General features: G+C 33.4%; 5 protein-coding genes, 1 long non-coding RNA gene, 3 other non-coding genes and 2 pseudogenes across 10 annotated transcripts in view; 7 read left to right on the top strand and 4 right to left on the bottom strand.

The window, feature by feature from the left end:
* LOC110008798 (uncharacterized) overlaps positions 1 to 4,559 on the bottom strand; it is a 14,774-nt gene extending 10,215 nt beyond the window's left edge. Inside the window, exons 1-4 of the mRNA XM_089722205.1 lie at positions 4,240 to 4,559; positions 1,959 to 2,438; positions 1,124 to 1,273; positions 933 to 1,025 (exon numbers count right to left, since the gene is read on the bottom strand). Coding sequence (XP_089578331.1) covers positions 933 to 1,025; positions 1,124 to 1,273; positions 1,959 to 2,438; positions 4,240 to 4,558 — 1,042 coding nt within the window. The 5' untranslated portion in view covers position 4,559. The remainder of the gene's footprint in view (positions 1 to 932; positions 1,026 to 1,123; positions 1,274 to 1,958; positions 2,439 to 4,239) is intronic.
* A 4,769-nt stretch (positions 4,560 to 9,328) lies between these two features.
* On the top strand, positions 9,329 to 10,115 carry LOC149495803 (uncharacterized; annotated as a pseudogene).
* Positions 10,116 to 19,545: 9,430 nt separating this feature from the next.
* Positions 19,546 to 19,651, top strand: LOC149495802 (small nucleolar RNA R71). The gene has a single exon (XR_016321542.1). It is a non-coding gene; the product is annotated as a small nucleolar RNA R71 (small nucleolar RNA).
* A 4,610-nt stretch (positions 19,652 to 24,261) lies between these two features.
* LOC149495801 (uncharacterized) lies at positions 24,262 to 27,837 on the top strand (annotated as a pseudogene).
* A 7,158-nt stretch (positions 27,838 to 34,995) lies between these two features.
* Positions 34,996 to 37,138, top strand: LOC110008802 (uncharacterized). The gene is made up of 2 exons (XM_089722217.1): positions 34,996 to 35,454; positions 35,740 to 37,138. The coding sequence occupies exons 1-2, from the start codon at positions 35,160 to 35,162 to the stop codon at positions 35,757 to 35,759; spliced, it is 315 nt and encodes a 104-aa protein (XP_089578343.1). The 5' UTR covers positions 34,996 to 35,159; the 3' UTR covers positions 35,760 to 37,138.
* Positions 37,139 to 37,793: 655 nt separating this feature from the next.
* Positions 37,794 to 47,284, bottom strand: LOC105650939 (uncharacterized). Its single transcript, XM_037639889.2, has 7 exons — positions 46,965 to 47,284; positions 44,713 to 45,192; positions 43,935 to 44,084; positions 43,744 to 43,836; positions 39,034 to 39,081; positions 38,501 to 38,931; positions 37,794 to 38,402 (listed from the first exon to the last, which is right to left on the bottom strand). The coding sequence occupies exons 1-7, from the start codon at positions 47,281 to 47,283 to the stop codon at positions 37,794 to 37,796; spliced, it is 2,130 nt and encodes a 709-aa protein (XP_037495817.2). The 5' UTR covers position 47,284.
* A 2,995-nt stretch (positions 47,285 to 50,279) lies between these two features.
* LOC119370886 (uncharacterized) lies at positions 50,280 to 51,661 on the top strand. Its single transcript, XR_005178435.2, has 2 exons — positions 50,280 to 50,990; positions 51,206 to 51,661. It is a non-coding gene; the product is annotated as an uncharacterized LOC119370886 (long non-coding RNA).
* Positions 51,662 to 53,901: 2,240 nt separating this feature from the next.
* On the top strand, positions 53,902 to 64,192 carry LOC105650901 (retrovirus-related Pol polyprotein from transposon RE2). 2 transcript variants are annotated; one of them, XM_089722745.1, is made up of 2 exons: positions 53,902 to 55,252; positions 61,411 to 62,452. In XM_089722745.1, exons 1-2 carry the CDS (start codon positions 54,958 to 54,960, stop codon positions 62,289 to 62,291), a joined length of 1,176 nt encoding a protein of 391 aa, XP_089578871.1. In that variant the 5' UTR covers positions 53,902 to 54,957; the 3' UTR covers positions 62,292 to 62,452. The 2 variants fall into 2 exon arrangements, with proteins under 2 accessions (XP_089578871.1, XP_012093252.1); XM_012237862.4 differs by lacking the exon at positions 61,411 to 62,452 and adding an exon at positions 63,858 to 64,192 and having other exon boundaries at positions 54,782 to 55,252.
* LOC119370887 (U6 spliceosomal RNA) lies at positions 54,027 to 54,129 on the bottom strand. The gene has a single exon (XR_005178436.1). It is a non-coding gene; the product is annotated as a U6 spliceosomal RNA (small nuclear RNA).
* Positions 64,193 to 65,024: 832 nt separating the features above from the next.
* LOC105650900 (caffeoylshikimate esterase) lies at positions 65,025 to 66,435 on the top strand. The gene has a single exon (XM_012237861.4). It carries the CDS (start codon positions 65,191 to 65,193, stop codon positions 66,208 to 66,210), a length of 1,020 nt encoding a protein of 339 aa, XP_012093251.1. The 5' UTR covers positions 65,025 to 65,190; the 3' UTR covers positions 66,211 to 66,435.
* Positions 66,436 to 71,687: 5,252 nt separating this feature from the next.
* On the bottom strand, positions 71,688 to 71,799 carry LOC149495800 (small nucleolar RNA Z247). Its single transcript, XR_016321529.1, has one exon. It is a non-coding gene; the product is annotated as a small nucleolar RNA Z247 (small nucleolar RNA).
* Between the last annotated feature and the right edge of the window lie 290 nt (positions 71,800 to 72,089).

Here is a 72,089-nt window from a genome sequence, read left to right as displayed (position 1 = left end):
CGATTTGCATATTATGAGGCTGTCCATATTTATCTAGTCTGACTATGCCTCAAGTGGAGCCCATGCTCCTTTTTTTTTTATTTTTTATTTTTTATTTTTTATTTTTTATTTTATCTCGTTTATAGCACCTCAACATTTCTTTATATATATATATATATATATATATATATATATATATATATATATATATATATATATATATATATATTGTTTTCAACTATAAAAAAAACAGAAGGTGGACACACTAGGTCGTGTGCCTATATATATATATATATATATATACATATATATATATATATATACATATATATATATATATATATATATAATTTTATTATTTTAAATTACTTTTATTTTTTTCTTTAACCATTGTTATCTTATTTTTCATTTTTTTTTTATTATCATGGAACGTGCCTTATTAAGTTAGAATCCTATTTAGACATCGGAGTTCTTATTGAGAAGAAATATAAAATCTTAATAGTTTCCTATCTCTAAAAGATTTATTTCTCGATAAAGATTCACTTTTCTAAATGAATTCGAAGATATTTTAGAGAGTTTATAAAAAGAGAGAGATTAGCTATGATTGAGGGTTATTCATTATATATTCTATCTTTTATTTTATTGTTCTCTACATAGTTGCTCTCTTTTTTAGGTACAAGGAAGTATTTCTTATGTCGAACTAAAACTTTTTACGAGAAATATGACGTAGGTTAAATTTAATTTCAATTTATAATATTAAATTTAATTTTCTTTATTGAAATAAAATTTACCAGGTTGTGCACTTGCGAATTTGAAAATCAATTTTTTAAAATTATTTTCGAGGTTTTCAACATATCAATTATAAGACTCTATTTATTTTCAAAAAGTAACTAGCTGTAAAATATTTTTCAGATTTCTATTGATTTTTTGAAGTCGAAGGCAACAAATCATACCGCTTAGTAAAACGTTGTTCCCATTCATTTGGCCACTTTGCTCAATCATTATGTTCACGTCTCTAGAAAAGACTGGTAGTTGCACTTGAATACCTTCAAGGATAATAAACTCGTTAAATAACTTTTTCAAAATATATTTCATTCTATTAATTAGCAAAATGAATAGTACAGACATCAATTAATGTACTAACCGGAGTATATCCACCGTTTCCAAGAGGGTAAATGACTGCTACTAGGAAATAATTCAGACATGGCCGATAATTCAATAAGAGGGGTAGTGTTGAATTGTGTTTCTGTAACGGCCAACGTTGGGCAACGTCGGATCAAATCCAGTGAAATCTCTTGCATTTGTCAAAAGAAACAGAACAAGTGGAGGAATAGGATGAGAAAGTAGTAAAAAGACTAAAATACCTCTATCCATAAATTTATTATAAATTAATTTTTTTCAATTAATACTTTACTATAGATTAAAATTCAATACATTTCTTTTCTTTTTTTTTCCTAGGTTTCAGTATAAAAAATCACTTAATCTGTCATTAACGGAACATGCTCTCAGAATAATGTTGCTGTTGAACTATGGGGGATTAATAATCCCGTGATAGATAAATATAAATGAAGTAAATTACATATAAAGAGGAAGGTGAACTAATTAAAATGACTTAGATCATTTATGTTAAAAGATAAACTCAACTCATTATGAGCACACTCTTAAGGCTCAGATTCTTAACATTTAGACTGTGTTCGGTAACAATATTTTAAGTAGTTTTTTTTAGTGTTCAGTAACATAGCATTTGAACTAAATTTTAGAGGTTAAGACAGCGTTTTATAAAAAATTAACTCATATAAATTTCGCTTTTAATTTTATGACTAATAGCTAAACGCAACTGAAACATCCAACAACTACTTTTGCCAAACATACCGTCAGTCTATATTTAAAAATGAATTTAATAATTAACCAAAACTTAGAAACTCATTATTTGAAATGATATTCTTTAGCGAAAAAAATAAAGGAAGAGATATTCTTACCGAACATTTTGTTGAAAAAAGACGAGTGGAGAAGCAGAGCTCCAAAAGTACCATTCTCGGGAAGTAGCAATTCAAATGGAGTCTTGGAATATAAAAGCCGAGTTAGCTCTCTAAAGCCTTTTTCACATGCAGTGATGACAGGTAATTCTGCGACTACTGGTTCAGTAACTAAATTATTGTTCTTTTTGAGTAGCAAATCCACTGTCCTCATGCATCCATTACTAACAGCAATGAAGAAAGCAGTGGTGTTTCTATCATCCTGTATTTGTAAGTCTTCGACTGACATTGAATTAACGAGCTCTTTCACAATCTTTACTTTGTCGCTTATAGTCGCTAGATGAAGAGCTGTCAAGCCACCCAATGCTATCTTTTTGTTTATTGCATCTGGATGAGACTTAAGGAATCCCTTAACACCATTCAAATCCCCTTTTACTATGGCTCGGCACAGAGGTAGAAACCTTTTGTATGGATCCTCCTTCCCTACAAATTTTAATTAGTGACGTACTTCATTAAGATACTTACGTGCAAATACTGCATTTCCTACTTCAATATTGACTTAATTTTATGACTTTTTGTATTATTTATTTATTTTGTTTTTATGTTTGAATCTCGTTTTGCAAATACATGTGAGAATGTTCGGTAAGTCCTCTCTCTCTCTCTCTCTCTCTCTCTCTATCTTAATATAAATATGCATATCCATATTGAAGAAGTAGCTCAAGTGTTAAGGCATGCATGCTAGAGTTTAGTGAAAATCTCTGTAAAGTTAGTTTCATACGAGGGAAAAACACTTATGGAGAGAGAAAAAACGAACTCCCATTTGAGATTATTCTTATTTAAGAAAAATAAAATAATACAGACTCTATTTCTATTTAAGAGAAACGAATTACGGAGAGACACTCTTGTTTTGAAATTTTACAAATACCAAACAAGAATAAGACTATTATACAGAAATGAGCAAGTCTGTATAAATATAAAAGTAGTAATCTTCCATTAAATTTAAACTACCTAAATGTAGCCTTTAGATTTATTGATATCTAATGACTTGCTACTCATAAAACCGGTCATTCCTTATTCATGTATTATTTTATTATATTTATTATTATAATAAAAAACTTGTTTTATCGATCTAAAAGATATTAATGCGAGAAGTTCATCAACAAAAAAAATATCAAATATCCTTTTCATAAATAATTAAAATATTAAATTTAGAAAATTATTGATCTAATATTTACCTTCTAAAATGAAATAAAAATATATATTTACAGTATAAGATCAGTATAAGATCATTACGTAAATAATATTTTAAATTTATTGTGTTGTTGATCATAATATAATTCTTATATACTCCTACATTATTAATTATAATGTATCCATAACTCAACTTTTTTTACTAAAATTATTTTATAATTTATGTAATTGTAATTGTTTTAATTTGAATTTTATTTGTGATCTACAAAAAACAATTCAAAGCTTAATTTTTAAAATTATTCATTATAAGTTTGACTTTATATAAAAAACAAGTTTAACATCTATTAGATTTCAAAACAGTAATAATAACAGGATTAACCGAACACATCAATAATAATTGTATTATCTGAATACAAATTTAAAATATAATGATTAATAATCAAATTTATAGTGCTCACCTTAATTTTTAATTTTAAAATTTAATATTTGTACTTTTTAAAATTTTATTGTTAAATGCATAAAAGACATAACCAATTGCTTAAAATATAAAACTGAGTTTCATATTAGAATTAATCATAAATTATATGAACAATACTATAAATTTTTTTAATATGTATTAAGATCGTTTGTATATTTTTATAAAATACTTATCTTAAAATGTCATTTATTATGTTTAAAATAATTTCAAATACCCTACTATTATATTAAAATCATGTTTTAATATTCCACTTTCACTTGCAATCAATAGAAATATTTCATATTAATTTAGTGTTATGCAAAAAAAAAAAAAAATCTTAGAAAATTACATTGCATTTTAGGGGGAAAAAGGATTTTCTAAAAGCTTAAAAAAATTTAAAAAAGAAAAAAAAAAATATAACCTTATGACTTACCTTGCAAGTTAGCATGTCCAAATGACATATAAAAAATATTTTCTCTACCCGTACAGAATTTTTGAGTTCTGTGTTTTTGTAAAAGCTCCAAATTTCATTGAATGAAAAATACAAGCTCTCTTTAAAATATATATAGCTTATCATAATTTATGTTATAGACGTGTTTTAACTATATATATGTATATATATAAGAATTCAATTACCTGCAGGATCTTGATTTACTGATTCCTTTTTTTCGTGCATTTTTGCCAAAGTCTCCCAACAAACTTTAGCAGAGTCGGTTTCTCCGATCTGAGAAAGTTTTTCGAACGTGCAAGAAATTTGAATGGCATGTAAAGCAGCTGCATTCTTTTTCCTCCAAGCTTTAAATTCAGCTTCAGCCTCTTCTCGACTTGGAGGTTCATTGGTTTCTTCAATAACATCCCATAGATCGGTCGCTATCAAATAGTTCTTAATGCAAGCACTCCAGTTTTGATAATTATTGTCAGCTAAAAATTCAGGAACTATATAATTGACGGCCATGGATAATCTGTCAAGACAGTATAGAAAATGACAAACAATGAATTATTCCAAATGCAATCAATTTGAAAGAAATAATAACCTTGAAATGAAATAAAATAAAAAAAAACCTTACTTTTTGGAAGTTTAATTAGGCTCCTCCAAATTATTCTTCTTCAACCTCTTAAGTTTTGAATTGAGCAGCATTTGAATTTATGGAAATTAAATGGAAAAGTTTATGACGTACAAAAGTCAGACCATAACATACAAAGAAGTGATACCAACTACAAACCAAAAGTCTTTAATAATAATAATAATAATAATAAAATATTATCAACTATACCCATTATTACTTATTTTTATGGTCGGTGGGGCTGGTTCATTTAATTTGACCAACCTATGCAAATTGATAAAATTCTGGACGTGCCAAAGGTTGGTGAGGGAATTATATAATCGTAACTCTATTGAGGTTCGCCAATAAAAAATTAGAGAATATTTCTTTTTTGAAAATTTAAAATTTAAATATTTATGAAATAATTTTTAGAAAAAATTTTAAGAAAAAAATTAATAAAAAGTTTAACTTAATTTATTTGTTTTAAAAAAAGGCTTGAATTTTTTTTTTTTTTAGAAAAAGCCTTGAACTTAATTTTTTTAGAACGAAAATAGGTATTTATAGTAAATTTAAAAAATTAACTTTCCACAAATACCATTAAAACTTGATGTTATATAATTGTTAGGAGGTTTAATTTGGGAATTTCAAAAAAATATTTTAAAAACTAAAAAAATTTGTTGGAATTGGATAGAATCGCCGATTCTAACCGGTTCAAAATATCGCTAATTCCAGTCAGTTCTGACCAGTTTTTAAAACCACTGGTTTACAGTTTCTCAAAAGTTGAAACCGAAACCAGACGATAGACTTCGGTTCTGATTTTGATTTTGCCCGATTCCAATTCTTCATAGTTGGTAAAAAATTTAGTTATAATTATTACCAAGAAATAGATTAACTCGCTAATTTTAAATCTTTTTAATAAAAAACAGTCAGAACAGAAATATAACACTTTCTTTTATTAATTTATTCTTATACTTTTTCTATTTCCCTCTGAATTAGAAAAACAAATTAATTTGTCATTTTCTTTCTTTCTTTTTTTTTCCCTCCATCCAAACACGGTGGAAAGAATATATAGGATTAGGACATTAGTTATATTTATGCACATAGACCTAAAAATCTTACGTCCAAGAAATGGAAAAGAAACAAAAATTATTTAATTTTATTTGTTTATTCCACCGTCTTAAATGAAAAAGAATGAAAAAACTATATTCTTCTTTTTTCTTTTTTCTTTTCCCGCGCTTTAAATCCAACTTTTTTTTAATCCATTTTTTATTTTCATCTCTCTTCTTTAGCTCGCCTCCATCTCCGGCCCCAATTTGTTAGTCAAAGTTTGTCTGCTTTTTTGTTTTTCTAATCACATAACAGTCACTTTCTATCCAAAATCTCTTCTTTCTTAAAACCTCTTAACACAACAATCACTGAATTTTCCATTTTTTTTATGACCGAAACCAAACCCATCATCTAAAAATTCTTCCAATGGAGACGATCAAATGTAAATCAATCCCTGGAAACGAGCAAAATAGCAAGAAAGTTTCAAAAAGCGATAAATCTCAAGACTGCAACAAGAATTGCTTCCAATAATGGGATTGGGATTTGTATTACTATATGTCATATCATCAAAGTTGGTAAAAAATTTATGTGCCATGTCACCAAAGTTGGTCAAAAGAAAAGAGGTTAGGTTAATTGAGCTTATGTATAGCATATAAAGTGGACGAGGTTTGGGCTTCGTCAGGTAAGCTACTCGTGTTCATCGTCAGCAGAAGAGAAATCAAAGTCCACCTTCAAAGTAATTATCAATATTAAAGATACCAGAGTTAATTTTTGAGAAAATATTAAAAATGGAAGGATGTCAAAAGATGAGATCCGATATACCCAATATACTCAAAATTTGATATATACTCAGAAATTTGAATTTATTCAAAAACTCAAACCCATGTATTTACAAAGGGAAAATGGCAAAAACAAAACAGTAATAGTTATTAACCGCAATTGAAGAGATGAAATCAAACAAGGAGACACAGTAATAAGGCTGAAAAAAGTGAATCTAAACGAAAACTAACATGCTATAAACAAGCCCTTTGTACTCATCCAAGCAAGCAGTCTGCTCCATATCTGTCTCCTTAATTCAAATTGCCATTAATAATTTCTACTAAACTCAACTTCTTTTCTTTTTCTCTTTGGATTATCGATGAATAAAAAACGAAGGGTTCATAAATCCACAATGTCTCATTGACTTTTTGCTTCTTCTTAGAGACTACCGATTGAACGATAATGAAAAAAAAAAAACAAAATAAAAAGAAAATTGACAATGAGCAATATTAGAAATTTTGAAAATAGAGTTGTAGGTGTACTAAGAAAGTTTTAGGAAAAAGAAATTGAGAAAGAAGGGATGTTGATCTGACTGAGGTGAGATGGCATCTAGCATAGAAACATAATTGTCATTTGTATTACTATTAATCCACGTCATCATGTGTGTGATTTACTTAATACTTTTTACTCTGTTTAGGTGTGCATAGATTACAAAAAAATAAAATCAAGGGGTTACAAGGTTACTTTGAAAATAGAGGGTGCCACAAAACTTTTTAGTGAAAGTTAAAAGGGACAATTTATGTATTCAATCTAATTTTTTTAATTTTTAATTTTTTTATATAAGTAGATATATATACATTTTTTAAGTGCAACAAAATTATTTTCACAATAATAAACATATATATATCATTCTCGTTAAATATTGATCTTGTATAATAAAATAATATATATAAATATCGAAAAATTTGAACTAATAATTACCAAAAATTAAAATCATATAATAATTAAATACTTATAAATTCAAATCACACTGTTCAATTCAGATTGAAAGCTCAAATTTAAGTTCATCAAACACACAAACCATACCAAATACATATAAAAATAACACCACCTTTACTTAATTCAACAACAACATATTTTTATTAAAAATCTGATTTCTGTCAATGGTACAATTCGGTTTTTCAAAAAATTTGATTTTTCTAAAAATCGAGCCAACTTCCGAATCAGACAATGAACTAGTTTCCATTTTAACCGACTTGATTGGCCGATCTAATTTGATTCCAAAGATATTAGGAATTTGTAAAGAATAATTTGATAAGATAAATGAGAATTGCAGGTTCCAATTACAAAAGTCGGTTAGCTTAATTACTGACTTAATTGAAAAGGGATAATTGCAATTTTGGTATATAAATTTTGTAAAACTTTCTATTTTGGTCTATGAATAGAAAAAAGTAAAAATTTGGTAAATAAACTCTTAATTTTTTAAGAATTATATGTGTTTGAAAATTGGACAGTCAGAAATCTCTATGGGATAGCTGGATCCCACTTATTCATATATTTTTTTACTTATTGAGCGCTAAATAAGATTCCATGTGGATTAAAATCTCTCTCTCTCTCCCCAGTTAATAATAAACAAATTAAAAGAAAAAATTTTCAAACTCCATGATCGAGTTAGCAAGTGACAGTGACAAAGATGATTGGAATAAAGACTAGGTAGAAATAAAGAAAAAGGTAGGGAAAGAGATAGAAATGGAGAGGGCTTTTCAATGAAGAGAAGAATGAATGATATCTTGGATGAGTTTGGATAGCTAGGTAGGAGGAGACTTCAAGGCCAAGTTGATTCATTTTCTATGATTTCACGGGCGCTACAAAAAAAGCACTGAATTGCGACCGACTCCAATCGGTTGCAATTTTGCGACCGACTCCAATCGGTTGCAATTTTGCGACCGATTTGCGACCTATGGACAAACAGTCGCTAATTGTAGCGCTAAAAATTGCCGCGAGTTTCTTTTCAGTTTGCGACTAATATGCGACGGATTTGCAACCGATTTTGAGACCGATTTGCGACTACAAGTTATTCCGTCGCAAAATTGCGCGGTTCAAAATTAGGAATAAATTCTGCGACCGATTTGCGACAGATGTGCGACCGAATATTTGTGACCGACAGTTTGAGTCGCAAATCGGTCGCAATTTTATTGCGAATTAAAACGACGTCGTAGAGTTAAAAATTGCCACCCATATTAATGAAATTTGCGACCGACCAGTCTGTCGCAAATTTTAGGGCTTTAAATGCCAAACGCTCTCCTTCTTTCTTCTTTTTTCTTTCTTCTCCTCCTCCTCTCCTCTCCTCTGTTTGCAGTGCCGCTCCAGCCCGCCTGACGCCGCTCCAGCCCCTCCGATCACTCCACCCGGCTTCTTGGACACAAGTTGAGGTATTTTGCGAATTTTTGTTCGATATTTTTTTTTTTTGCGATTTATGTGTATTTGGACATAATTTTTGGTGTATTTGGTTGTGTATTAGATTAGGAGGGTCGGTACTGTTATTATTATTAGGGAAAATTATTATTTAGTCCCTAAGGTTTTACATAATTATCCAACTAATCCCAAGGTTTGCACTAATATATAACTAGTCCCTCAGGTTTAACTCCGTCTAATTAAAAGGTCCTTCCGTCCGAAAAGTGGGTTTTTTTCCATTAATTGAAGACTAAAAGACTAAAACACCCCTCCCTTCACTTCTTTGAACTCTCCAATGCCTCGGCTTTCTTCTTTACAACTGATTAATTGCACTAGTCGTTCTTCAATTTGGAATTAACACACCTTATCATTTCTAAATATTAATTTTGTATTTCTAGAGATATTTTTTTGGTATTGTGTTAATGTTTAGGTATGTCCTAAGTTTTGCTGCGTTTGGAGTACTGAATTTGAAATTGCAATATTTATTGGGTTGTGGAGAGGATTAGGGAGGTTCATGAGCGTGCAATCGCTAATGTGCCGCCAGCTGAGGAGAAGAGATATTGGCAGAGATACATATACTTGTGGATCAATTATGCTCTCTATGAAGAACTGGATGTAGGAGACATTGAGAGAACACGAGATGTTTATAGGGAGTGCCTGAACCTAATTCCTCATAAGAAGTTTTCATTTGCAAAGATTTGGCTTCTAGCTGCCCAATTTGAAATTCGGCAGTTGAATCTTGCTGGTGCTCGACAAATTTTAGGCAATGCCATTGGCAAAGCTCCCAAAGATAAGATCTTTAAGAAATATATCGAAATAGAGCTACAACTTGGTAATATTGATCATTGCGGAAAGCTTTATGAGAAATATTTAGAGTGCATACTAGAAAATTGTTATGCTTGGAGCAAATACGCAGAACTGGAGAGATCTCTGGCTGAAACTGACCGAGCACGAGCAATTTTTGAACTTCCTATAGCACAGCCAACCTTGGGCATGCCAGAGTTGTTGTGGAAGGCATATATTGATTTTGAGATCTCCGAAGGTGAATATGACAGAACTAGACAACTTTATGAGAGACTATTGGACCGGACAAAGCCTTTGAAGGTCTGGGTTAGCTATGCTAAATTTAAAGCATCCGCCATGGATGAGGTTGTTGATGGTGCAGATTCTTTGGAAGAACGCCGAAGAGTATTATTCGGGCTGGGTTAACTGGAGAGATCTCTGGCTGAAACTGACCTAGCACGAGCAATGGTTGTTTGATAGAGGCAAAAGAACGCCGAAGAGTATTATTCGGATGAGACAATCTGAAGAGGGTTAGCAATGGATCAGAAAATCTGAAATATATTAGCGAGGGAGGGGTGTTTTAGTCTTTTAGTCTTCAATTAACGGAAAAAAACCCATTTTTCGGACTGAATGACCTTTTAATTAGACGGAGTTAAACCTGAGGGATGACAGCGTTTTTCGCAAGTGTACGAAATCGCAACAAGTAGTATAGAGTAAGAGAGTATCGTATCCATAGGGATTGTTTATCAATTACCAAAATTATGTTAACCTATTATTATTTAGACGACGATAAGAGAGATTCGCTGTAAGGTAAATAAAATTTAAAATAAAAATAGAAGAGATCAAACACAAAATTCAGGTGAAAAGAAATAAGAGGATTTAGCTACTAGGGAATTTGATTTCACTTAATTCTATCCAGTTTATTTTATTAGTTCATTAATCAACTTTAATTGTTCAAGTAGGAGAAACAACCCTAAAATTACTAACAAGCTCTCCCGATTTATTGTTAGCTATTCTAATCTAGTTTAATTACCTATCTTTAATAATGAAATTAAACATAGATCAGATTATTAGGTTTTATGGTTGTTTTGTGAGTTCACAACTTAATAATTTATTAACTTATGAAAACCTCCCTTGAGTCAAACCATATAGCTTCCGCATCAAGTTATTATTCTCAAGTAAATTATTATCTTTTTCATATCAATAACCATTCTCCCGAATGTAATTATTGAAATACTTCAATCCAGGGAAAATTTTCTGCCTGGAAGCCTTAAGCACAATAATAAGTTATAACAAGAACAAAGAAAAATAAATCTAATATTATAAATTGGAATCGAATTAAATTACATCAAAACCCTAGTATAAGAGTTTAGCTAGACATAGTAATTAATTTAAACTCAATCATACTTGAATTATTCATCATATTTAAAGACAGACAATAAAGAAAGAAACAAGATGAAGAGTTTAGAATAAAAACTGTATCACAACTATGTTGAAGGCTTCCTTGAATCTTGGCACAATTATTTGATGCTTGGAATCTTCGAGAGAGAGAAAGAATTATGTAAAGAAATTGCATAAAAAAACGAGATCCTTTGCTATGAGAAGTTCCTCTCTTTATATAGAGTTCCTGAAGGCAAGTCTCACTCCTTTTAGGAAATAGAATCCTTTTTTTGTGCAAAATCCTTTATAGGAGATCATGACTGTTTAGGCTTTTGATTTCTTCTTGATTAGGACTCCTTTTTCTCCTAAAATAGGTCTAGGTCTTGTTTAGTGTGTTTAGGAAACTCCCTGAAGTCGGCCCATGTGAGAAAAAACTTGATTTGCGTATTAAATTCACGCTGGTTCCGCCTGCGCAGCACGGGCGTGCTATATGGCACGGGCTGGGTGTGCTTTAGTCTAGAAGTCTGGCCAGTGAAGCACGGGGCGTGCTAGGTAGCACGGACTAGTGAAGCACTGAGGCACGGGCGTGCCACTTAGCACGGGCAGGGCGTGCTTTTCTCTGGAAGATTGCCTAGAGCTGCCATGGGCGTCCTATGCTTGACACGCCCTGATCCCATTGTAGCACGGCCGTGCCTTTTGACACACCCTGGCCGTGCTCTCTTCTGTATTTCCTTTGGTTTCCCTGGCTTCTAGCACGGCTGTGTCTTTTAGCACGGCCCGGGCGTGCTAGAAGCTAAGTGCCTTGTATTATAAAGTTCTTTTCTGCGCCAAATTCCTGCAATTTTCTCTTAGATCAAGCGGATTAAAGATCAAGGAAGCTTTTGAACACAATTATACTAAAAGTGATTTAAAGTAATAAAAACTTACTTAAAATTCTAATAAAAACTATATTAAAAACACTATGAAATTAATACCTATCAAAATTCCCCAAACTTAAACCATTGCTTGTCCTTAAGCAACAAAACTAAAGGAGAAAAAATAATTTTACGACACTAGTTTAACATGGTTGGAGATGATTTCAATAATCTTTCAAGATATCATGATTAGTAAACAAGTGAATAAACTCAATCGTTCTCCATGCTATTCATACTTAAGCTTGACTTTTATTTTTGAATAAAGCACATTTATTGAGTAAAATATAAGTTTAGAGAGATTGTCAACACTAATATTTATTCAATTTATGATAAGTAGGACATGAATTATCTAAAGAATTTTCAACCTTTTAAAAATAAGACAATTGATGGTACAATAGTGGCATTCCCATATGCAGAATTAGTCATCCTTTCTCCATGATTTAAATGCATACGTTTAAAAGATCAAAAGGTCTTTATTTTGGGTTGTAATGGGGCTTTCTTGGTGCAAATTTTTGCTTAAAAAAAAGATAAAAGAGTAGTCAAAGAGTACAAAAGAATGTATAATATTCAAGATTCTTATTTTAATTAAACTTTTACTAGCTCTAGGGAGTGTCCGTTTTGAAACTTTCTTACTAGCTAGAGGCATCTTGTGCAAGATATTTTCTTAATATTTTGGCACTTTTCTTCTTTGCTTTTTTTCATTCTTCTTGCATTCTTTTGATTGCTTTTTCATGTGCCTCTTTCTTGATTCTTTCTTTTTTTTTCTTTATTTGCTAGTATTATTTGATGAATTCTCCCTCTTTTGTTGCTATATTTAAAAGTCGAATCTTTTAATCATACAATCCTTTGTACTTAGGGTAGGAGATTTGAATTTGGCTTTAATGGCTCGGTTTATTGAGGGTGAAGAAGAAAATTTTACGGTTTAAGGCTTCAAAGTTGGTTTCAAAGGTCATATATTTTTATTTAGGTGGTCTAGGTTACATATAGGTTTCAACAAAAATTGCCTAAATCATCTCTTTCAAAAAGTAAACATTTAAATTTTTCGCCTCGAAGGGATTTCTAAGTTTTGTTCTTGGAATGCCAAGGTTTAAATAACTTAGAGTAAAACACACCTATACATCATAACTCTCATAAAAATCAGTGTTTAAAAATCTAGAAACAAATAGTTTAGATCAATGAACATGTTTAAATCAAAATTTCAAATTCAAAACTTAAATATGCTAGAATTGAGAATCAATTATGTTTAACACTTATTACTAGACATGAGAACCTTCAAGCTTACTTGTAATCATTCCAACCATGTTTAAGCAAAAACAAAAATTTTTAGCTAAAATTTCCTTCCCCCAATTCAATCAATCACATTGTCCCCAATGTGTATAAATTCCCCAAACTTATTGCATTGCTTAGAAAGAAAACAGTAAGAGAGAAGAAGAAAAACTTACCAACATTGTATTGAACAATACAATAGAAAGGTTGTGGAATGTGTCTTAGCTAAAGGAGCAACTAAACATTAAGAACAAAAATTACTAAGAAGTTATAAAAATCCACATAACAAACAAACAAGTTAAAATGAAAACAATCACGACAATGTATTAGAACAAAAGAAATAAAAACAAAAGCAAAAGATAAAAGAGAAATCCATCAATTTTCTGGTGGTGGGGGTGGCTGCAGAAGCTGGAGGATGGTCTGGAGTTGTCCTTGCATGGTGTCCATCCTAGAATCAAGACTGCCATTCATGATCTCAATGGATTGGAAACGGTCTGCGATTATTGTTTCCATCCCGTTAAGGCGCGTGTCAAAGAGGTCCATTCGTGACATCATCCTTGCAAGGACTTCATCATTTGACATGTTGGATGTGCCTTGGAATGATGGACCAGCACCGGATGTACCTGCACCAAAAGAAGAGGTAAAAGGTGGAGGATTGTCCTCCTCCATGTTAGCACCATCTGCTGCCTCTGTTCCTGCCTCATCAGTATTCCCCTCTGGAGCACCCACTACTCGGTATGCGTCCCCGATTTTTTCGATCAACTTCATGTGGATCATAACATCCACATCTAGTCGGGTGCCACGCCCCCCTCCAACACTCTCATGTACTGATCTAGGTGGTTGCCAAACCTTTCTTGTTGATCTGACGAGGCAAAGTCGAAAGGAAGTGCAGGAGGTGAAGGAGGTTGAGGAGCCGTGGAGGATCGCGTAGTTGAACGCTTTCGAGCGGCAACGGAGGATACGGGTCTGCTGCGTTTGTATCTAGGAGGCATTGTTGGAGTTGATTATGTGAAAATTTTGGGTGGAGAGTGTTTGATTTGAGAGAAAAAGGAGAAGAAAAGAGAAAATTTGAGAGAGAAGAGGTGACGGCTAGGGCGTGCGAGGTGGGGAAAAGAGGGTTTGGGGGCGTGCTCTTTAAATAGGGGCGCCAATAAATGAGTTGGTCTGATCGTGGCACGGCCTGGGCGTGCTTCCCTCTAACCTGCAAAACAACAGAAGGGACGTACCTGGCACGGGCGTGCTGATGGGCACGCCTGGGGCGTGCTCTTCTCTGCCTCTCGAATTGAAAAGTGCCTGTGGATAGCACGGGCGTGCGATCTGGCACGCCTGGGGCGTGCTTGTCTCTGCCTCTCAAGTGATCTTTTCCCCTTGTCAGTAGCACGGGCGTGCCACTTAGCACGGCTAGGCCGTGCTCTTCTCTGACCTTCAAGTGCGTTTGTCCCTTTTCTATGGCACGGGCGTGCTCTTCTCTGACCTGCAGGTGTCAACACCTTGGAAAAAATGCACGGGCGTGCTTCGGGGCACGCCTGGGCAGACTGGCTTCTCAGCTTATGGCACGGGCGTGCCATTTAGCACGGCTAGGGTGTGCTCGGTTTTGGATTTCCACTTTTTCTACAAAAAACTCTAACTAAAATAAAAGAACACTTATGGAGAAAATTTAGGGAATTTGACAAATGAAATAGAGAATAAAAACAAATAAATGGACGAAAATTAAGCAAGAAAAGTAGATGGGTTGTCTCCCACAAGCACTTTTGTTTAATGTCGTTAAGTTCGACGCACTTAGCCTATTTTAGGTTAAGCAAGACCGATTGTACTCTTGATGGGTTCAAAGTTGTCATTATGATAGCTTCTCAGACGTTGAGCATTTACCTTGAAACTTCGATTTGTCTTACCATCTACTATTTCAATTGCACCATGAGGAAAGATTTCCTTGATTGTGAATGGTCCAGACCATCTAGAGCGCAACTTACCAGGGAATAACCGGAGCCTAGAGTTGTAGAGCAATACCTGCTGTCCGACCTTTAGATCCCTCATGATAATGCGCTTGTCGTGCTATTGTTTAGTGCGATCTTTGTATATTTTAGCACTTTCATAAGCATGGAGGCGCATTTCATCCATCATGTTCAATTGTAACAAGCGTTTTTGTCCCACTTCTTTGGCATTAAAGTTGAGAAATTGAATGGCCCAAAACGCCTTATGTTCTAACTCTACAGGAAGATGACAAGCCTTACCGTACACCATGCGATATGGAGACATACCTATAGGCGTTTTGAATGCCATTCTGTAGGCCCATAGAGCATCGTCTAGCTTTTTGGACCAATCCTTTCGTGATTGTCCAACAGTGGTTTCGAGGATCTTTTTGATTTCTCTGTTAGTGACCTCTACTTGTCCACTTGTTTGAGGATGATATGGAGTACCTACACGATGAGTGACACCATATTTTGCAAGAAGGGAATCTAAATATTTATTACAAAAATGCTTACCTCCGTCAGTGATTATTGCCCTAGGAGTGCCATGCCTTGTAAAAATGTTTTTCTTGATGAAGTTCATTACACTTTTGGCATCGTTATTTGGAAGAGCGATAGCCTCTGCCCATTTTGACACATAATCCACCGCCACTAGAATGTATTGATTTGAATATGATGGCGGGAAAGGTCCCATGAAGTCCAGACCCCATACGTCGAAGATTTCGACTTCAAGGATGCTATTTAGGGGCATCTCATGTCTCTTCGAAATGTTACCTAACCTTTGACAACGATCACAAAGACAAACATAGTTATAAGCATCTTTAAAGAGATTAGGCCAATACAAACCACTTTCTAATATACGCGCAGCCGTCTTGCTTGCTCCAAAGTGACCTCCACATTCCATTGAATGGCAGAACTTAAGGACACTTTCTATTTCAGTTTTCGGTATACATCTTCTGAAAAGCTGATCACTGCAATATTTGAACAAAAATGGCTCCTCCCAATAGTAGAATTTGATATCATGAAGAAATGTTTTCCTTTGTTGGTAAGAAAAATTGGGAGGAGGAATTTTGCAAACAAGATAATTAACTATGTCAGCGTACCAGGGGGTTTGAGCATTTGCTACTAGAAGAAGTTGCTTGTGAGGAAAGCTTTCATTGATTTGTAGCTCGCTTGTATCTTCTTCCCCCAATTCAAGCCTGGAAAGATGGTCAGCAACGAGGTTCTTGGTCCCCTTTTTGTCGCAAATTTCTAGGTCAAATTCTTGCAATAAAAGTACCCAACGAATGAGTCTCGGTTTTGCATCTTTCTTTTCCAGCAAGTATTTGATGGCGGAGTGATCTGTGTAGACTATTGTTTTAGCTCCAATTAGATATGCTCTGAATTTGTCAAAAGCAAAAACAATAACCAACAATTCTTTTTCCGTAGTTGCATAGTTTAATTGCGCATCATTCAATGTGCGACTTGCATAATAAATAACATGCAACTTCTTGTCTTTTCTTTGGCCAAGAACAGCTCCTACAGCATGATCACTAGCATCACACATAAGCTCAAAGGGTAAAGTCCAATCTGGTGTAGTGATGATCGAGGCTGAGATTAATTCCTTCTTCAACATGTTAAAAGCATCTAAACATTCTTTGTTAAAATCAAATGGAACATCTTTAACTAACAAATTGCAAAGAGGTTTAGTGATTTTTGAGAAATCCTTTATGAATCTTCTGTAAAACCCTGCATGCCCAAGAAAACTCCTTATACCTTTCACTGTGTTAGGAGGAGGTAGTTTTTCAATTACCTCAATTTTCGCCTTGTCTACTTCAATCCCTTTTTGAGAGATTTTATGCCCTAAGACAATACCTTCACTCACCATGAAGTGACATTTTTCCCAATTTAACACAAGGTTAGTATCTTCACATCGTTGCATTACTAAAGATAAGTTATGAAGGCATGCATCGAAGGAAGAACCAAACACAGAAAAGTCATCCATGAAGATTTCAATAAATTTTTCTACCATATCTGAAAAAATGGACATCATGCATCTTTGAAAGGTTGCAGGGGCATTGCATAGCCCAAAAGGCATTCTCCTGTAGGTAAAAGTGCCATAAGGACAGGTGAATGTGGTTTTCTCTTGGTCTTCAGGGGCTATAGGTATTTGGAAGTACCCTGAATAGCCATCTAAGAAACAATAGAAAGGATAACCTGCAAGTCTCTCAAGCATTTGATCAATAAAGGGAAGGGGAAAATGGTCCTTGCGTGTTGCTTTATTTAGTTTTCTATAATCTATGCACACACGCCAACCTGTGACTGTTCTTGTTTGGATTAGTTCATTGTTTTCATTAGCAATAACAGTCCTACCTCCCTTCTTTGGAACAACTTGGACAGGACTTACCCAATTACTGTCTGAAATCGGATAAATGATACCGGCATCTAGGAGTTTGATGATTTCAGCCTTGACTACCTCCTTCATGTTTGGGTTCAGTCGCCTTTGGTGCTCGATTGAAGGCTTGTAGTCTTCTTCCATCAAGATCTTATGCATGCACACACTCGGGCTTATCCCTTGTAGATCTGAGATAGACCACCCTAATGCCTTCTTATGCCGTCGTAGAACCTGCAACAACCTTTCCTCTTGATCAAGCGTTAAGTGAGAAGAAATAATAACAGGAAAAGAATGGTCCTCACCTAAGAATGCATGTTTTAAATGAGGTGGAAGTTGTTTCAGTTCATGCTTAGGAAGTTCCTTTTCTTTTCCATTCAGGGAGCTCGGTTCATTAATGTTATTTTCGACATGCAAAGTGTTGTCCACACATTCATCAACAACATCAATTCTAAAATAGTCTCCATAGTCCATAGGAAGTTTACACGATTTAAGTACGTCAAAGACAATCTCTTCCTGTCCAACTCTTAAGGTCAACTTACCCTCATAAACATCAATTAATGCTCTTGCAGTTGCAAGAAAGGGCCTTCCCAGAATTAGAGATCCTTCCCTGTCCTCATCAATGTCAAGAATAACAAAATCAACAGGAAAGATGAATGTACCTACCTTTATAAGCATGTCTTCTACAATCCCTCTAGGATATTTAATTGAACGATCTGCTAGTTGCAAAGACATCCTTGTTGGTTTGAGCTCTCCCATACCTAGCATCTTAAAAACTTCATAGGACATAAGATTAATGCTAGCACCTAAATCTGCCAAAGCTTTTTCAAAGTCAAGATTACCAATGTTACAAGGGATAGAAAAACTTCCTGGATCTTTTAACTTTGGAGGCAGTTTGTTTTGGATAATTGCACTGCACTCCTCGGTTAACATTACCGTTCCTTGATCATCAATTTTTCGTTTCTTGCTCAAGATATCTTTTAGGAATTTAGCGTAGCTAGGCATTTGAGCAAGAGCTTCCGCAAAAGGAATATTGATTTGGAGCTTCTTAAACACATCCAGAAATTTGAGGAAGCTCTTGTCATCTTGTGCTTTCTTTAATCTTTGTGGAAAGGGAACAGGGGGAACATAGGGTTTTACCTTTTCCTGTTCTTCTAAGTCAATGATAGGCACCTTTGGTCGTTCTTTTTCCTCTGTTTCTTTCCTTGGTGGTTCATCTATCTGTTTCCCACTCCTCAAGGTGATAGCCTGTACTTGTTCTTTTGGATTTTTTTTCTAAATTGCTAGGTAACGTACCTTGAGGTCGAGATGCCATCATGTTTGCAAATTGCCCCAATTGGATTTCCAAATTTCTTATTGCGGCCTACTGGATTTTATGGTTCTCTCTAGTTTCATTCATGAATTCCATGTGTGATTTGGAAAGAGCAGTGAGAAGGTCATCATGGGATTTCTTTTCTAGAGGGTGGAAACCAGGTGGTGCATTCAAGGCATTGTTAGGATTACCATAAGATAGATTAGGATGATTCCTTAACCTGTTATCATATGAATTTGAATAAGGGTAATTCTTTCTTCCTTGATTCATCACATAGTTCACTTGTTCCAAAGTTTGTGGATTTAAAGAGTCCATGATGCATTCTCCAATTCCATGCTGTCCATTACACTATCACAAACTTGCATAACAGAATTTACAGGATTAGTAGTTAACATGTCCAATTTCCTTACCATGTTATCTACCTTGGCATTAAGTGCTGTAATGGCGTCTATTTCATAGACTCCTGCGGTCCTTCTTCTTTCGGTATTGTTTTGGTAGTGGCTGTTGCTTGCCATTTCCTCTATCAACTCATATGCTTCATCAATTCCTTTCTTTTCAAAGGATCCACCTGCAGCTGCATCTAAGGTAATTTTTATGTTAGGAGATAATGCATTATAGAACGTTTGTACCTGTAACCACTTGGGCAAACTGTGATGTGGGCATTTTCTTAACAAGTCCTTGAATCTTTCCCAAGCTTCATACAAGCTCTCTTGATCATGATGAGCAAATGTCATTATCTCATTGCGCAACTTGGTGGTTTTTGAGGATGGAAAGAATTTAGCTAAGAATTTTTGAGCTAATTCATCCCATGTGGTGAAACTTCCAGCGGGACATGATTGTAACCAAGATCTGGCTTTATCCCTAAGAGTGAATGGAAAAAGTCTTAATTTGATTGCATCTTCAGAAACACCGTTTTGCTTGAATGTGTCACAAATTTCCAGAAAATTGGTGATGTGGGCATTAGGATCTTCACTAGGCAAACCCCCATACTGGATCGAGGTAGAGAGCATTTGGATGATTGCGGGTTTGATCTCAAAGTTATTGGCTTCTACCCTAGGTCTAGTAATACTTGAGGTTGTCCCATTCAGATTAGGTGTTGTGCAATCCCTTAAAGTGCGGACCGGATGTTGAAGTGGTGGTCCGACTATGTTCTCATTTATGTTTTCGTTTTCGTTGGCCATGTCTGCCTGTTGTTCGAGTTTTATTTCCCGTGTTTTTCTTGCTGCGTTGTGCCTACGATAAGTTCGTTCAATTTCCGGATCAAAGATTAGAGGTTCAGTCCTCCTCGATCTTCTTTGCATAAAACACCTGGAATAATTCTTAGAAGCAAATTAAATAAAAATAAAAAGAGTGTCTAAATTAACAATAGGGTAATTCGTATTGATATTGATACGCCAATCCCCGGCAACGGCGCCAAAAACTTGACAGCGTTTTTCGCAAGTGTACGAAATCGCAACAAGTAGTATAGAGTAAGAGAGTATCGTATCCACAGGGATTGTTTATCAATTACCAAAATTATGTTAACCTATTATTATTTAGACGACGATAAGAGAGATTTGCTGTAAGGTAAATAAAATTTAAAATAAAAATAGAAGAGATCAAACACAAAATTCAGGTGAAAAGAAATCAGAGGATTTAGCTACTAGGGAATTTGATTTCACTTAATTCTATCTAGTTTATTTTATTAGTTCATTAATCAACTTTAATTGTTCAAGTAGGAGAAACAACCCTAAAGTTACTAACAAGCTCTCCCGATTTATTGTTAGCTATTCTAATCCAGTTTAATTACCTATCTTTAATAATGAAATTAAACATAGATCAGATTATTATGTTTTATGGTTGTTTTGTGAGTTCACAACTTAATAATTTATTAACTTATGAAAACCTCCCTTGAGTCAAACCATATAGCTTCCGCATCAAGTTATTATTCTCAAGTAAATTATTATCTTTTTCATATCAATAACCCTTCTCCCGAATGTAATTATTGAAATACTTCAATCCAGGGGAAATTTTCTGCCTGGAAGCCTTAAGCACAATAATAAGTTATAACAAGAACAAAGAAAAATAAATCTAATATTATAAATTGGAATCGAATTAAATTACATCAAAACCCTAGTATAAGAGTTTAGCTAGACATAGTAATTAATTTAAACTCAATCATACTTGAATTATTCATCATATTTAAAGACAGACAATAAAGAAAGAAACAAGATGAAGAGTTTAGAATAAAAACTGTATCACAACTATGTTGAAGGCTTCCTTGAATCTTGGCACAATTATTTGATGCTTGGAATCTTCGAGAGAGAGGAAGAATTATGTAAAGAAATTGCATAAAAAAACGAGATCCTTTGCTATGAGAAGTTCCTCTCTTTATATAGAGTTCCTGAAGGCAAGTCTCACTCCTTTTAGGAAATAGAATCCTTTTTTTGTGTAAAATCCTTTATAGGAGATCATGACTGTTTAGGCTTTTGATTTCTTCTTGATTAGGACTCATTTTTCTCCTAAAATTGGTCTAGGTCTTGTTTAGTGTGTTTAGGAAACTCCCTGAAGTCGGCCCATGTGAGAAAAAACTTGATTTGCGTATTAAATTCACGCTGGTTCCGCCTGCGCAGCACGGGCGTGCTATATGGCACGGGCTGGGTGTGCTTTAGTCTGGAAGTCTGGCCAGTGAAGCACGGGGCGTGCTAGGTAGCACGGACTAGTGAAGCACTGAGGCACAGGCGTGCCACCTAGCACGGGCAAGGCGTGCTTTTCTCTGGAAGACTGCCTAGAGCTGCCATGGGCGTGCTATGCTTGACACGCCCTGATCCCATTGTAGCACGGCCGTGCCTTTTGACACACCCTGGCCTTGCTCTCTTCTGTCTTTCCTTTGGTTTCCCTGGCTTCTAGCACGGCTGTGTCTTTTAGCACGGCCCGGGCGTGCTAGAAGCTAAGTGCCTTGTATTATAAAGTTCTTTTATGCGCCAAATTCCTGCAATTTTCTCTTAGATCAAGCAGATTAAAGATCAAGGAAGCTTTTGAACACAATTATACTAAAAGTGATTTAAAGTAATAAAAACTTACTTAAAATTCTAATAAAAACTATATTAAAAACACTATGAAATTAATACCTATCAAGGGACTAATTATATATTAGTGCAAACCTTGGGATTAGTTGGATAATTATGTAAAACCTGAGGGACTAAATAATAATTTTCCCTTATTATTAATAATAATATTATAATTAGTTTTATGATTGTGCTGATAAGAATTTAAATTTAATAATAAATTTCAGTTGCCTCTTTAATTGGGCACCTTCACGTCCTTTTGCTTTTAAGTTCTTTAATTAGTTGTGTTGATTACATTCACGGTTGGCAATATTGCTATGGATAGGAATTGAATTTACTTCGTGCGGCTGCTAATGCATTTAGAATCATTTAACCCGATGAACATGCATGTGGGTTTCTTATCCTCTGTTTTTCCTCTTGTTGACTAAGTTTTTCCTGTTTATGATAATGCATTGCTAATGGTGGTTTTGTTGCTAGTGGTGGTTTTGCTATTTTAAAAAGCCAAGATGGTGCTTAATGGGATGTGATTCACTAGTTCTTGGACAAATTTTGGCATTGATACTATATTCCCTTTTGCTAGTTTTTCTCTGGATCCCTTTTTTAGTAATGAACATATGTTTTTATCTCTAGTATAAGAATAAATAAGATGTAAAATGGCACATAGTTTATAAATTATTTTTAATTTAATCTTAACTTAGATTATACTTGAACTTGTAAATATTAGTACTATGTGCATTGAAAAACAATGAACCTATTTGTTTGAAGGGAAACAAAATAACTAGTACTAGAAAATATTAGAAGGTGATAAGAATAAATAAGCTTATTAATTCACATATATGGTTTAAATCAAAAAATTCAAAAAATAAAAGTCTATAATTAATCATTAAAGATACCTAATATACAAATGTTTAGGGAAAAAAAAAGCAACTATATTTTAACGATGGTTTAATTTTTTATTATTTAAAAGTATTTTTGAAAAATATAATATGCCACCTATACATTGTTTTAATTTTTTATATGCCACGTGTTATACCACTTGGCAATCCGGTGCCAAAAAATGAATTAAAATAGCCAAAGGCATTTTCAATGTTACAAAATTAAAGTTGAAGCATTTTTTAAGTTACAAAATTAAGTTTAGGTATAATTAAATGCATATGCCCTAAGTTGAGGCACCACCAATGAAATTAAGTCTTCAATCGAATGAACTTTAGTTGCTAGTTCCAGCATATGCCCTAAGTTGAGGCACCACCAATGAAATTAAGTCTTCAATAGAATGAACTTTAGTTGCTAGTTCCAGATAAATTTTTGAAGTTACTAATTTTAAACCAATATTGATTAAACTTCATTTTGATTCTAATTCAAAGCAGACGGTGATGATGTCTATTTATTTGTAAGAGAGGCATAAATTCCATTTGTATGAGCTTTAACTATGTTATGATACATGTATTCAAAATTACTCTTTTTTTATAATTATGAAATAATGCATTTTTTTTTTATTATTGTTGTTATTATTCTTAAATTTTTTTTTTTTAAATGAATGATGCGTTTGGGTTGGTTGGAGGCCTAGTAGTGGCCATTTTGCCTTTGGAGAATGTTGGTATGATATAGAAGTGTTTATTGAAGTGTCTTTATATTTGAGATTTGATTGAGTTGTGCCGAAGTGCTGTCGAATTTTTTTCTAAAAAGATCAATATGTGGAATAGTACACTTACCTTTATTAGGGTAAAGGTAATAAATGAACTTAGTGAATAAATGAAGTTAGTGATTTTACATTTATATATAGTTACCTTTATTATAGAAATAACCTTAGTAAGTTAGAAGTGTAAATCGAACATCAGATTGTGGCATGTTTTAAGGATGGTTTAGACTAATGCAATTACATATAATTTGCCCTTTATAAACACAGTGTTAATTAGGTAAGAAAAATGCGAAATAATTGAGATTGGATGTACTGGAGGTTCGAGGTCAATGGGATATTAAGACAAGAGTTCCTGCAAGGATTTGAGGCGTTTATACAGTTTGCAGTTGGTAATCCCTGTTTTATGGATGGTAATAAGTTGAGCTGTCTATGTAATCACAAGAAGTGTCGAAATAGAGCCTTCTTAGACATCGATACAGTGAAACTTCATTTGTGCAAAAATGGGTTCGTGGAAAATTATTATGAATGAATACATCATGGTGAACCTCGAGTTGCCAGTGGGTCAGGCCACTCTATTCCGGTAAGTTTAGAAGGTCAGCCTTATCAATTTCTGCATAGTAATCAATGCAATGATATGGTAATCGATGCGAGTAGAGTAGAATGTCATTGGGATAATATGGAGGAATCGCCAAACGTAGCAGCACAACAATTGTTTGACATGCTAAGTGCAACTAACAGTGAACTGTGGCTTGGATGCAAGAATCATTCAGTTCTATCTGTTGTGGCACGATTACTACACATGAAAGCGGAGCACCATTTTTCAGAAAGGTGTTACGATGATTTTGTGCAGTTAGCAAAGGAAATGTTGCTTGAAGGCCATTCAATGGTTGATAATTTTTATCGGACAAAAAAATTAGTTCGGGGATTGGGACTACCGGTAGAAAAGATTGATTGCTGTCATAATAATTGTATGATATTTTGGGGTGTTGACTCAGAATTCAGAGACTGCAAGTTTTGTAATCTTCCAAGATATCAATGGCGGGGTCAAAGGACTGGTAGAGTACAAAGAGAGAAGGCTTTCAGGAAGATGTATTATTTCCCTCTTGTTCCTCGCCTTCAAAGGTTATATGCATCTAAGGCGACAGTTGAACATATGACATGACATGCTTTGCATGAATATGAGGATGATATAATGACTCATCCGTTAGACTCTGAAGCGTGAAAACATTTTGATAACATTCATCCTGTGTTTGCTGCTGCTATGAGAAACGTGAGATTAGGGCTTTGTACTGATGGGTTTCAGCCGTTTGGCCAATTAGGACAACAATATTCATCATGGTCCGTCATTGTCACACCATATAATCTACCACCGTCAATGTGTATGAACGATGAATATATGTTTTTCTGTGTAATTGTTCCTGGCCCTACTAATCTGAAACATAAAATTAATGTGTTTTTGCAGCCTTTGATTGTCGAACTTAATTATTTATGGGAATATGGGGTTGAAACATTCGATATTTCGACCAATCAGAATTTCATAATGAGAGCTGCTTTGCTTTTTACCATCAGTGATTTTCCAGCATTTGGAATGTTATCTGGGCGGAGTATGGCAGGCAAATTGATTGGCCTGTCCTCATTGCATGGAAAACACTAATGCATTTACACTAAAAAATGGAGGTAAACAATGTTGATTTGATTGTCATCGCAAATTCTTACCGGAATCTCACCCTTAGAGGAGAAATCGACAATGCTTTAGAAAGAACACGACTATTGTTGAACCCCCTCCGCCTGTGAAGTCTAGAGCTGAAATATTACAAGAAATTAAAGATCTGGGGCTTATGAAAGTTACAGAGTTAGGAGCAGATGAGGCAAATGCAAGAATTGGCAGGAATAGCGGGTGGAAAAAGCGAAGCATCTTCTGGGATTTGCCATACTAGAGTTCATTGCTTATCCGTCATAACCTTGATGTGATGCACATAGAAAAAAATGTGTTTGAAAATCTGTTCAACATTGTCATGAACATTGAAGGGAAAACCAAGGATAATGCAAAAGCGAGAGCAGACATGAAGGAAATTTGTCGTCGACCAGAACTCGAGCAATCTGTACTTATTGGTAAGTTTCCAAAGGCATGTTATTGTTTAGATAAACCCTAAAGGCAATTATTGTGCGAATGGGTACGATCATTAAGGTTTCCAGACGGATACTGTTCAAATATGGGTAGATGTGTGGACATCAGGAAGTACAGATTGTTTGGCATGAAAAGCCATGACTGTCATGTTTTCATGCAAAGATTGATCCTTGTGGCATTCCGGGAATTATTACCAGGGAAAATTTGGGAAGCAACGACAGAATTGAGTCTCTTTTTCAAGGAATTGACAATGACTGTTATCCGATGCGATGATATGGACCAATTAGCGCGAGAAATCCCAATAGTGATGTGCAAATTGGAGTTAACTTTTCCACCCAGCTCCTTTGATTCTATGGAACATCTGCCGGTTCATTTGCCCTATGAATGTCGTGTAGCAGGACCGGTACAATATCGATGGATGTATCCATTTGAGAGGTAAATCACTAACATCCCATTCTAATCATTACATCATTTATTTGAACTCATACTTACATATTGCCATTGTACAATGACAGACACCTGCAGAAAATTAAAAAGAACGTGCGCAATAAGGCAAAGGTCGAGGGATTGATTTGCAATGCATATTTGGTGGAAGAAGCTTTCACCTTCTATTCACACTACTTTAAACAACATGTTTTCACCAAGCATCGGAGAGTGCCACGTAACGATGATGGAGGAAATCGAATACAATCTGAGTTTGAAGGAAATCTAACAATTTTCACCTATCCTGGGCGTATGATTGGTAAATAAAAAACAAGATGATTGACTGATGCAGAGATACGAGCGGCTCAAACCTATATTTTATTGAATTGCGAAGAGATTACACCATTTGTACAGTAAGTATAAATATTGTAGACAGTTTAAACCCGGCGTGGGCTGTAGTTAAATCATACTTATGCTAATTTGGTTCGTTGATAAATAGGAAATATATCAATCTTTTACGGCTTCAAAATCCCAATTTGACTGATACTGCAGTTGATGCAAAACTGGACTCCGAATTTGCAGAATGGTTCAAATATTATGTAAGTTACTTTCAATGTACACAACATGGAATGTACATTTATTAAATCTCACTCCTGTCATTACTATTTCCCATAGGCTTGAAGCTCGGGAATCGATATTGGTAACAGATTCATTACGGATCTAGCAAAGGGACCTCTACCGATTGCTAATGCCTACTCTGGCTACTTTGTAAATGGTTATAAGTTTCACACTGAGGGTTATGGGAGAAGCAGAAAGATAATGAACAGTGGTGTTTGCATAAAGGGATCAAACTATAGTGACGTGTCAAATGATTTTTATGGGAAATTGGTTGAGGTTTTGGAGTTAGAATATCCAGGCCTACCAATGAAGTGCACAATCTTGTTCAAATGTGAATGGTTTGATCTTACGCTAAATGTTGGCACGAAGGTTCATCCTAAGTATAATTTGGTAGATATTAATCAAAGAAGAAGATATACAAAGTATGAACTCTTTGTGTTGGCAATGCAAGCTGCACAGGTGTACTTTGTCCCATATCCATCATTTAAACGAGATCGTTGCGATTGGATGGCAGTGTATAAAATAAAGGCTAGATCAGTTGTTCATGCACTTGAAACCAAACAATCTGCTTCACTCGCAGTATCGGAGCCATTTCAAGAAGTTCGGGTTGATACGCAACCGATGCAAGTTGTTGAAGATTTAACGGATAGATTGGATGATGAAAGCCGATCTTATGTTGAAATAGGAGCATCGGATGATGAAGAGGAAGAAGATCAAATCATGATGGGTACCTCAGAAGACGAATATGAAGAAGAGGAAGACGATGAAGAGGAGAAGGAAGCAGATGATATTGAAGACACTTAATACTTAGAGTAGTTTTACTGTTACAAATTGATAAATGTATATCTAATTAATATTATTAATGAAGAATTTCAATGTTATTAACTTTTTTTACTCATATTTACCACATGTTTTACAATTCATATAATTGTATAAATTCATTTTATCTACGTTCTGATATCTGTAGTACAGATGGCTAGAGGCAGAGCGTTTGATTCCGACGCATCCGGCAGTGGTTTGTGTAGAGGTCGTGGCCCAGGACGCAGTGCCCGTGGACGACGAGGGTCTATCCCTCCTTCTTAAGGTACGTCAGGGCTTCATCCTCTGCTCAGCGACCAGTACTGCCGCCATCACATCCTTCTTTAGGTACGTCTGGGGCTTCATCCTCTGCTCAGCGACAAGTACTGCCGCCATCACTTCCTTCTGCTCCTTCCTCTTTTACCCCTATTTCTGGACCAGTATAGTCTCCACCAGCTGCACAGTCACCTACTGTGCAAGGTAATCATAAATGTCATTACTGTCATTTCAATTATATATTAATTATCTGCATTTATAACATTTGTCACTTCTTTTGCAGCTTCATCAGATCCACGTATCAGCCTCGGTTTGGTAGCGGGACAGTAAATACTTATTCACTTTTTCCAAAGGCATATTTTGTTCAGATTGTGATTCTTTCGTCTAATAATATTTCACTTTTATTTTTTTTTCTCAGCATATATCCATCTTCTCGAGCATCGAGGCAAATTATGAGGATAATCAAGCTATAGCTACATAAAGAAGGATACACATGGGATGCCGTACCACAAGAGGTGAGAGACTTTTATTAGGAGGAGTTTTAGGTACGCTTTGGTTTAAGTTATATCATCATTCAATGTTTACAATTCATCAAGATAACTCCATAATATTCAAATGCTATTTTTCATTTTTTACAGAAGCATTTCATATGGGATGAGGCAATTACGGCTATGCTGAAAGTGGCCTGGGAGAAGTTATGCGGTGATCGATATGCTGACTTCACCTATAGGATGAGAAGAAGCGGTAATAAGCAGCAGTGCGTGTCTCAGGAGATATGGGAGAGCTGACAAAAGGCTTGGGAGGATCCTGCATTCAAGAGAAAGCAGAGATATTTACACAAAACAGGCGCAGTGAGAATGGCAGTGATGGAGCAGGACCTTCTCAACACACAGGCGGATCAATATCTGCTATAGAGACAGCTCGATTATTAGTAAGTCAACTAGTCACAGTGTATGAAACTAATATTATTAATGAAAGGACACTATATGTATTAATATATCATGCATAAAAATTCATTACAGGCTAAACAATTAGGTCGTGAGCCAACACCGATTGAGGTGTTTACATACACTCACATGAAGGACCACGATCTTAATACGTTTGTCAACAGACGTGCGGTGAGCGTCAATGTAAGTAACAATGAATAATATTTACATTTAGCCTCTACTCGTTGCGAAGATGTACAAAGTTCAATATAATAAAGCTTGTAATTGCATTGATTAATTAATTTTTTATTTTCAGGAGAACTATACTACAGCTCGGGAGCGTCTTGTATCTTCTCAGACTGATGAATCTGAAGCTAAGTCAAGAATTGATGAGGTAGCACTTTATCTCGAGGCTGTAGGGGGCGAGAAGAAGAGGAAGGTATACGGTATTGGGTCTCAGGCATCGCAGAGAAAGAAAGATAACAATACCGACTTAATGAATGGAAAAAGAGGAGATAGAGGGGTGGATTCTTGGTTAGGATAGATGAGAAAAAGTTCAGGAGATGAAAGGGTTCTCATATTGATAAGATGACAATGACAATTGTGATGACAATAGAGATGAGAGAAAGGAGTTAATGGGATGTCTTTAGGATCTGTCTTTTTCGCCCTCCAGCGAGTTCTAGTGGGCAAGCTTAACATCATATCACTCTTCCCTCATCATTGAGTTCTCATCTAGCCTTGTTTTGGTTGATCGATGCACCAGGAGAGCAGATTGAAACTTTTATAGGTTTTGTAGTTTTTCTCTTCGCTTTCTCTAGCTAAGATCATTGTCTTTTGACTAAATCAGAGCTCGATATAGGTATACTTTGACTCACCTTCACCTAATCTACGATTTAAGTTTGTTAATTTCTAGCTGCATAGTTGGAATCAAAAATACCCAAAATGGGTGAATGACTGAATGTTCTTTAGCTGATTCTAGGGAAATGGTTCAATATAAGTGAAATTTAATACAACATTTTATGATCCTTGCATTATAACAAACATTTTGATATGTTATTTTCTCATTTTGCTAAAGTTTTGAGATTCTAGCCAACCTGTACAACGGCAATGACAGTGTCCGATAAAGGAAAGTGAGCAAGATCATTTTTGAGCTCTGAGTTGCACAAAGGGAGAGGATAGAGGATGGTATTGAGGTCATTTAGTGCCTAATAAGCAAAATGGATATGAACAAGTAAAACCCAACCATCCCACGGGGATTTTTAGTTGTTCAAAATATATTTAATTATTAAAAAAATAAGAACTTATTTATCAAATTATTAACTTTTTACATTCATACATCAAAATAAAAAATTTTGTAAAGTTTATAAACTAAAATTGCAATTATCCTAATTGAAAAGGATACCTATGCGTACGTGTCTGAAAGACCAAAAAAAAAAACCCCGAATGAGGTAAGTTGGTGAATTTAATAGGATTGAAGGCTACATATGTAATTGACAGATTGACAAAGGTTAAATAGGGTAAATATGTCGTATATATAAGTTGTTGCTTCTAAGCAAGCATTTCTAGATATCATGTCACGTGGACCACTCTTAATCTCTGTCTACTATTCTAATCAAATATCAAAAAGAGTATTCCTTGAAGGCTAAAGGCAAAAAAGGAAGAAAAAAAAACAAAGTAGAAAAGGAGGACAAGCTACTCTTTTTCTATCATTTCATATATTACTTCCCTTGCAAGAGTTAATTATCAAGAACTAAAGCAACAAACCAATTTTTTAATTAATTTCTCTCTTAAAAATATTAGTGAAATTCAAACATTTTACAAATTTATGAAATTCCTTTAACTATATATTGTTTAGATCATCATACATTAATTTTTCCTTTAAATTATTTAATTTCTTTCTAAAAGTATCCTTCAAATTCATAGATTTTATACTTTTTATCCTAACCAAATTAATGTGAAATTCTATAGATTTTTTATATTCTATCAATCCAAACAACCACTTATTTTCTTTTGAGTATATATATATATATATATATATATATATATATATATATATATATAACTAAAAAGCTCATACTACATTCACTCAGTTGTTCAACTAGGTAGATTATAGAAGGCAACAATAACTTCAACTTTACATATACTACTAAAACCCTATAAATATATATATGGCTCCTATCACCACTGTGACATCCCAGACTTGGGGCACTACACCTTAGGCAAATCCCACATCGGCTAAGCATAAGGTGAAAGTAATGTACATAAAGGGTGGCAGGCCTTAGGATGCCAAGACGCGTTTGGGGCTATCAGGCGTGGCTTCGCTGGCCTAGGAACAAAACCGTGCGGGCCCGTGGGCCCAAAGCGGACAATATCTTGATAGGCCTAGGCTGTTACAATTTGGTATCACAGCCAAAGCCTTGTCCCTCTAGCCGATGGTGGGGCAAACCTTAGCGAGGACCCTGAGTCCCTAAGGGGGGTGTATGTGACATCCCAGACTTGGGGCACTACACTTTAGGCAAATCCCACATCGGCTAAGCACAAGGTGGAAGTAATGTACATAAAGGGTGGCAGGCCTTAGGATGCTAAGACGCGTTTTGAGCTATCAGGCATGGTTTCGCTGGCCCAAGAACAAAACCATGCGGGCCCGTGGGCCCAAAGCGGACAATATCTTGGTAGGCCTAGGCTGTTACAACCACCCTCTTCTTCATCCTACTCTCTTCTTTTGATCTTCTCACCAACCCTCAATTCTTAGCATTCCATTCTTTAACTTATCAAGAACCTTCATTAAAATACGCGTTTTGAGCTATCAGGCGTGGTTTCGCTGGCCCAAGAACAAAACTATGCGGGCCCATGGGCCCAAAGCGGATAATATCTTAGTAGGCCTAGGCTGTTACAACCACCTTCTTCTTCTTCCTACTCTCTTCTTTTGCTCTTCTCACCAACCCTCAATTCTTAGCATTCCATTCTTTAACTTATCAAGAACCTTCATTAAGATATGGTTTTGCTCTCATGGATTTTCCAAACTTCCCATGATCGTCTCTGCTAATTGTAAGCTTTTTCACTTGGGAACAATCTATTTAGTGCTTTTTTCTTTTTTTCTTTTTCTCTTGTTTATATCTTCTCTTTGTTTATTGAAGTTACAATGAGCAAATCTTGTTATACGAAAGGCTTTGTTTAGATCACTATTTTTGAATAATTTAATTTTTATATTCCATTTTTGTTTGCATTCTGTCATCATCTTTATATATATATATATATATATATATATATATATATATATATATATATATATATATATGTGTGTGTTTGTGGAAGTTTCAAGTTTGTTTTTTGTTCTTGGTGATTTATAATACTGTTTTAAAAATATGAAATTAGAAATCAATGAATTTATCAACAATATTATTCCATTGCACAGTGCTATCATATCATTTTTCTAATAATTTGGTTAAAAATAAATCATTTTTAATTTATTAATTTTTAGAACCGTTTTTTAAAACTATAAATATATATAGACTTTAAGTGATTATTCTAATCAATAGTCATCATCATAATTCAACAAAATATATATATATATATATATATATATATATTAAAAAAGGGCAAGTATTAGGTGAGGCTAAAGACTTGTTGATAGTTAATAATTGATGCTGGGTTGCAATTACATAATAATATATATATTATATGTTTAGACAGCTTAGTAACATTTTACAAATAATTGCAGTTGAGACATTAAATTGTTATTAAGGGCAAATTTTATTTCTTACAATATGACTTGAATTATTTTTTTTATTTTAACTTATTATTTAAAGAAAATAAAAAGCATAAGAATATTATGATTTATATATATTATTTTATTATTTTTTTGGCTTATACTACTATAATTTTTCTAGCATGAATCCAAATATATAATAACTATTTATTAGTTTTACTAATAATTTATAATAATATAAAAAGTTAACTTGAAAAGTATAAAATTTATAAAAATATTAAATTCAAATATATAAATAATTATTTAAAGTTAAGTTGAAAAGTATAATTTTTGTTATTGAAATTTAAAGTTTCCACAACATAAAATTGTATGAAATGGGATTAATTGAGCGTAAGCCTGTCAATGCTAAAAGATCAGTATTAAATAATTAATCAATTAGTTTGTGGCACTTATATGCCCTTTGTAAATTTCAATGTTGCAAGGAGGGACGATCAACTAGTTGACTATTACCAAGGAATGCATAAATATGTAGTTTTCTAGTTTATACTGTTCAGCATTAATCAGAAAATTTCAACCTAAAAGCTTTTTCTCTCAATATAAATGGTTTGATATGGTTTGCTTACATAAGTGCAATTTCACAATATTATAGAAAAAGCCTATAGATTTGAGGTCTTCAAATGCTTTAAAATTTGCCAGGCATGAGCCCCTAAAATTCAAGAAAAGAAAAAACAAAATGCGAAAGATTGAACTTCGATTTTTCTGTGATTAATGTATGCTAATCACTTTATCAACACTTCACACATCTTCTCCTTCATTCCTATTTTCCAAACGAAGACCAGCATGATTCATGAAAATTTAGCAAAAGAATTTTATAAATGGATTTGTAATTAACAGTTAAAACTTACAAATAAAAATTTTTTTAAGGAAAAGAACGTACTCGACCAAAGTTTTTGAAATCTGCAAGAGTTGATCTGCAAAAATTTACTTATTTACTTTAAAATTTTTATATACTTAAGTTATTAAATATAATAATTTTAATAAGAAAAATATGTAGTTCCATAGAAGTAATAATGTCTGCAAGAAAACAAATACAGAGTTTACTTAAAATTTTATACATTAAATAATTAGTATTATAATTTTAATAAAAAAAAAATATGTAGTTCAGGAAGAATGTAAATAGCTGCAAGAAATTGAAAAAAAAATTTTTTTGACCATTTCTCGATTTGTGCCTGTCAATATTAAAATATTTTGTTATAAAAAAAAAACCAAAAAAATTTTAATAAAAGTTTGGTTTTCTTTTTCTATATAGAAAAAAAATTATAAAAAAAATAGTGCAATTCTCTTTTAAAGAATATTTCTGAAACTTATTTTAAGATGAATTGAAGTAACATTGTAATTGTAGTATTATATTATATTGTGTTATTTGGAAAAAAAATTGAATATCACACGTGTTACTATATTATATTTTGTTATCAATTTAATAGTTTAACTAATATCTACTCATATAATTTTGTTTAATTTTATTTTTTATTATAATTACTATTATTTACCTTAATAGAAATTATTATTTTTATTTTATTTATGAGTAAATATTTTTTATTCTACAATAAAATTAAATTTTATATATTGGTATAAACCTTTCTATTAATTTTTTGATTTATAAACATTTTTATTAATTTTATGGAAAAGTTATAATTAAATACTAGAAATAATACTTGCATTTGCCTTATGAGTTGTCTAAGATATGGCTCTGCTATGTCAATTTCCATTTTGGCATTGTACTTGTATTCTTAGCCTATTTTTTATTACTTTTAAAAAAGTATTTCTTTTCTTCATTTTGAACGCCTGTATAATCTCATTAATTATTTTTTTATGAAAAAAAAAAAACCAAAAGGATAATACACATCAGCTAAAATAAAATTAATTAGTAATTTGCATTCGTTTTTAGTATTTAAAATAACGGCTAATTTTGGATTAACTAAATTCTTTCTAATAACGTTAAAGTAAACTAAATTCTTTCTAATAACGTTAAAGTACATTCTCTCATATTAAGACTTATCTTGTGTTCGCCAAAATTAAGTTTAGTGCTTTGAGACTAAGCTATCTTAGGTTATTGTAAAAGAAAAAATATTAAAATAATATAAATAACAATCCTTATTAAAACATTGTTTTAATTGATATTTAGAATGACATGCAATAATACAAATTAGGATTCCATGCATTTTACTTTAATTTTCTGCATTCCAATAAAACTGGTTTTTGCAAACTGAAGAAGAAAAAGTTATTTTGTTTTGGTGATTTTTGTTTGTAAAAAATCATTATTTTTTACACAAAATTATCACTTTTTACAGAAAAAGATGACTTTTATAGAATCCAAATAAAAATATAAGTTTTGGAATATATTTTCTGTTAAAAATCTTCACTCTAAAAAAATAAAAATAAAAATTCAAAAAAAAAAAAGTAATCAATAAGGTGTGACTTTTTAATTTTATTTTCTATTATTACATCAAATTTCATTTACGGGCCAATTTTTCCAATCACTGACACGTTGTCGTTGAGGTTATCCAGCCTTGGTTTCGTAAATTTCGTTTTGGGTCTTTCTTGCGAGAAATATAGTTGACAGACAAATTAAACACTCCAGCTAAAGCGACTACATAAAAATTCTGAAAGAAAACACTTTGCAATCCAAGAGAGATATGCATCTATGGCCCTCAATGAGAATAAGAGACTCTTTCAAGATCGGATATCTGAAAAAACTGGAATGGAACCTCCAGAGGATGAACAGAGAGAAGAAGCGGTCTCAACAAAGCAGTAGCAACCAAGAGAAACTCTTAGACGATGATACTGTTGAAAAAGTAAACGGTGTCGTTGATGGAAGAGTTTCAGAAGATACATCCCTTTCAAAGATTTCTTGTTTAGTTAAATCTGCTTTGGTTTGCAGAGAAGTTCTCATGGTTCTCACTTGCTGCTACTGTTGTTTCCGCTGTGGAGGTAAGTTGATTTCTTTGCTTCCCTTCTAATTTTTCGTTGCATTTTTATTTGTTTGTTTATGAATTTGTGTTGGAATCGTTGCTCATTGATGTGGGTTTTATTTTTATCCGTTGAGTTTGTATATGTTGATTTTCTGGATTTGGGTTGAGAAAATTCTACGTGGTATTTGCTTGATGGGTCTGTATTATGATTAATTTGGCTTCTAATGTATTTATTTCTTGAATTCTATTTGAATTCAATCGATGACTTACATTATATGACTTTGTACGTCTGTTTCCGTTTTAGGAATAGAATCTTTGGGTTAATTGATGAATTGGAGGAAGTTTGGCTGTGACTTTGAAGGGAATTAATGTTGATAGTTCGAGCTTAACAAATGGTATCATTTTGTTGTCTTTTGAGTGGGAAGAAAAATTTTCATAAGATGAGCCTTGTGGCCTTCAACTGGGAGTTTTTTGGAATATAATTTGTAACAAAAAGGACGGTAAGGTATTAGTTGCTTTTTCTCTCTGCAATGTCTTCCTACTCCTTGCGTCCTTTTTCTTGTGCATTCATATGCTACCATAAACTCAAGGGAGATTAGGATCATATTAGTAAGTGCATTCATTTCCTAGTAGTCCTCTGAGCAAATAAAAAATGTAGGAAGAAGAGAGAGGGACTCTAAGGCTTCATTTAGCATTTCTATTCCATCTGCTTTTCAATATTTTTTTTTTTTTCACGGAAGGGGAGGTAGAAATGCCTTTTGATATACTTTGGAAAAGCGAGAATGATATTGCTAAAAGCTAGTCAAACCTACCTGTCAATGGGAAAAGCATTTTGCAAATTCAGGTTTATTTGCCAGACATGCTTTCCTATCACCATAAGATTAGATTGTTAGGTGGTACTTGCTTTCTAAAATTGGACTAGAGGTCAAACCGGTCCATGGCCGTTCTACAATTAGATTGAATGAAACAGAGGTGCTTCGTTGCATTTCTTTTGACATCACATGAGTGGAGGGGGGCATTGAGAAGATTATCCTGAAATCAAAATAAATTGGTCGATATAGAGAAGTCCTTATTTATTTTTATATAGTTATGGGTAAAATGGCTAAAATGCTACATGCTGGTGTGAGCACAGGGTATTGAGTGCATAACTGTATAAAATGCTAAGATGAATACTGGCAACACAAGGTAAGAAACGAGTGCATGTGTGTGAAGATCAAAAATAGAATAGCTATCAAGATGGGATAATGGAGATGAGTGATTGGATACAAATATCAAGGTTGAAGAAAAGGTAAGCCCGGAAGGCCTCCAAGAAATTCCCAACTCATTTACAAAGCTGTAAATGTTGATAAAGAATTTCCTCATTATCTCTATCATTCTTTGGCGGAAAAATGGGTTTAGATAGTAAATGAGTTAGAGATTTCACAGTCCAAGTGTTTAAGTTGAAGATACATCAGGTTAAACCTGTAATTTGACCATATTGGCCACATTAGACAGCTTATATGGATTAAATGTCAGGCCACGTAAGCGGACATGTAGATATATGTAGATTCAATTTTCTCCTATTAAACAACCTGACTGTCCACTCATCAGGAGATACCAAATTGAAAAAAAAAAAATGCAAGTTTAGACACTTAATTATCACTATTTTCCATTATTAGACACTAAAATAGAAGAAAAAACAAATTCATGCACCAAGAATAACATTATCTTTCTTTTTTTTTTTTTTAAAGGAGAATTATATAGTAATTAGATTTTGAATTTTTTCAGTTTTTTTCTATTGAAGTGTTTAAAATATACTTTTTATTAATTAAAAACATTTGGCTGGAAAATTAAAATTGAAAAATTTACTCAAGAGATATTAAGTATAAACATTCATTGAAGTTATTTCTCTTTTTTCATTTTTTTAAAACCTTTTATTATCTCTTCAGAAAAAAAAACTTTTTATTCCTTATACTTTCCTTTCAATTTTCAAGCTAAAATAAAAAAATATGGAGAAAAGAAATAATAAAAGAAGATAATAAGTTAATAACATGAAGAAATAAATAAAGTAAAGAAATGTGGTATATAATAATAATTTCTGATTTTTAAACAAGAAATTCTAATTAAAAACATATAATTGTAAAGAACAAATTATTGCTTATAATAGAATCTGCCTCTAGTTTGTTTGCTCTCTTATTCTCAAAAAAAGAAAAAAACAAAAAAAAAAAAAAAAAGCATTCATAGATTCAGTAATTTTGAAAAATACAAGGAAAACATCTGCTTATATGCACCACAATACAAAGAAGACGATACTTAATGCTCTTACAAAGCCAAACAAACGACATGTACCTATATAATTTCTAACTGCAATTATTCTGCTTAGTACCAATATTTCATATTTTTATCAAAGATGCCCGGTCCATAAGTGGACATAAAAATCTCAACAAGTAGAGGAAACTGTAAAAATATAAAAACAGTAACGGGAATACTGGCCAACAAAATTATAGGAATGATTAGTTTCAAATCTCCATCTAGCATTATTATAAGAGTAGCACAAAATGATATCATCATGGCTGCAATGGAAAAGAAAAGGGTAGAAAGACCGATGATCATCTTTCTTGGCAATGATTCAAGAAAATCTTCTTCTCCATAACGCGAAGTCAAGACTCCTAAAAACATTAATACTGAAGTTGAGGAGGCAAATAGAGAAATTGCATCAGCTACAATAAAAACCTTGAATGCTTTCTCACGTAAAAATATTGGAAATCCAGTTTCTTGAATATTTCCACCAGGAACAGTAAATACTGTAGTAAACATAATTGTAATGATAAGAGCACCTACGACTGTGGAAGATTTTGCAATCCCTTTCATCCATTTCTCCCCGTCTTCCTTCAATTTCTTATGGCTTTTTGTAAACAATTGCCAAGGATTTTCATCATCTTTGTTGACATACAGTTTCAATGTAGGTTTAACAATACTTTCTACTTCCTGCATTGAAAACAAATACAATAATATTGATTTTAGTGTAAGTCTGAATGATTTTTTTTTTTTTTTTTGATTGCTATTCATTCTTCTCCTCTTATTACCTTATACCATTGCAGTTCTCTTTGCATTTGCAGAGCTGGACTTGAAATATGAGCAAGTCTATTTGGAGATGCCAACATTCCTGCTACATGTAACGTGTTATTATTATTTGTATCGAATCCATAAATCAAGAAATTCTTCCATCCTCCGACTGCATATATAAGGCTGAAAACTTTTTCTTGCCGATGTTGGATAGCATATTCGATTATGCTTCTAAATCTGGTATTTTCCAGTATGAAAATCGAAGGATTGACTTTTAATATTTCAATAACAATTTCGATTGTCCCATGTTCAATTGCAGAGAATAACGCTCTGTCTAATCCTTTTTCTACGATATCTGGAAAATTTGTAATCGAAGTGCCTTCAAATATATAATTTATAATTTGGATAACTGAGCTGTGTGTCAACTTCATATCATAAATTTGCTTAAATCCTTCAATAAAAAGCAAGACACAGATAAGTAAGAATGGCAAATTCAATCAACTTTAATAAGTTCAAGAAATGAAATAAATGAGATTGGAAGTTAGGATGTTACCAAATATTTCTTGGACAATTGAGCCCAGGCTTCGGAGCCCTGCAAAAACTGCAATATTCAAAATTTCATATTTCAATTGTTCTGAAGAGAAAATATTTCAATTATAAGTGGACATGTTAGTTAACAACAAATCATAAATTTCTTTGAAGCGCAAATAGTTCTGGTATAAAATTAAAAATAAATGACAATGCATATTTATATTAATAGCCTTTCGCAACTGAATATTTTTCTTTTGATCACTTAGCACAAGCCAATTAATTTTGTAGTTCATTTCATTTACCTTACCCAATCCAAAATTTAACTCAAAATTTATCTTTTAATATAAAAAATTATATACAAGAAAATTATAAAAATGATCCATTTATACACAGAAGAAAGAATACGAGAAGTGAGAGGTTTCAGATTTAAAATCTTTCAACCACGGTCTATTAGTCCTTCCACTGATTTTTTTTGTTTTTTTAAAAAGAACCACGGTCTATTAGACCTTCTACTGACTTAAAAAAAAAAAAAAAAGAGAACATGAAGGATAGAGAAAACGACGGAAAAAGGAAAAAAAAATTTACGTTAATAAGTATTTTGTAATTAAATTAGTGTCAAAATATGGTTTTTTTTTTTAATGTTTGACTTATTGGTTAAAGTTGAAACTACTTTCTCATATTTTAAGGTACAATAAATTATTTTTATAGTTTTAAAAATGCAAAAGTTTTTAGTTATAAGGCCAAGTAAATATTCTTTTTCTATGCAATAATTTAAACTAATTTCTTTTTCTAGGAGATTTTTGGTAGATGTTGTTTTTATAGTATTTTAATATGATTTTATTAGGATTTTTAGTGTTTTTAATTACTTTAATTAGTTTTATTTATATTTTTATTTATAGAATTATAGTTTCATTGAATCAATATTTCACTTTATTTGTAGGAATTTTACAGGATTTCTCTAGAAAAGCACCCAAAAGTGACTAAAATCTAATTGGGCCGCCGACATTCAGCAAGAAGCATGCCTAGGTCGTGCTACACAGTACCCCCGTGCTACTCTTTAGAATTCAACTTGGGCCAAGATTTCATATTAAGCCCTTGCTGCTTAAATGGATCTGCATGAGAATCTTATGGAACATGCCTTATCAAGCTATTATGGAACGTGCCTTATCAAGCTAGAATCCTATTTAGATACTGGGAGAGTTCTAATTGGGAATAAATACAAAACTCAAATAGTTTCATATCTCTAAAAGATTCTTTTCTCGATAAGGATTCACTTTTCTAAATGAATTCAAAGATATTCCAAAGAGTCTATAAAAAAGACAGAGATTAGCCATCGTTGAGGATTATTCATTGTATATTCCATCTCTTGTTCTATTATTCTCTACATAGTTGCTCTCTTTTTAAAATTTCAAGTATTCAAGTTAATGCCAAGATTCAAGGAAGTCGCTCAAGCCTATTATCTACTAGTTTTTATTTTTAAACTCTCTTCTTGTTTATTATTCTTTATGAAATTATTTACAAGTTTAACTAAGTTTAAATTATTTACTATGTCGAACTAAAACTTTTTACCAGGATAATGATGTAGTTTAAATTCAACTCTAATTTATAATATTAGATTTGATTTTTTTATTCAAGTAAAATTTATTATTGATCTTAATCACCGTCGAGAAAAGGGTTTTTGATATGAATAGGATAATAAATTTCTTGGGAATAATAGGGTAATAAATTTTATGGGAATAATAACTTGATGACAAGAGCTAAATGGTTTAACTCGTCGGAGGTTTTCATAAAATTAAAGACCTCAATTTGTGGATTCCTGAATAATCACAAGAACTTAATGATTTAATCTATGTTTGGTTGCGCCATTGAGAGATGGGTAATTGAAGTAGATTAAAATAGCTAATAAAACATCAAGAAAGCTTATCAGCAACTTTAGGGTTATTTCTTCTTTTTTAATAATTAGAATTCATTATCAAGCTAATAGGATAAATTAGATAGAATTAGGTTAAGTCAAAATCCCTAGTAACATTTAAACCTTTATTTCTTTTCAACAATTACTTGCTTGATTTCTTTCTCATTACTTTATTTTATTTCTTTTATTTTAAATTAATTCTTCTTATTGTCATTTGAATAATGGTAGGTTAACATAATCTTAGTACTTGGTATGCAATCCTTGTGAGAACGATACTCCACTTATTCTTTATTACTTGTTTGTGATTTCATGTACTTGAAAATTTTAATTGTTAGGTTTATGGCGCTTTGCAGGGGATTGACATTAGCAATATAAATACCAATTAACCTATTATTAATTTAAATATTTTTTATTTTAGTTTTTTTGTTTATTAATTGAAATATTTGTTTATATTATTTGTAGTTTTTCTTTTCTTTTATTAATTTTTACTTTTGTTATTTTTTTGTGAATTATTTTGAAATGTTTCATCAACAAGTAGTCGCAAGTTTTAGTCAACAATATTCGGAACCATTTTATGCCGCTTGGGCAACATTTAATGATTTGTTGAAGAGATTTTCTTATCATAATTACACATGTAAGTGTCTCAATTTTATATTCTACTTTGCATTAGATGAACAAACAAGAAGTTGGGTAGATATTGAATTTTCGGCAACCGTTATTCATCTTTTAGAAAGTAGCTATGAAGATATACTTTATATGTTAAATGATATGATGGATTTTGAATACCGTTGGCATTGTGATTATTTTTTGTAGGGTTGGGATCACCAATACCCCTCAAATTTTGAGGATGAAAAGAAAAAGAAGAATTTAGAGGATTTGATTGCTGCCTCACTAAATCTTACATGGAATTCATAAATGAAACTCATGAGAGTTTTAAGATTCAACAAGAGATGATCAAGAATTTGGAGGTACGACTAGAGCAATTGGAAACAATGGTAGCTAATAAATATCAAGATGACGAGTGCAAGTTAGATTATGAGAAAACTTCATGGAAAATTGCAACTTTAGAAGAATTAAATCCTACGTGTGGAGAATGCAATTCCTTTGAAGACAGATTAAGTCTCACTTTTTTGTTTTGAGATACGACTGTTAATGATAATGAAGAAAATGAGGTACAACTAGAAGAGGCATTTGAAGATATTTTAAACGAAGACAAATAGAAAGCAATATTGATGGATGAGGAAATAACTGAGAATATTAAGTTGAGCTCATAAATGATTTTTATACATACATCACCGAAAGATTTTTTTTTTTCGAATGATATCACATTTAATAAATTGTGTTCTCCATGATCTAATACAGTTCTTTCTCAAATTATCATTTAAAGCTAGATGCTGTTGACAAGAGGAGCATAATTTTTTCTAAAGTAGCCAATTTTGAGAGCGTTTCCAATCAAGATCCATGTTTGATGTTACATGATATATATTATGGGTGAAATCCGTTATTTAATGAACTTATCAAAAGTCGAGTTTAAAGACTTTAAACAAAAACGATAATGGGAGGTAACTCATATTTCTTTCTCTTTTTAGTTTTAATTTCATTTTTTTCTCTTTTGTTTTTTGAGTATTAAGTTAGAAAATTTTAAATTTTTAGTTAGTCTTTTAATAAATCCAACTTGAACTAAATTTTTGCAGGTGGAATGGGCTAAAATCAGAGTTGTACGGCTTGGTGTGCTAATTAGCACATCTATACTAATTTTTCCAGCTCAAGGATGTAAAACTTCCAGTGTGTTGTTACACAGGCTGGCCGTGCTCAGTTGCACTGCCGTGCAACTTAAACTGAAAAAAGATTTTCAAGGCGCAGCTGAACCGCGCACAAGGACACGGCCTTGTCACTGCCGATTTGCATATTATGAGGCTGTCTATATTTATATAGTCTGACCATGCCTCAAGTGGAGCCCATGATCCTTTTGTTCTTTTTTTTTTTTTTTTTTATCTCGTTTATAGCACCTCAACATTTCTTTATATATATATATATATATATATATATATATATATATATATATATATATATATATATTGTTTTCAACCATAAAAAAAAACAGAAAGTGGACACACTAGGTCGTGTGCCTATATATATATATATATAATTTTATTATTTTAAATTACTTTTATTTTTTTCTTTAACCATTATTTTTTTTTTCATTTTTTTTATTATCATGGAACATGCCTTATCAAGCTAGAATCCTATTTAGACATTAAGAGTTCTTATTGAGAAAAAATACAAAACCTTAGTAGTTTTTTATCTCTAAAAGATTTATTTTTAAATAAAGATTCACTTTCTTAAATGAATTCGAAGATATTTTAGAGAGTCTATAAAAAGAGAGAGATCAGCCATCATTCTATCTCTTATTTTATTGTTCTCTATATAGTTGCTCTCTTTTTAAGATTCAAGGAAGCTGCTCAAGCTTATCGTCGATTAGTTTTAATTTCTAAACTCTTTTCTTGTTTATTATTCTTTATAAGATTGTTTTAAATTTAATTAAGTTTAAATTATTTCCTATGTCGAACTAAAACTTTTTAAGAGAAATATGATATAGTTTAAATTTAATTTCAATTTATAATATTAGATTTAATTTTCTTTATTGAAATAAAATTTACCAGATCGTGCACTTGCGAATTTGAAAATTAATTTTTTAAAATTATTTTCTAGGTTCTCAACATATCAATTATAAGACTATTTATTTTCAAAAAGTAACTATAGCCTGTAAAATATTTTTATTTCTATTGATTTTTTGAAGTCGAAGGCAAGAAATCATACCGCTTAGTAAAACGTTGCTCCCATTCAATTGGCCACTTTGCTCAATCATTATGTTAACGTCTCTAGAAAAGACAGGTACTTGCACTTGAATACCTTCAAGGATAATAAACTCGTTAAATAACTTTTTCAAAATATATTTCATTCTATTAATTAGCAAAATGAATAGTACAAACATCAATTAATGTACTAACCCGAGTATATCCACCGTTTCCAAGAGGGTAAACGGCTGCTACTAGGAAATAATTCAGACATGAACGATAATTCAATAAGAGGGTTAGTGTTGAAATGTGTTTTTGTAACGGCCAACATTGGGCAACGCTGGATCAAATCCAGTGAAATCTCTTGCATTTGTCAAAAGAAACAAAACAAGTGGAGGAATAGAATGAGAAATTAGTAAAAAGACTAAAATACCTCTATCAATAAATTTATTATAAATTAATTTTTTTTCAATTAATATTTTACTATAGATTAAAATTCAATACATTTCTTTTCTTTTTTCTTTTTACCAAGTTTCAGTATAAAAAATCACTTAGTCTGTCATTAACGGGAACATGCTGTAAGAAAATGTTACTATCGAAGTATGTGGGATTAAATATTAAGTAAATTACATGTAAAGAGGAAGGTAAGCTAATTAAAATGACTTAAATCATTTTATGTTAAAGATAAACCCAATTCATTATGAGCATACTCTTAGGGCTCAGATTCTTAACATTTAGACTGTGTTTGGCAATAATGTTTTAAGTAGTTTTTTATAGTGTTCGGTAACATAGCATTTTGAACTAGTTTTTAGAGGTTAAAACATGGTTTTATAAAAAGTTAAAACATCTAACAACTATCAAAATAACTACTTTTGCCGAACAGACGCTTAGCCTATATTTAAAGTGAATTTAATAATTAATCAAAATTTTGAAACTCATTATTTGAAATGATATTCTTTAGCCAATAAAATAAAGGAAGAGATATTCTTACCAAACATTTTGTTGAAAAAAGACGAGTGGAGAAGCAGAGCTCCAAAAGTACCATTCTCGGGAAGTAGCAATTCAAATGGAGTCTTGGAATATAAAAACCGAGTTAGCTCTCTAAAGCCTTTTCCGCATGCAGTGATGACAGGTAATTCTGTGCCTAGTGGTACAGTAACTAAATTATTGTTCTTTTTGAATAGCAAATCCACTGTCCTCATGCATCCATTACTAACAGCAATAAAGAAAGCAGTGGTCTTTCTATCATCCAGTATTTGTAAGTCTTCGACTGACATTGAATTCACGAGCTCTTTCACAATATTTTCTTTGTCGCTTATAGTCGCTAGATGAAGAGCTGTCAAGCCACCCAATGCTATCTTTTTGTTTATTGCATCTGGATGAGACTTAAGGAATCCCTTAACACCATTCAAATCCCCTTTTTCTATGACTCGGCACAGAGGTAGAAACCTTTTGTATGGATCCTCCTTCCCTACAAATTTTAATTAGTGACGTACTTCATTAAGATACTTACATGCAAATACTGCAATTCCTACTTCAATATTGACTTAATTTTATGACCTTTTGTATTATTTATTTATTTTGTTTTTATGTTTGAATCTCCTTTTGCAAATACATATGAGAATGTTAGGTAAGTCCTCTATCTCTCCATGTTAAGATAAATATGCAATATCCATATTTAAGAAGTAGGTCAAGTGTTAAGGCATGCATGCTAGAGTTTAGTCACAATCTCTGCAAAGTTAGGGTTTGATACTTGCGAAAAACACTTATGGAGAGAGAAAAAACGAACTCCAATTTGAGATTATTCTTATTAATTAAGAAAAATAAGATAATATAAACTTTATTTCTATTCAAGAGAAACTAACTACAAAGAGACACTCTTTTATTGAAATTTTACAAATACCAAACAAGAATAAGACTACATACAGAAATGAGCAAGTCTGTATAAATATAAAAGTAATAATCTTCCATTAAATTTAAACTACCTAAACGTAGACATTAGATCTAAAGATATCTAATGATTTGCTACTTATAAAACTGGTAATTCCTTATTGATGTATTATTTAATATATTTATTATTATAATAAAAAATTTATTTTATCGATCTAAAAGATATTAATGCGAGAAGTTCATCAACAAGAAAAATATCAAATATCCTTTTCATAAATAATTAAAATATTAAATTTAAAAATTATTGATCTAATATTTGCCTTCTAAAATGAAATAAAAAAATATATTTGCTGTATAAGATCATTACGTAAATAATATTTTAAATTTATTGTGTTGTTGATCATAATATAATTTTTATATACTCCTACATTTTTAATTATAATGTATACATAACTCAACTTTTTTTACTAAAATTATTTTATAATTTATGTAATTGTAATTGTTTAATTTGAATTTTATTTGTGATCTACGAAAAACAATTCAAAGCTTAATTTTTTAAAATTATTTATTATAAGTTTGACTTTATATAAAAAAAAGTTTATCCTCTATTAGATTTCAAAACAGTAATAATAACAGGATTAACCGAACACATCAATAATAATTGCATTATCCGAATACAAATTTAAAATATAATGGTTGATAATCAAATTTATAGTGCTCACTTTAATTTTTAATTTTAAAATTTAATATTTGTACTTTTTAAAATTTTATTGTAAAATGCATAAAAGACATAACCAATTGCTTGAAATATAAAACTTAGTTTCGTATTAGAATTAATCATAAATTATATGAACCATACTATAAATTTTTTTTTAATATGGATTAAGATCGTTTGTATATTTTTATAAAATACTTATCTTAAAATGTCATTTATTGTGTTTAAAATAATTTCAAATACCCTATTATTTATATTAAAATCATGTTTTAATATTCCACTTTCACTTGCAATCAATAGAAATATTTCATATTAATTTAGTATTATGCGAAAAAAAAATCTTAGAAAATTACATTGCATTTTAGGGGGAAAAAGGATTTTCTAAAAGCTTAAAAAAATTTCAAAAAGAAAAAAAAAATATAACCTTATGACTTACCTTGCAAGTTAGCATGTTCAAATGGCATATAAAAAATAGTTTCTCTATCCGTACAGAATTTTTGAGTCCTGTGTTTTAGTAAAAGCCCCAAATTTTATTGAATAAAAAATACAAGCCTTCTTTAAGATATATATAGTTATCATAATTTACGTTATAGACATGTTTTAACTATATGTATGTATATATATAAGAATTCAATTACCTGCAGGATCTTGATTTACTGATTCCTTTTTCTCGTGCATTTTTGCCAAAGTCTCCCAACAAACTTTAGCAGAGTCGGTTTCTCCGATCTGAGAAAGTTTTTCGAACGTGCAAGAAATTTGAATGGCATGTAAAGCAGCTGCATTCTTTTTCCTCCAAGCTTTAAATTCAGCTTCAGCCTCTTCTCGACTTGGAGGTTCATTGGTTTCTTCAATAACATCCCACAGATCGTTCGCTAACAAATAGTTCCTAATGCAAGCACTCCAGTTTTGATAATTATTGTCAGCTAAAAATTCAGGAACTATATAATTTGCTGCCATGGATAATCTGTCAAGACAGTATAGAAAATGACAAACAATGAATTATTCCAAATGCAATCAATTTGAAAGAAATAATAACCTTGAAATGAAATTTAAAAAAAAAAAAAAAAAAAAAAACCTTACTTTTGGAAGTTTAATTAGGCTCCTTCAAATTCTTCTTCTTCTTCAACCTCTTAAGTTTTGAATTGAGCAGCATTTGAATTTATGGAAATTAAATGGAAAAGTTTATCACGTATAAAGTCAGACCACAATATATAAAGAAGTGATACCAACTACAAACCAAAAGTCTTTAATAATAATAATAATAATAATAATAATAAAATATTATCAACTATACCCATTATTACTTATTTTTATGGTCGGTGGGGCTGGTTCATTAATTTGACCAACCTATGCAAATTGATAAAATTCTGAACGTGCCAAAGATTGGTGAGGGAATTATATAAAAATAACTCTATTTAGGTTCGCCATAAAAAATTAGAGAATATTTAAAAAAAATTTAAAATTTAAATATTTATGAAAAATAATTTTTAGAAAAAACTTTAAGAAAAAAACTAATAAAAAGCTTAACTTTAATTTATTTGTTTTAAAAAAAGGCTTGAACTTTTTTTTTTAGAAAAAGCCTTGAACTTAATTTTTTTCAGAACGAAAACAGGTATTTATAGTAAATTCAAAAATTAACTTTCCACAAATACTCTTAAAATTAACCGTTATATAATTGTTAGGATGGTTAATTAAAAAATTTTACAAAAATATTTGAAAAAATAAAAAAAAATTTGTTGGAATCAGGTGGAACTGTCGATTCTAACCGGTTCAAAAAAAAGCTCATTCCAGCCAGTTTCGAGCAGTTATAGAACTATTGATTCACAGTGTCTTAAAAGTTAAAACCGAAATCAGACGGCAGACCTCACTTCTAATTCCGATTTTACGCGATTTCGATTCCTTATAGTTTTGATTCCGGTTCCAATTTCCACCGGTTCCAAATTCACGATTTCTTCAATTTCAAAAATCGTGAAATGATGACCCTGAACTCTATTCATACGAGAAGGTGGAGGATAGAGAAGTGCTTAGCGTTTGACTTTTTAGGCTAACGAAAAAATGTTAGGAAAAGAAAAAGAAAATTGCCCTGACTGGATCAAGGTTGGACTGGGTTGAACCAGTTCAACTGGATTTTCTATTTTTTTTTTTTGCATAATATTATATTGCCCCCCTAAACTTTTATAAAAAAAAGTCTGATTTAGTACATAAAATTTAGAATGACCTTATTGACTATTGGATTTTATTTTTTATAATCTATACACATCTAAAAAAAAATCTGAAATACATGCGCGATGAAGCGTGTTAAGTGACTTGAAAATGTCATACATGTCACTTTATATGTCATATCATCAAAGTTGGTCAAAAATTTATGTGCCATGTCATCAAAGTTGGTCAAAAGAAAAGAGGTTAGGTTAATTGAGCTATGTACAGCATATGAAGTGGACGAGGTTTGGGCTTCGTGAGGTAAGCTACTCAAAGTCCACCTTCAAAAGTAATTGTCGATATTAAAGATACCAGAGTTAATTTTTGAGAAAAAAATATTAAAAATGGAAAATGGCAAAAACAAAACAGTAATAGTTGTTAATCGCAATTGAAGAGATGAAATCAAACATGCTATAAAAAAGCTCTTTGTACAAATCCAAGCAAGCAGTCCGCTCTATATCTGTCTCCTTAATTCAAATTGCCATCAATAATTTCTACCGAAGTCAACTTCTTTTCTTTTTTTGGTTAGACTTACGATGAATAAAAAACGAAGGATTCGTAAATCCACAATGTCCCCTTGAAGTTTTGCTTCTTCTTAGAGACTATCGATTGAACGATAATGAAAAAAGACAAAATAAAAATAAAATCGACAATGAGCAAGATTAGAAATTTTGAAAATAGAGTTGTAGGCATACTTAGAAAGTTTTAGGAAAAAGAAACTGAGAAAGAAGGGATGTTGAATCGAACGAGGTAAGATGGCATCGAGCATGGAAATATAATTGCCATTTGAATTACTATTAATCCACGTCATCATATGTGTGATTTACCCAATACTTTTTACTCTGTTCAGATGTGTATAGATTACAAAAAATATAATGTAGAGGGCTACAAGGTCACTTTGAAAGTAAAGGGTGCTAGAAGACTTTTTAATAAAAGTTAAATGGGCAATTTATGTATTCGGTCTAATTTTTGAATTTTTAATATTTTATATAAGTAGATATATACATTGTTTAAGCGCAACAAAATTATTTTCACAATAATAAATATATATAATATATCATTCTCGTCAAATATTGATCTTGTATAATAAAATAATATATATATATAAATATAGAAAAATTTGAACTAATAATTATCAAAATTTTAAATCATATAATAATTAAATACTTAAAAATTCAAATCGCACAGTTCAATTTAGGTTGAAAACTCAAATTTAAGTTCATCAAACACACAAATCATACCAAATACATATAAAAAAATAAGACCACCTTTACTTAAATAACAACATATTTTTATAAAAAATCCGATTTTTATCAATCATCCAATTCGGTTTTTCAAAAAATTTGATTTTTCTAAAAATCGAGCCAACTTCCGAACCAGACAACGGGCTGGTTTCCATTTTAACCGATTTGACTGGCCGGTCTAGTCCGATTCCAATGACACTAGGAATTTGTAAAGAATAATTTGATAAAGATAAATGAGAATTGCAGGTTCCAATTATAAAAGTCGGTTAGTTTAATTACTGACTTGAATTGAAAAGGGATAATTGCAATTTTGGTGTATAAATTTTGCAAAACTTTCTATTTTGGTGTATGAGTAGAAAAAAAATTAACAATTTGATAAATAGACTCTTCATTTTGTAACAATTGCGTATATTTTGCACATTGGACAGTTGAAATCTCTTTATGATATCTGGGTCCCACTTATTCATAGATTTTTTACTTCTTAAGCGTGAAATAAGATTCGACGCGGATTAAAATCTCTGTCTCTCCCCGGTTGAGAATAAACAAATTAAAAGAAAAAAATTTCAAACTCTGTGACCGAGTTAGCGAGTCACGGACAGTGAGTGACAGTGACATGGATGATGGGAATAGAGACTAAGGTAGAAATAAAGAAAAAGGTAGGAAAAGAGATAGAAATGGAGAGGGCTTTTCAATGAAGAGAAGAATGAATGATATCTTGGATGAGTTTGGATGGCTAGATAGGAGGAGACCTCAAGGCCAAGTTGATTTATTTTCTATGAATTCACGGGTAAGCAAGTGATTTGATAGAGATGAGGAGAAATTTATTTTTCAGAGAAAGAAAGATAACAATATCGACTTAATGAATGGAAAAAGAGGAGATAGAGGGGTGGATTCAGGGTTAGGAACGATGAGAAAAGGTTAAGGAGACAAAAGGGTTCTCATATTGATAGGATGACAAGGACAATTGTGATGACAACGGAGATGAGAGAAAGGAGTTAATGGGTTGTCTTTAGGATTTGGCTTTTCCGGCCTCCAGCGAGTTCTAGTGGGTAAGCTTAATATCAAATCGCTCTTCCCTCATCGCTGAGTTGCTATCTAGCCTTCTTTTGGTTGATCGATGCACCTGGAGAGCAGATTGAAACTTCAAAGGTCCTATAGTTTTCCTCTTTGCTTTTTCCAGCTAAGATCGTTGTCTTCTAACTAAATCAGAGCTCGATATAGGTATAATTTGACTCACCTTCACCTAATCTAAGATTTAAGTTTATTAATTTCTAGTTGCATAGTTGGAATCAAAAATACCCAAAATGGGTGAATGACTGAATGTTCTTTGGTCGATTCTAGCGAAATGGTTCAATATATGTGAAAATTAATACAACATTTATGATCCTTGCATTATAACAAACATTTTGATATGTTATTTTCTCATTTTGCTGAAGTTTTGAGATTCTGGCCAACCTGTACAATGGCAATGACAGTGTCTCCGATGAAGGAAAGTGAGCAATACCATTTTCGAGCTCTGAATTGCACAAAGGGAGAGGATAGAGGATGGTATTGAGGTCATCTCAACCCCTTTGAATTTTTAGTCCTTGTGGCACTCCACGTAGGATCTTATTTAGTGCCTAAGAAGCAAAAAGCATATGAACAAGTGAAACCCAACCATCCCACAGGGATTTTGGATTATTTACATGTACAAAATACGTTTAATTATTAAAAAAAAAAGAATTTATTTATCAGATTATTAACTTTTTACGTTCATACATCAAATAAAAACTTTTGTAAATCTTATAAACTAAAATTGTAATTATCCTAATTGAAAAGGATACCTATGCATACGTGTTTGTAGGGGTGGCCACGGTTCTGGAACCGAACTGAAAATTAACGGTTTCAGTTACGGTTTGGAACCGAACGGTTTCGGTTTCGGTTTTGATTCCTCAATGGTTCCAAAATCGACGGTTCAGGCGGATTCTTCGACCGATTTTCCGACGGTTCCGGCCGGTTTTAGATGGAACTAGAACTGTCGGTTCCGACTGAAGTTGAAACCGCTGGTTCACGGTTCCAAAACTGGTGGAACCGGAACCAAACCGGTTTGGACTGGTTTCAGTTTCGGTTCAGACCGGTTCCGGTTCCCACCGGTTCGGAACCGATGGTTCTGGTTCCGAAAACCGGATTTTGGCCACCCTATGTGTCTGAAAGACAAAAAAAAAAAATAATAATAAATAAATACCAAATGAGGTAAGTTGGTGAATTTAATAGGATTGAAGGCTAAATATGTAATTTTCGGATTGACAAAGGTTCAATAGGTTTAATGTGTTATATATATAAGTTGTTGCTTGGAAGCAAGCATTTCTAGATATCATGTCACGTGGACCACTCTTAATCTCTGTCTTCTATTCTAATCAAATATCAGAAAGATTATTCCCTAAAAAAAAAAAACAAAAGCAAAAGTAGAAAAGGAGGACAAACTACTTGCTTCTATTATTTCATGGATTACTTCCCTTGCAAGAGTTAATTATCAAGAACTAAAGCAACACACCAATTTTTTAATTATTAGTGAAATTTCAATGATGAAATTCAAACATTTTACGAATTTATGAAATTCCTTTTAATTATATAATTGTTTAGTTGAGAAAAAGATCACCATACATCAAATTAACAAATTTTATATTTTATGAATGATAGAATTTAAATTATTTAATTTCTTTCCAAAAGTATCCTTCAAATCCATAGATTTTATACTTTTTATGCTAACCAAATGCGAAATTCTATAGATTTTATATTCTATCAATGGAAACAACCACTTATTTTATTTTTGAGAATATATATATATATATATATATATATATATATAACTAAAAAGCTTATACTACATTCTCTCAGTTGTTGAACTAGGTAGATTATAGAAAGGCAACAACAACTTCAACTTTATATATACTACTAAAACCCTATAAATATATATATGGCTCCTATCACCACCCTCTTCTTCTTCCTACTCTCTTCTTTTGATCTTCTCACCAACCCTCAATTCTTAGCATTCCATTCTTTAACTTATCAAGAACCTTCATTAAGATATGGTTTTGCTCTCATGGATTTTCTGAGCTTCCAATGATCATCTCTGCTAATTGTAAGCCTTTTCACTTGGGAACAATCTATTGGTGCTTTTTTCTTTTTCTCTTGTTTATATCTTCTCTTTGTTTATTGAAGTTACAATGAGCAAATCTTGTTATACGAACGGCTTTGTTTAGATCACTATTTTTGAATAATTTAATTTTTATATTCCATTTTTGTTTGCATTCTGTCATCATCTTTATATATATATATATATATATATATATATATATATATATATTCATATGTTTGTGGAACTTTCAAGTTTGTCTTTTGTTCTTCGTGATTTATAATACTGTTTTAAAATATGAAATTAGAAATCAATGAATTTATCAACAATATTATTCCATTCCACAGTATTCTCATATCATTTTTCTAATAATTTGGTTAAAAATAAATCATTTTTAATAATCACTTAAACTATTAAAAAAGGGCAATCATTAGTAGAGGCTAAAGATTTGTTTTGCTTAATTATTAATTAAAGTTGAAAATTTCTAGCCGTTGTTGATAGTTAATAATTAATGCTGGGTTGCAATTACATAATATATAATATATATATATATATATATATATATATATATATATATATATATATTATATGTTTAGTAACATTTTACAAATAATTGCAGTTGAGACATTAAATTGTTATTAAGGACAAATTTTACTCCTTACAATATGACTTGAATTATTTTTTTTTTTATTTTAACTTATTATTTAAAGAAAATAAAAAGCATAAGAATATTATGATTTATATATATTATTTTATTATTATTTTTGGCTTATAATACTATAATTTTTCTAGCATGAATCCAAATATATAATAACTATTTATTAGTTTTGCTAATAATTTATAATCATATAAAAAGTTAACTTATTTACTTTAAAATTTTTATATACTTAAGTTATTAAATATAATAATTTTAATAAGAAAAATATGTAGCTCCATAGAAGTAATAATGTCTGCAAGAAAACAAATACAGAGTTTACTTAAAATTTTATATATTAAATAATTAGTATTATAATTTTAATAAAAAAAAATATGCAGTTCCACGGAAGTAATAAATAATAATGGGCACAAGAAAACAAATACAGGACGAAATTGATAATTTTCATTCGAAATTAAGGAAGAATGTAAAATAGCTGCAAGAAAGAAAAAATTTGGACCATTTCTCGATTTATGCGTGTCATCCTTGCGCAGGGGCCATGCTAATCTTCTCTGTATCGTTCCAATTTTATCGGATGTCCCCGAAGGGACAGTTGCAGCATCTCACACTTGAACTTATAAATGTTTCCTTTCTGAAATATTTAAGCAATGTGGGATTCGTTCAATTCTAACGAGTTGGTTGTTTAAGTCAACTTGATATGACGCTACACGTGGGCCCTGTACTTTTAACGTGTCTTAAAGAAGGGTCAGTGATCCATTGCTCGCTCCTCTTTGGATGTGCGACAGCTGTCTCTAACTTCATCTAATTGCGTGTTTTGCGAAGCTACAGTTCATTTTCTTCTCCATTATAATTCTCACTTTTCGTGGGCCACGTTTTGGGCTTACAAGTTCTATGCTGTAGCCCAATAAACAATTTTGCAAGTACAAAGATAGCTAATTAGTTGTTTTTTTTTTCTAAATTTAATTATTCGTGTAGTTATCATGTCAATTTAATAATGATATTGAAATATTTGTGTGATTTCACGGATTAATTACTTAATTTTTAATTCTCCATATTAATTGAGAATTAAAAAGAAGCGCTGACACCTTTATAAATATAAAAGTTTGGTTTTCTTTTTCTATATAGAAAAAATCTTCACTCTAATAAAAAAATAAAAATTCCTTTAAAAAAAAAAAAAAAAAGTAATCAATAAGGTGTGACTTTGTAATTTTAGTTTTCTATTATTACATCAAATATCATTTACGGGCCAATTTTTCCAATCACTGACACGTTGTCGTTGAGGTTATCCACCCTTGGTTTCGTAAATTTCGTTTTGGGTCTTTCTTGCGAGAAATATAGTTGACAGACAAATTAAACACTCCAGCTAAAGCAACTACATAAAAATTCTGAAAGAAAACACTTCGCAATCCAAGAGAGATATGCATCTATGGCCCTCAATGAGAATAAGAGACTCTTTCAAGATCGGATATCTGAAAAAACTGGAATGGAACCTCCAGAGGATGAACAGCGAGAAGAAGCGGTCTCAACAAAGCAGTAGCAACCAAGAGAAACTCTTAGACGATGATACTGTTGAAAAAGTAAACGGTGTCGTTGATGGAAGAGTTTCAGAAGATACATCCCTTTCAAAGAATTCTTGTTTAGTGAAATCTGCTTTGGTTTGCAGAGAAGTTCTCATGGTTCTCACTTGCTGCTACTGTTGTTTCTGCTGTGGAGGTAAGTTGATTTCTTTGCTTCCCTTTTAATTTTTCGTTGCATTTTTATTTGTTTGTTTATGAATTTGTGTTGGAATCGTTGCTCATTGATGTGGGTTTTATTTTATACGTTGAGTTTGTATATGTTGATTTTCTGGATTTGGGTTGAGAAAATTCTACGTGGTATTTGCTTGATGGGTCTGTATTATGATTAATTTGGCTTCTAATGTATTTATTTCTTGAATTCTATTTGAATTCAATCGATGACTTACATTATACGACTTTGTACGTCTGTTTCCGTTTTAGGAATAGAATCTTTGGGTTAATTGATGAATTAGAGGAAGTTTGGCTGTGACTTTGAAGGGAATTAATGTTGATAGTTCGAGCTTAACAAATGGTATCATTTTGTTGTCTTTTGAGTGGGAAGAAAAATTTTCATAAGATGAGCCTTGTGGCCTTCAACTGGGAGTTTTTTGGAATATAATTTGTAACAAAAAGGACGGTAAGGTATTAGTTGCTTCTTCTCTCTGCAATGTCTTCCTACTCTTTGCGTCCTTTTTATTGTGCATTCATATGCTACTATAAACTCAAGGGAGATTAGGATCATATTAGTAAGTGCATTCATTTCCTAGTAGTCCTCTGAGCAAATAAAAAATGTGGGAAGATGAGAGAGGGACTCTAAGGCTTCATTTAGCATTTCTATTCCATCAGCTTTTCAATATTTTTTTTCCACGGAAGGGGAGGTAGAAATGCCTTTTGATATACTTTGGAAAAGCGAGAATGATATTGCTAAAAGCTAGTCAAACCTACCTGTCAATGGGAAAAGCATTTTGCAAATTCAGGTTTATTTGCCAGACATGCTTTCCTATCACAATAAGATTAGATTGTTAGGTGGTCCTTGCTTTCTAAAATTGGACTAGAGGTCAAACCGGTCCATGGCCGTTCTACAATTAGATTGAATGAAACAGAGGTGCTTCGTTGCATTTCTTTTGACATCACATGAGTGGAGGGGGGCATTGAGAAGATTATCCTGAAATCAAAATAAATTGGTCGATATAGAGAAGTCCTTATTTATTTTTATATAGTTATGGGTAAAATGGCTAGAATGCTACATGCTGGTGTGAGCACAGGTATTGAGTGCATAACTGTATAAAATGCTAAGATGAATATTGGCAACACAAGGTGGATGGGATAAGAAACGAGTGCATGTGTGTGAAGATCACAAGTAGAATAGCTATCAAGATGGGATAATGGAGATGAGTGATTGCATACAAATATCAAGGTTGAAGAAAAGGTAAGATAGACAAAAAGTGACACAAACAGAAGCGATTAGAAGAGAAGAAGTGTCTACTTAGATGACCTCAACTAACTTGGAACTGAAATTTAATTGGGTCGAGTGACTTGCATGATTATTTTGAGTAACATGTAATGCTGCTGTACTATTTATTTAGGCAATGTTAGGAGGGACTTGTAGATATGGAATGAATGAGAGTCGAGTATATAACCAAGCCTTGACTGGTGCTCTTAGATCAGCATCCCGATTAATTATGATGTTCCTGTTGGAATTTTGAAATTTTGTGTTATTGGAAATGAGTGATGTTACGAACCAATTGTCTTTGACTTGCCAAAATGCAAGTGTAGAAATTAATTATCTGTATTAACTTGGCTTTACTTTTGGTCTCTGTTTGTTTTCTAAGACACTGTTTGGTTTAGAGGTTCATTTGGATTTTGATATCAGGAGAAATATAATATTATGGTGAATGCTGTCTTTTAAGCAATCAGATTTAGAGTGTAATTTATATTCAATTATCGCATTACAAGTTATGAGGGTGTCTACCACCTTCCTAGAAAAACTCAAGAATTCTTGTGGCATTAGCATTAGGTGACGGTTGAGAATTAGAAGCAAAAGCAGTGATACAATGTGTGAACCATAGCGATTTATTTCTTTAAATTCTCATTTTGGTCTGCCATAATTTGGTTTCTGACAGTATATGTGGATAAAATAATTTGGACTGAGTGTTAAGGATTACTTATTGAGCAAGTTGTTTCAAGAATCAAAGTTCTGCTGGAGGGTAATGAGCTGAATAAATTAAAATAGACATTAATGGATAAAAATCTACTACTTCCTATAATTCTCAACTGCCTTTATAGTTCATACATTTTTTTTTTGCCACTTCTTAAAAACTCATCCAAAATCCCCCATATCTCTCTCCTCTTCCGCACCTCCTATATTGTGCCAGTGATTTAATCAAATACCTAGAAAGCATGAGCACAGAAAAACGGAATTCCAGCAGATATGCAAGTATCCCTTCATAAATTACCTCTTAAAACTAATGAGATTGTGCTTACCAATGTTCGAGCTTAACTTATCTAATGACTTCACTGGTCATCTCTACATCAAGCACATGATAGGACAACTATTTGATTCAATTATTTGTTTCTGACATGTATTTGCTGGATTTCTGCTTTTATGGGTACACAAGCATTCTCACATTACTTGACAATTCAGCACTAATGATTTGAATTGGATAGGATCAGAACTTTATGAAAAGGGGGAAAAGTTTTAGTGTTGGAAGGGGCATATAATTTGTGATATGACAGCAATAGATAATCACAAGCTCTCTCCCAATGAATAAAAGCTCTAAACTCTTAGCCGATGATATCTCCACAGATCATTCCTCTGATTTAGGAACAGATTACAATTAATTTCCTGTAATTAATCTCTGTAATTCCTTTCCATATTCTGTTTGTATTCTCCCTATTTAAAGGGCCTTATACATCAATACAAATCATCAAGAATTCCAAATCCTCAAACACTTTCATGGTATCAGAGCTTCGGTTCTGAAAATTATCCCTCCCTCTCCTTTCTCTCTCATATTTTTTAGCTGCTGCCGCCGATAGCCATGACACAAACACCCACCTCCATTCACCCTGCCTACTCTGTGACTAACATCCAATCAAAAATAAGAACCCTAGATGGTAGCACAGTTACATACACATCATGGGTGAAATTATTCAAGTTTCATTCTATTGCATACCGTGTTCTTGATCACATTGATGACACGCCACCCCCAGCCTCTACAGATCCATCATACAGTGCTTGGAAAGAAATAGATGCCTTGGTGTCTCAATGGATTTACAGTACCGTGTCTGATGAACTGCTCACCCGCATCCTCGACACTGAAGCTACGGCTAGAAAAACATGGCTGAAACTTGAGAAAATCTTCCTTAGCAACAAGAAAGCAAAAGCGGCAGCTCTTGAAACAAAATTCGTTAATCTCACCCTTGCAGCCTGCAGTTCCGTTGATGATTACTGCAAGAAATTGAAAGACATCGCCGACCAACTGAACGATGTTGACCAACCAGTTACAGAATCCCGATTGGTCTTACAACTGGTTCGTGGCCTTCCTCAAGAATTCGACGCCATAGCTTCTCTTATTAACTCACAAAACGCAGACTGGGACCTTGCACGAACCATGTTGAATGATGAGGTCATTCGCCAGGCTGCACGACAACAAACCACCTCTGTCCTTGTCGCTCCAACCACGCAGACAAACCAAACCCAGCCGGCCACAACTCAACAACCTGAAAACAATCAGCCTCACAACAGTTCTTACCACTCCAATTATAGAGGCCATGGTCGAGGCAGACGTGGCAGAGGCAGAGGACGCGGCTACAGGGGAAACTCTCCGGGGACTCCTTGGGCTATAACCCATCAGTCCGCCAATCAAACCTACCCAAAATGGGCTTGGTGGAACACTCCACCTTGTCCCTACCCAACACAAACTCCATGGCCACCAAATCATATTCAAAACACACCCAATGCCCATTATGCCGCTTATTCAGAACAGCAGCCATACGGCCCAGCACCACCATATCCCCCTCCACCGCATACTGGATATGATGCTTTAAGTCCTTCCGATCTCAGCCAAGCTTATAACACGATGCAACTCAACTACACAGATCCAAATCTGATCATGGATACAGGGGCAGAACGTCATGTCACCGACAACCGAGGTATGATTCGCAACCCTGACTCTTTTCCTGTTAACACTAAACTTTTAGTCGGCAACGGACACTATTTACCAATTGAGGGCTCAGGAACAGGTTACCTTCCCATCTTTAACCGTACATACATCCTCCCAAACATACTTTACAGCCCACAGATCATTAAAAATTTATTATCTGTCCGCCGTTTTACACGTGATAACAATATTTCTGTTGAATTTGACCCTTTTGGTTTCTCTTTGAAGGACCTCAAAACAGGACAGCTCCTTTCCCGCCACAATAGTACCGGAGATCTCTATCCTGTCACTCCACCAACCCTACCACCACAAGCTTGTTCAATCACATCTCCCAATTTACCTTGGCACGATCGCCTCGGTCACCCTGGCACACAAGTTTTAGATGTTTTAACCAAACAGTTTGGTCTTCCTTGTAATAAGAACAAGCATTTATTTTTTTGCAATTCTTGTCATTTATCTAATAGCAAACGATTACCTTTTTATGAGTCAAATTCCTTTACTTTTTCACCATTTGATATAATACACTGTGACTTGTGGACCTCCCCTATTCCAACCAAATCTGGATATAAATACTACATGGTGCTAATTGATAATTTTTCCAATTATGTGTGGGTATACCCTCTCAAGTTCAAATCTGAAACTTTCACCACCTTTACTAAATTCCATAAACTCATAGCCACCCAATTCAACCGCAATATCAAAACTTTTCAATGTGACTTGGGGGGAGAATTTGACAACCATAACTTCAAAATTTTTGCCCAACAACATGGTCTGTTATTCCGTTTTTCATGCCCCCAAACATCTTCCCAAAATGGTCGGGCTGAACGCATGATTCGTCGTCTCAACGACATCATCCGCTCACTCCTCATCCATGCTCAATTACCACCTATGTTTTGGGTCGAAGCACTTCACACTGCTGCCTATCTCCATAACATCCTTCCAACCAAACGTCTCAATTATTTCACACCCACTTTTGCCTTATATCTCCGCCACCCGACATACGATCACTTACGTGTGTTCGGGTGTGCTTGTTATCCCAATACCTCCGCAACCCAACCCCACAAATTACACCCAAGATCCGTTAGATGCATCTTCCTTGGATACCCTCCAGATTTTAGGGGATACCGATGCTTTGACCCTACAACCGGGAAGATCCACATATCACGACATGTAACCTTTGATGAACAAACTTTCCCATACACCATTCCAACTCCACCCAAAACATACACATTTCTTGATGAACAACCACCACCAGGATTTCAGTTTATACAACCTCACCCAACACCAAACACCACCCAAACCCAAAAACGCCCAATCTCTCACCCCATAATATACACCCGCCGCCATAAACAACAGCCCCTTAACCCAGTCTCACAAAATCCCAACACTCAGACCACCGCTGTATCAAAACCTGCACAGAATACTCATCAAATGACCACCCGCTCCAAAGCTCGCCATGCCCTTATGACCACCTCAATTTCACCAATACCCACCTCTTATGCAAAAGCTTTTTCTGACCCTCATTGGTTAAGTGCTATGCAGGCTGAGTTTCGTGCTTTGCAGGAAAATGATACATGGGAACTCGTGCCTCGTCCTCCTGACCGACCAGTCATTCGGTGTATGTGGCTTTTTCGACACAAATTTAAATCAGATGGGTCACTTCAAAGGTACAAAGCACGTTTGGTGGTAAATGGCAAATCTCAAACGGTGGGCATTGACTGTGACGATACTTTTAGTCCCGTAGTGAAACCCGCTACTATACGGACTGTGTTATCCATTGCAGTTTCCCGTTCTTGGCCAATACACCAGTTGGATGTCAAAAACGCGTTTTTACATGGGCATTTAAATGAAACTGTTTTTATGCATCAACCCCCGGGTTTCACAGATAGAAGATACCCTCATTTTGTGTGCAGATTGAAAAAATCCCTTTATGGGCTCAAACAGGCTCCACGGGCATGGTACACCAGATTTGCAGCCCATCTGCTGTCTCATGGGTTTCGCAGCAGTGTGTGTGACAATTCCCTATTCATTTTCTCAAAGGGAAATCAGCTTGCTTATTTACTTCTGTATGTTGATGATATAGTGCTCACTGCCTCTTCTAATGAGTTATTGCAGAATATTATCCGCATGCTCTCACGAGAGTTTGCAATGACAGATTTGGGCCGGGTGCATCATTTCCTGGGAATCAAAGTGACACGGACATCTGGTGGGTTATTTTTGGATCAGTCTCAATACACAAAGGATATCATCTCCAGAGCTTCAATGTCCTCTTGCAAACCGTGTGCCACCCCAGTCGATCTATCATCAAAACTGAGTGCTTCTGATGGACCTCTCTTCCATGATCCAACATTATACCGCAGTCTTGTTGGCGCATTACAGTATCTCACATTCACACGCCCAGATATATCATATGCTGTTCAACAAATATGCCTCTTCATGCATGAACCGCGGGATCCACACTATGCCTTTCTCAAAAGAATAATCCGATATTTACAAGGCACAGTTGACTACGGTATAAGAATTGGCAAGACAAATACACATACCTTGGTAGCATACTCAGACGCAGATTGGGGTGGATGCCCAGACTCCAGAAGATCAACTAGTGGCTACTGTGTTTTCCTTGGTGATAATTTGATTTCATGGTCTTCAAAACGGCAGCCTACTATCTCACGGTCTAGTGCAGAGGCAGAATATAGAGGAGTAGCCAATGCTGTTGCAGAGACCACCTGGCTTCGCAATTTACTTCTGGAATTACACCTCTCACTTCAGCAGGCCTCTGTCGTATATTGTGACAATGTTTCCGCAGTGTATATGTCTGACAATCCTGTCCAGCATCAACGCACAAAACACATTGAGATCGACATACACTTTGTACGGGAGAAAGTTCGAATAGGCTACATTCGGGTCTCACATGTCCCATCTGCTTTTCAATATGCTGACATCTTCACCAAAGGCCTATCTCGACAGTTGTTCCAGTCATTTCGATCCAGCTTGAGCGTCTGTCCTCCGCCAGCTCAAACTGCGGGGGAGTCTTAGCCGATGATATCTCCACAGATCATTCCTCTGATTTAGGAACAGATTACAATTAATTTCCTGTAATTAATCTCTGTAATTCCTTTCCATATTCTGTTTGTATTCTCCCTATTTAAAGGGCCTTATACATCAATACAAATCATCAAGAATTCCAAATCCTCAAACACTTTCATAAACGAGGTTTTTCTTTTTCTTTTTTACTTTCTAATTTTATTTTTTTTTTTGAAATTTGTTTCTACTTTGTATTCCTTTATTTTTTTTCTTCTGAGTTCTGAATTTGTGGTGCTGTATTGAAATTGACCATAATTCATATTTTGTGGGTTTGGGGGAAGGTATAAGGTAAGATGAGGATGGAATTGTTTTGTTGGAAATGTCTATTTTAATGTCGGAGGTAGGGCTAACAAACGAGCTGAGCTGACTCTGTTGAGGTCGATTTGAGCTTGAAAAACCAAACTCATGCTCAGTTCATTCGTAGTTTATAATTTTTTTTTTTTTTTTTTTAAATTGCCTCGTTACAAGCTTGAACTCGAGTATGAGTTTAGCTTGTTTATTAAACGAGCTAGATAAGCAAGCTCGAGTTTGGCTGGTTAAGCTTATCGAACAAATGCGGTCTAATGAGGCTACTATGAGCAGTTCATTAGCCACTTGGCTCACTTTCAAGCCTTGTTGGTGGTCGAAAATGGGTCCTGTTTTGGAAGTTTGCTTGAGTGGATATGTCTGTTGGAGCAATATTCTCTCTTCAGAACAAGAATCCTTCAATAGCTGGTTATATTGGCTGGTCTAAAGGGATGATAAGGAAGCCACATTTGTGAGGTCTGCCAATCATTGAGAGAATGACCTCTATGATGAACTTTTTGGTTAGGCTTATAGAGCAAGAGTGGGTGAAGATTCATAAGGCTGGCATCATTTTCTATGAATTAGAAGCTTGAAATTAAAATCTAAATGCTAAATTACAGGGCTAGGTTCAGGTGAAGATAGATTTTTGATACAAGGACTGTCACATAAACTGGGTTTTCTTTCTTTGGATGCCTTCATATCAAAGGATACCAAAGTTGAAGTAAGAGATCATTTGTACTTGTAAATGCTAATTTGATGGTCATCTATATGGTATATGTGAGTATCAGCACCATTGTGCCTAATATGGATGCTTGAATGGAGAGCTACACCCATGCCTTTATGGGATATATACAGGCCTCCTAAGACACATGTTTATTAAAACGGAAGGGGGTCATCTGTCCATCTTTTTCGTCCCTTTTTCTATTTTCTGTTAAATTCTGGAATTCACTTCTCATTTCTACTTACCTCTTCTTAATTTTCCTTTTTTACATGTAGGGAAAACTACAATTGTTTTTGTTAGGACAATAATCATTCTTGCTATTGTTCCCAAAGAAAGCATGATTTAATGCATAAATGAGGTTTTACTTCTCATTAAGGCAAATAATCTGTCATCAAATGATTCATTGATTTACTTTTCATATACTTTGCATGCTAAAATTTCTGATATCCTATTACTTGATTGCAAGAAATCATTAACTGGCATAATTGTTTTTTTTTTTTTTTTCCTTTCAGCATGTGTTGATGAAGATGAAGATTGATGCTTTGTTTGGCAGATCATTTTGGTGACTGAAGATTTCCCTGTACTGTTAAAATTATAGAAGATGAAAATTAGGAGAAAAGTTTCTGTACAGTTTTGCTATATATTTGGTGATGTATCATTTCACCAAATTGTTACACTGCTAAGCCTTAGAGTGTAACTGCATTTTCTCCTCAAATAAGAAAAAGGAAAAAAAAAAAAGAGTGTAACTGTATTTAATCCTTAGATGAAACTGATATAGATTTGTTACCAAATGTTTTGTGTTTGTTTATGAGCATGGAAAATGCCAAGTGTTTGTTGCTTGTGATTATGGTTTTTGGATTATTTGCACACAACTCACATGGTGAATGGTCAACAGTTGTCCTCTTCATCCTATCAACAAATATTATCTCTAATTTTTCTTTCAATATATATATATATATATATATATATATATATATATATATTAAGCATTTCAAAAGTTAAAACGGCCAAATACTAAAAGTAAAAAGTTATAGATAATTTAGACACCAATAAAGTAATTAATAATGTTATTAATGTAATGGGTGTTTTATAAAATTTATAAGATGAACACTAATTTTATATTATTCCTCATTAATTAATTCATTTTATTATTGTCAATATATTAATTATGAATTAAAATACTATATATTTTCTCTGTTGACAATTATAAATCGTTTTAAATTTTTTTTCTTGTAGATTAAAGAATCAATTAATTATCTTAAATCATTTAATTCTTGGAGTACTATTAATTAGACTAAATTTTTCTTTATCTCAAATTATTAATTTAATTAAATGGAGTTTGAATTAATATATTTAATATATATACAATTTTTGTTCTATAATACTTATCATATTTAAAATTTTATGTTTTTTTTTTAATTATTAAATTTATTTAAGTTATGATAAATTATAGAGTAAATTGACTATATTACCTTAATTTAATATCAGTTTTTTAAGAAAATAATTAAATTAAATTTAATAATATTTAGTCATATACAAAGAGTAAATATAAAAAAAAAAATTTATTACTTTTTTAAATTACAAACATGAATTACTCATTTGAGCTAATATATTTATACTTCTTTATTCGGAAATTGCACATTATTAATTTACTGATTAGTGTCTGAATTATTATAACTTTTCCTTCATTCATACGTGCTCCCAAAATCAATGAATTAAGTACTCAACCACCAACCATCAACTACCTTCAAATACGCACACAGATACTCCTTCCCCATCTCTCTCCATTTTGCCTCTCCTCGTATCCTCCGCACGGCGCACTTTAGCCTTAACAAACCAACAGAAATGGCAGTGCGCCACCCAGTAGCGGAAGCCAACGAAGAAAGCCCGTTCGGAACACTCTCGCCAGCGGAATTCTACTCCCGCCATCGCGTTACTCACTCCTCTGAGTACATAACCAACTCGCGCGGTCTAAAGCTCTTCACTCAGTGGTGGACCCCCCTCCCGCCAACAGAAATCATTGGCTGTGTAGCCATGGTCCATGGTTACACTGGCGAGTCTAGCTGGTTTGTGCAATTGACTTCTATTCTGTTTGCTCAATCTGGTTTCGCTGTTTGTGCTATTGATCATCAAGGCCATGGTTTCTCTGATGGCCTTGATGGTCTGATCTACCATATCCCCGATCTTAATCCCGTCGTCGATGACTGTATCCAGTTCTTTAATCGCTTTCGGGAAACTCATGCTCCGAACTTACCTGCGTTTCTGTACGCGGAGTCTTTAGGTGGAGCTATAGCTTTATACATCACGCTCCGGCAGAAAGGCAAGTGGGATGGGCTGATTTTGAATGGTGCAATGTGCGGTATTAGCGATAAGTTCAAGCCTCCGTGGCCTTTGGAGCATCTGCTTTTCATAGTCGCGGCGGTTATGCCTACTTGGCGCGTGGTTCCAACTCGCGGATCGTTACCTGATTTATCTTTTAAGGAGGAGTGGAAACGGAAGTTAGCGGTATCGAGTCCGAGGAGGATAGTTGCGAGGCCTCGCGCCGCAACGGCTCTTGAGCTGCTGAGGGTGTGCAGAGACCTGCAAGGGAAGTTTGAGGAGGTGGAAGTGCCGTTGTTGATTGCACATGGCGGTGATGATTTGGTATGCGACCCTGCGTGCGTGGAAGAGCTGCACCGACGCGCCACCAGTAGAGATAAAACGTTGAAAATTTACCCCGGAATGTGGCACCAGATTGTTGGCGAGCCGGAAGAGAATGTGAATTTGGTGTTTGGGGATATGATGGAGTGGCTAAAAAGCCGAGCTGAACGTGCAAGGAAGGGTGGGGATGTTATACTTGCTGCTGCGGAAGGTGGTGGCGCGTGATTGTTGTGGTTTTAGTAAGGTTAGACTTAATGTTTTAAATGTATGCGTTGGGTAGCAACATTATGGTAGCCACAAAAGGGAAGGTAAGTCACGGAATAGAAGTTTAAATGATGAAATTTAAAAATAAAATAATAAATAAAAAAGGAAAGTAGTTGTATTCTCCTTATTTGTAGATTGATGAAAGAATATAATTTCTGATCAAAACAACTAATCGCTTTCTCCAAATCCATTTATGTTTCTAATTAACCATTGGAGTTTATTGCAATTAACGGCTGTAATTGTCCAATTAGTGTGGAGTTCCTGTTTTCTTCATTTTAGGGAAAATGGGAATTGGGTTAATACACGAAAGGCAAGAAATGTGAGTAGAAAGAAACATATTTGCATTTTGGGCAAAAATATAATCTTCTTACGCATTGCTTTGTAGATTATTCTTGGATGATGTTTGGTTGGACTTGCGGGCAGGAAGTCTAATCTCTTGAAAAGTACATAAAGTGTTTGTGTTTGGTTTGTATTATCAATTATATTTTCCAGAAAATAGATTAGCTAACTTTCTTATCTTATAAGGGAGTAAGTTCCTTAAAATATATAAGAAAGTTATACTTCTCTAGTTAAGTGTAATAAATTTACTAAGTTATCATATTATCTAAGTACCAGCGTATGCTCAATTTAGTATAAATAGGGATTCAAAAATTGGAATTGATTTGTAGATAATATCATTGTGGGTTACACAGTAAGGGCAACCCTCCCCTTTGAATAACATTGAGGACTTGAACTGAAGATTTCTCATTTTCTGCATTTTCTATGAGAGGTAAGAAGACCAATCAGACTACATCTGATTGACATTTGTAGATAAATTTTTTATATTTAGAATAAATAGAAAATTTATTTACTTTTATTTTCTAAAATACAATTGGGCATAATAATTTTAAAACACTAAAAGGATGGTTAGTTTTTTCGTAAACTTTTGGATTATTTAAGTTTGTAAAATTAATTTGAAAATTTCATCTTTTTTGGTAGAATTTGGTTTATTTATAATTTAAATAGAATTTAATTTAGTGTCATAACATTTATAATTCATTTGAAAACACATAATTGTATTCATAGAATTTAATCCTTTATTATTTTTTTTACACTAAACACAAACATTTAACTTTATAAATGAATTCTGCAAAATTTTTTGAAACTCATTTATTCCAAATAAGTATTTCAATTTATATTATAGATATTCTTGTATTTTGTAATTCCAGAATAATTTACTTTAAAAAAATTGATTTGCATACTGAATATATTCAAATTATACTTCGCGGGAAATATACTCCCTGTGAAATAGGCAATTTTGAATCAAATGAGGGCTAACGTAATTGCTTTTGTTTATATTATACATTAAGGAAACATGAAGAAAAAATGAAAAAGGGAAGTTAATCCTTGAGGATTGATAAAATTAACTACATCATGCCGTTTAGTCAAATAATTATAACATTTTTAGGTTTGTTTTCGTCAAACTCTTTAATCATGTAAAAAAAGTGTTTTACACTGTGTTAATTGCATTTAGTTTAACATTAGAAAAATAGTTGAGCAGATTTTAAATAATTGAATGGAATTGATTTAAATTTCAATTTAATATAGTATCTAATTATTATACGCTAAAAATAGTTGAGCAGTATGATAGAATTGAAGTGATTAATTATAAAGTCTAAGAGTACAACTTATATAGATACAGAGTCCTAAACTAAGTATACAGAAGTGATAAAAATAGACCTAAACAGAAAGATAACAACAGATACAATTATTAGAAAACAGTTACAAGGAAGACTTATCTCCTTTATCCTCTATACGCCCCCGCAAGATGGAGGTTCCATTGGAAACTCCAATCTTGGATCGAAAATGTAAGAATGGGTGTTTGCAGAGTGCTTTAGTTAACATATCAGCAATTTGACTTTTCGAGCTGATAAGCAAAACTTGTAGAAGACCAGCTGTAACTCTCTCACGAACAAAATGGTAATCCAATGCCAAATGTTTCATTCTTGTATGATAGATTGGATTAGCACAGAAGTAAGTTGCTCCAGTATTGTCACAAAGAATAGTTGGTGTGCCTTGTAGCTTTTGTCCTAACTCTGTCATTAAATTCTGCACCCAAACAACTTCAGCAGCCGCATTGGCTAAGGCCTTGTATTTTGCCTCTGTCGACGAACAGGATACCGATTTCTGGCGTGCAGACCTCCAAGAAATAACATTGGAGCCAAGATATAAAACATAAGCTGTGGTTGATCGACCTTGATCTAGTTGTCCACCCCAATCAGAGTCAGAGAAAGCCTTTAAAGAGAAGTCAGAATTGCGATTAAGAGTCAGACCATGATAAATTGTGCCCTTCAAATACCGCAATACATGTTTCAAACCTTGAAGATGTACATGGGTCGGCTTATGCATAAATTGGGATAATTTGTTGACAGCGAAGGAAACATCCGGGCGCGTCATAGCCAAATATTGCAGCGATCCAACCATTTGCCGGTAAAGTGTCGCATCGGCAGAAGAAGAACCATCGTTGAGAACAAATTTTTCTGAAACAGACATAGGAGTGACGGCATCTTTAGCACCAGCCATATCAAATTTGTGAAGTAGGTCTGCAATATATCGATGCTGGGATAAAAATAACCCAGTGGCAGTAGGTATGACCTCTATGCCCAAAAAGTGATGCAACATGCCCAAGTCTTTAATGGAGAAACGAGCCGCTAGCTTCGCAACACAAATATCCAGAAATTTGTTATTATTCCTTGTAAGCACAATATCGTCAACATAAATCAAAAAGTATGCTGTAACTCCATTTTTGGCAAAGATAAATAAAGAGGCATCTGCGCTTGACTTCTTGAAACCCAATTGCATAAGAAAGGTAGTCAATTCAATGTACCAAGCTCTTGGCGCTTGCTTTAAGCCATAGAGAGACTTCCGTAATTTGCAGACATAATTCAAAAACTGTGAATTAACATAACCCGAAGGCTGCACCATATACACATCTTCATGAAGAGTACCATGCAAAAATGCATTATTCACGTCCAGCTGTCGCAAAGACCAGCCATTAGAGACAGCAATGCTCAACACTACCCGTATTGTGACTGGCTTAGTTACTAGATTGAATGTTTCAAAATAATCTCGGCCAGGTTGCTGCAAAAATCCTTTAGCCACTAATCGGGCTTTATATTTATCAATCGATCCATCCGGTTTCCGTTTAATATGGAAAACCCACTTACACCCAATCGGAACTGCAGCTGTCCTTGGAACCAACTCCCAAGTTCCATTCTTCAAGAGAGCATTATATTCTAGATCCATCGCAGCCCGCCAATTATTATCCTTCAAAGCTTGCTGAACCGTTCGAGGTTCAAGAGAGAAAGGGAGAGGATACCTTGTAGTAACATTAACAAAAGAGGAATTAAAATACCTTGGGTTCTGTTTGCGAGCATGTTGAGTTCTCGGTGCAGCTGTAATAGTCTCTGGAGCCGGTATCACTGTTAAAGCCGTAGCATCAGTTTCAGGAGGTGGAGGAACAGAAGTAACAGGCACAGCTTCTTGAGTCGGAGCAGCTGTTACTTGCTCTGTAGCTAGCAATGGAGCATCACTTGATACTGAATCACAAGGGACAATTTCTGAACAAACTTGAACAGCAGGTGTAGCATTCACAGTACTAACCTGTCCCGAAACTGAGTCCACAGCCGGTGGCGAAACAAATGAGGGCAGAAGCATATATACCGGAGCAGTGTCAACAATAGTTGAATGTTGCAACAAAGCACCTGCACAAGAAGCACCTCCACTAGAATTGAAAAATTGATGAGATTTATTGTACTCCTTGAAAGGAAAGACATGCTCAACAAACTTTACATGACGAGAAAAGTACAATTTCTTAGTCGACATATCAAGACATTTATAGGCAGACTGTGAAGAAGAGTAACCAAGGAAGACACATGGAACAGAACGTGACTGGAGTTTAGATGTTGTGTATGGACGTAACCACGGATAACACAAGCAACCAAAAGGTTTGAACCTCCCAAAACCGTGAGAAACAGACGATGGCATCCGATTTATTAGATATACCGCAACCTGAAACGCATAAGTCCAATAGGTATTAGGCAAAGAAGCATAATTAAGTAAGGATAAACCGGTCTCAACAATATGCCTATGTCGCCTTTCAGCAGTACCATTATGTTCAGGCGTGTGAGGTGGTGAAGTATAATGAGAAATACCACAAGCTGTAAAATGCGATTTTAATTTGACATATTCTCCACCATTATCAGAAAAAACAGAAACAATTTTGGTATTGAAATAATTCTCAACTAGACGCTGAAAGTTAAGAAATAAATGATAAGTATCAGACTTTCTTTTCATTGGATATAACCAAACATATTTAGAAAAATGGTCAATAAATATAACATAGTATTGATACCCATCAATTGACATTTTTGTTGGTCCCCAAACATCACTATAAACAAGTTGGAACGGTTTTGAACTAGTTAAAGAATTCTCAAAAAAAGGAAGCTTATGGCTTTTACTCATAGAGCAGGAATTACAATGGAAATTGGAAACAGAACTGGACAAATACTCAAATCCAGATTGTTGGAGAACTAATCTAAATACTTTATTGGAAGGATGACCAAGCTTATGATGTAAAGAAGACAATGAAGACTCTTTTGTTGTAACATTCAGCTGAGGACGTTTGGAAAAGGTGGCACAATAAATATCATAAATGTTCTCTCCTCGTAGAAGCGGCGCCCCCGTGGACAGATCCTTCATAAGAAAATAAGTTGCAAAAAATTCAACAGAAACATTGTTAGTTCGACACAATTTAGCAATAGAAACCAAATTCCTTTTCAAATTAGGCACACATAATATATCTGGAAGAGATAAAATTTTGCTCGCAGTATTAACACTTGTAAAACTAGTGTGAGAAATAGAATGACTTTTACCATCTCCCAGAAAAACTTCATCCGGACCACCGTAATCAGAATACCCTTGAAGAGAGGAGGGACTCGATGCTACATGATGGGATGCTCCTGTATCAAACAGCCACGGTTGAGAATTCATTGCCGTTGTAGTGTTAACAGCAGGTACAGAGGACACACCAACATTACTGTGCTGAACTGAAATATTATTCTCTTTCAGAAAACGAGCCAGCTTTCGACATTCAGCAGTACTATGTCCTGCAATTTCACAAAATTGACAAACAACACCTTGCCGATAGCTGCCTCTAGTCTGATTTGAATTCTGATTATAACCTCCACGATTATTATAGCCTCCACGATTGCGCCTGTAATTAGAATTATACCCTTGATTCTGTCATGAAAAGTATCCCTGATTCACGTTGTTCCCATCAGAACCAACATTTTGCGACTTAGTAGTGGACTTCTGAGTGACATGAACTGTTGCAATATTAGAGCTAGCATCCTCTTTCCCTTTTAGTGATCGCTCAAAATCAGTTAGTTTTTCAAACAAATCAGAAAACAAAATTGAAGTTTCACGCACTTTAAGAGCAGCAACAATTGGGGCAAATTCATCTCCCAATTGAGCAATGATGTGCATAATCAAATCTTCATCACTAATAGGGTTTTGAGTAAGAGCCAATTCATCAGCCATGGCTCGCATTTCATTCAGAAAAACAGATACCTGTTTGGTGCCTTTGGAGTTTGAAGCCAATTTGGTCTTCAGAGAAAGAATCCTCGATCGTGAGGTATTTGCATAACTTTGGGAAAGTCGATCCCAGACATCCTTCGCCGATTCTGCCGACGATATTAGTGGCTGAATTGATTCAGTGCAGCTGCCCAAAAGAGCGCTTAAAAGAGTGTGATCTTGCCGATACCAGATAGTATAATATGGGTTTGGTTTATTGTCAATCG

This window comes from Jatropha curcas, chromosome 6 (assembly GCF_041381405.1).
Source record: "Jatropha curcas cultivar XTBG-Jc1 chromosome 6, XTBG_Jcur_1.0, whole genome shotgun sequence".
In the NCBI taxonomy this organism is placed as follows: domain Eukaryota; kingdom Viridiplantae; phylum Streptophyta; class Magnoliopsida; order Malpighiales; family Euphorbiaceae; genus Jatropha; species Jatropha curcas.
The sequence above is the reverse complement of the archived record's forward strand: the minus strand, read 5'-3'. Positions and strand labels throughout refer to the sequence as shown.

Coding starts and splice junctions, on each gene's coding strand:
- LOC110008802 (XM_089722217.1), top strand. CDS start 35,160: ATGCATCTATGGCCCTCAATGAGAATAAGAGACTCTTTCAAGATCGGA. Junction 35,455..35,739: donor CTGTTGTTTCCGCTGTGGAG/GTAAGTTGATTT, acceptor TTTCCGTTTTAG/GAATAGAATCTTTGGGTTAA.
- LOC105650901 (XM_089722745.1), top strand. CDS start 54,958: ATGCATCTATGGCCCTCAATGAGAATAAGAGACTCTTTCAAGATCGGA. Junction 55,253..61,410: donor CTGTTGTTTCTGCTGTGGAG/GTAAGTTGATTT, acceptor TTGCAATGACAG/ATTTGGGCCGGGTGCATCAT.
- LOC105650900 (XM_012237861.4), top strand. CDS start 65,191: ATGGCAGTGCGCCACCCAGTAGCGGAAGCCAACGAAGAAAGCCCGTTC.
- LOC105650939 (XM_037639889.2), bottom strand. CDS start 47,283: ATGGCAGCAAATTATATAGTTCCTGAATTTTTAGCTGACAATAATTAT. Junction 43,837..43,934: donor GAAACGGTGGATATACTCGG/GTTAGTACATTA, acceptor TTATCCTTGAAG/GTATTCAAGTGCAAGTACCT. Junction 38,932..39,033: donor AATTGTCCAAGAAATATTTG/GTAACATCCTAA, acceptor TTTTTATTGAAG/GATTTAAGCAAATTTATGAT.